At 41.5% G+C, this 65,802-nt stretch overlaps 5 protein-coding genes across 7 annotated transcripts; 2 read left to right on the forward strand and 3 right to left on the reverse strand.

Moving 5' to 3' along the window:
• Positions 1-4,147: 4,147 nt before the first annotated feature.
• LOC111953171 (E3 ubiquitin/ISG15 ligase TRIM25) lies at positions 4,148-17,456 on the forward strand. Of its 2 annotated transcripts, XM_023972295.2 has the most exons (11): positions 4,148-4,256; positions 5,844-6,554; positions 7,526-7,621; positions 7,814-8,047; positions 8,230-8,398; positions 10,212-10,256; positions 10,492-10,599; positions 11,304-11,354; positions 12,007-12,126; positions 13,638-13,697; positions 14,435-17,456. In XM_023972295.2, the coding sequence occupies exons 2-11, from the start codon at positions 5,946-5,948 to the stop codon at positions 14,965-14,967; spliced, it is 2,025 nt and encodes a 674-aa protein (XP_023828063.1). In that variant the 5' UTR covers positions 4,148-4,256; positions 5,844-5,945; the 3' UTR covers positions 14,968-17,456. The 2 variants fall into 2 exon arrangements, with proteins under 2 accessions (XP_023828063.1, XP_023828225.1); XM_023972457.2 differs by lacking the exon at positions 11,304-11,354.
• A 1,795-nt stretch (positions 17,457-19,251) lies between these two features.
• On the reverse strand, positions 19,252-27,943 carry LOC111955773 (diacylglycerol kinase epsilon). Of its 2 annotated transcripts, none has more exons than XM_023976122.2 (11): positions 27,492-27,943; positions 27,025-27,184; positions 26,558-26,677; positions 26,126-26,269; positions 25,384-25,541; positions 24,977-25,025; positions 24,369-24,482; positions 23,911-23,982; positions 23,522-23,649; positions 23,059-23,170; positions 19,252-22,690 (listed from the first exon to the last, which is right to left on the reverse strand). In XM_023976122.2, exons 1-11 carry the CDS (start codon positions 27,941-27,943, stop codon positions 22,472-22,474), a joined length of 1,728 nt encoding a protein of 575 aa, XP_023831890.1. In that variant the 3' UTR covers positions 19,252-22,471. The 2 variants fall into 2 exon arrangements, with proteins under 2 accessions (XP_023831890.1, XP_070304032.1); XM_070447931.1 differs by having other exon boundaries at positions 22,597-22,690; positions 23,012-23,170.
• On the forward strand, positions 27,866-34,330 carry LOC111955633 (uncharacterized protein C17orf67 homolog). The gene is given in 6 exon segments (XM_023975890.2): positions 27,866-27,956; positions 29,926-30,076; positions 33,166-33,231; positions 33,234-33,253; positions 33,545-33,697; positions 34,001-34,330. Coding segments are annotated over 4 exon segments (261 nt in total). The 5' UTR covers positions 27,866-27,956; positions 29,926-30,018; the 3' UTR covers positions 33,662-33,697; positions 34,001-34,330.
• A 1,854-nt stretch (positions 34,331-36,184) lies between these two features.
• Positions 36,185-39,977, reverse strand: LOC111954549 (chromobox protein homolog 8). Its single transcript, XM_070434679.1, has 6 exons — positions 39,818-39,977; positions 39,682-39,725; positions 39,394-39,459; positions 39,180-39,246; positions 36,590-37,936; positions 36,185-36,555 (listed from the first exon to the last, which is right to left on the reverse strand). The coding sequence occupies exons 1-5, from the start codon at positions 39,884-39,886 to the stop codon at positions 37,067-37,069; spliced, it is 1,116 nt and encodes a 371-aa protein (XP_070290780.1). The 5' UTR covers positions 39,887-39,977; the 3' UTR covers positions 36,185-36,555; positions 36,590-37,066.
• A 10,086-nt stretch (positions 39,978-50,063) lies between these two features.
• On the reverse strand, positions 50,064-58,912 carry LOC111953935 (E3 SUMO-protein ligase CBX4). The gene is made up of 5 exons (XM_023973451.2): positions 58,600-58,912; positions 58,367-58,410; positions 57,239-57,304; positions 55,396-55,462; positions 50,064-54,673 (listed from the first exon to the last, which is right to left on the reverse strand). Exons 1-5 carry the CDS (start codon positions 58,666-58,668, stop codon positions 53,273-53,275), a joined length of 1,647 nt encoding a protein of 548 aa, XP_023829219.1. The 5' UTR covers positions 58,669-58,912; the 3' UTR covers positions 50,064-53,272.
• Positions 58,913-65,802: the final 6,890 nt, after the last annotated feature.

Raw genomic sequence — 65,802 nt, forward strand, 5'->3', positions numbered from 1 at the left:
TCATGTGACTATCCATGATTTCACTATCAAAACACAACTGAATCAAAAAATATATATTTCACCTTTTTTTAACCAGGTAGGCCATTTGAGAACAAGTTCTTATTTACTGTGACCTGGCCAAGATAAAGCAAAGCAGTGTGACAAAAACAGAGTTATACATGGGATAAACAAACATTCAGTCAATAACACAGTAGAAAAATCTATGTACAGTGTGTGCAGATGTAGTAAGGTTAGGKAGGTAAGGCAATAAATAGGCCAACATTCCATTGAAAGCCGCTCAGAACAAGGKACAGTCAAGCCATAACCTAACTTAGCAGGTGTTAGACGCCTGAAACTAGAGCCCATACATCACGTGTCAAACTCATCCCACAGATGGCCTCTGTATGCACTCCACTCATGGCGGCTGTCGTGACTTTACTTTCATTAATCTGATGACTGTTATTTATCTAATCAAATAACTCATTAGGATTTGGGGCACCACGAGAGCGGTTCTTTAAAGAGTTACCATCTTCCGAATTAAACTCTAAAAAGGACTTTACCTATCACATCCATAAACAGTCAACTTATTAATCATAACCTCATATCATTCTGAACAGTCGTAACCTCCTGCATCTGCAAAAAACCCAGCCTTAGTTATGATTCAGTACTACACAAATTGGTTTAATTATATATTTACTAGCCAACTAAATGGTAACGCAAGATAAACATACACACTTAATACATTAGAACAGGGCTGGGCAATTATCTTCCATGGAGGCCCACATTAGAATATGCCGTCACGGGCCAGAATCATATTACAGTATTCTACATCATGTGTTGACAGATATCTACTGTAAATCACATCCAGATATGCTACTTTCAACTTTTTTAACATGCACAGAACTAAACCACATCCCATGTTCTCCTTTTATGTAGGTATTTTCATTATTAAACATGCAATTAACTACACGGAGGGAAAAGTACCCTGTGCATTCAGCACCACGGACAAAACTCTTGTTAATAGTTATGCACAAAAACACAAGAAAGAGAGAGCTCAACATTACATTTAAACGACTCAATCAGTGAGGAGTGAAGTCTCTGATGGGCATTGACTAGAGCAGTGAAGTCAGGTATAGTTTCTGACGTCGCTATGCGCAGGATTGCTGAGAGTCAGTAAGAGATGATCTGTGCCTTGACTTGTTATATTTCATCACTGAAAATGTCTGTTCACATACATAGGTTGACCCAAACAGTACAAACATCTTCTGAGCATGACTCCTAATCTTTGGAAAGTTTTGTTCATCGAGAGATGCATAGAACCTCGTCAGTTACACTGGAGAACTATTCAAAACAGTCACTGCATCAGACTGAGAGCGATAAGCTCAAGTTGCAGGTCAGTGGGAGCGTTATCCACGTTGAAGGTGAGAGGAAACCAACAGCATGTCATTTTCCAACACTTTGAAATCCTCAAAACGACGAGAAAACTCACCGTTCAAATTAAGCAGCAGCGATGTATACCTCTCCTGCTGGTACTCTGATAGGGAACCTTCTAGTAGTGTCGGAAGGTGGGTGAGATTGTTGGCTTCTACTTGGCGGGTCAGGGGGAGTAATTTTCCCTTGAAGGCTATGACAAGGCTGTAGCTGATGTGCAAAAAGGCCCTTCCCTTGGATTTTGGAATTCAGTTAATTCATCAGGGCCATGATGTCCATGGTGAAAAAAAAAAAAAAAAAACATTCATTTTCTACTTTCCTTTTCCTTTAAAACTCATTTTTTTTGGTGCAATTTCTAGCTAGCTACTATCTGTAACTGTGACGTGTGTCAGCCTGTCTGTCACTCCCTGACCTTAGAGAGCTTTTTATGTCTCTATTTTGGTTTGGTCAGGGTGTGATTTGGGTGTGCGTTCTATGTTCATTTTTCTATGTGTTGTATTTCTTTGTTTTGGCCGGGTATGGTTCTCAATCAGGGACAGCGTCTGTTGTTGTCTCTGATTGGGAACCATACTTAGGTAGCATTTTCCCACCTGTGTTTTGTGGGTAGTTATTTTCTGTTTAGTGTTTTCTGCACCTGACAGGACTGTTTCGGTTTCGTTTTGCACTTTGTAATTTTATTCTAGTGTTCAGTTTAAATAAAAGTCATGAACACTTACCACGCTGCGCTTTGGACTGATTCTTCCTCTTCAGACGACGACACTCGTTACACTGTCAGTCACTGTCTGTCCTTGTGCAGTTATTTATACGTGCCTTCAAAATAAATGTCCCACAAGCGGTGGGAGTTAAATCATTACACAAAGGTGAGTATTCATTGGGCTTTTAATTTGAATAACAAATAGGTTTTTCACAACTTTACTATCGCAAATTCTTTGTGTGATCTGAGCATGATTCCGCGGGCCGGCCTTTGTCTAGGCCTGAATGACATTGTTTGCAACTGATGTGACACGTATTAATGCCAAAATAACAAAAACCAAGCAAGCCCCACCCAACAACAAAAAAAGCCCCACCTGCCCTGAATGATGGGTTGCCACTGGTCATTAGGCCTGTAGCCTGAATTGATGCGTCCATGCGCGCCTCTGTCTCGGCCACTCATCTCTGCCTTGACAAAAATGCAAGTGTTCTCCTCAAACCACAACGAGCATATACCACCCAGTTTCCAGTCAATTCACTAATGTTTCATGTGGCTGACATGCAGTACTGTTAAATAATGGTGCAATAGCCTATAGTTTTTTGGGGGGGATGTTGTATTAATACTTTCACCCGAGTCAGTCTTCTTCAAGGTTTTATGACAATCAAACCGAAACTGAATCAACATTCCACACAAAGCAATGATATTTACTCTCAGGTATGGCCGGGTCTCAGGTATTGCGAATTTAAGGGAAATTATGAAACACAGAAACAAAATGAATGTCTTTTTTATTGGTCAATTATTTTTGAGAAACCTGGCTTCCCTTGGCATCCATGAATACAGGGACATGGGGCATCTCATCCTGTGAAAGGCATTTTACAGGCATGCTGGGAACACGAGCGAGGACAGAACACGATCTTTGGGTGGGTAATACCCATGCGAGGGAGATGAGACTGTAGGGAAGAGAGTTTAGTCCAACGGTAGCTATTCTTGTGAACCCACCATGGCTACTCCCACCTCTTGTAGTTGATCTAGAAGTGATGGAGAGATTACAGAAAGATGAGGAAAGTGATGATCCATCTGATTTGCTTAATTAATAGACATCTGGATACTGTGTATCAGCATTGTGGCCATTTACAGATGGTTCAAAAGCTCCACGGACAGGACGTACTGGGTCAGCATTTGTAGTACAGGAATTTGGGGTGGCAGTCAGGAAACGTATTACAGATCATCTGGCGGTATATACGGCAGAGCTGATGGCCATACTGGCCTTGCGGCGGGTGGAGGAAGTCAAGCCAGACCGTAGTTATTTACTCTGATTCGTGTGCAGTGTTTGAGTCTGCAGTCCTTTAGTACACGTAGCAGACAATACCGGCTTTATGCCGTTCTACAAACCCATGGTAGGGTTAGACAGATGGGTATACAGACAAGATTGACTTGGGTCCCAGCCCATGTGTGGTTGAAGGGGAACAAGGCAGTTGATGTACTGCCTAAACAAGAACTTAGTAGTGGGGATGTTGATGTTTAGCTTTCAAATGAGCAAGGCAGAGGCAAAAAGCCTGATGTGGACAGTGGTGGTGCAGAGATGGCAGGAGCAGTGGAATAGAGATACTAAGGGTAGACATTTATTCTAAGTGCAGAGGAATGTCGGGAAGGGGAGGACGGCAGGAAGAGACAGAAGAGAGGGGGCTATTTTTTACAAGATTAGGGGTGGGACACAGCCGGTTAAATAAGACTTTATGGGAAAGCATCCAACAGGAAAGTATGATTATTGCCTTGGAAAAAGAAACAGTGGGGCTTGTATTGACATAGTGTGGGCAGTATGAGTGTGGGCAGTATGAGTGGGTAAGAGGCTGAGATCCAGTATGAGGGAGAAGTGGATACAGGAAATTAGTTTAAAGAGTATACTAAGTAGAACGTCATTATATACAGTCTACATGTTTTGTTGTCTTTTTTAAGAGACAGGTAGAATTTTGTTTCACCCAGTCTCTGGGCCACACTCCAGTACAGTAGGCGGCRGTAATGCACCATAACGTTGGTAACTGCCAATAAACCCCACCGAAGAAGATTCCATAGGAACGCTCCGCAGAACTCGGATAAATCAGGGGACATACGTAGACTAGTACGGTTGTCAGCTGTCAGTGCACTTTACAGCCTGGTAAGTTTGATTCCGTTGGCTACTTTACTTAAAATATCATGGTTCAGGTACATTTTATTTTAAAAACACTAAAATCATGAAGGCCTAATTGTTCACTCAAGCTTTTCAAAAGGGGAAACGGTAAGGTTAGATTGAAAATAAAGTAGATAATGACTATGCGCAAAGATAGTATCTTCAAAACCCAAATATTCCGTAGCTGCACCACGGAAGCAAAGATTATCAATACGTTTCGTTTTGCTAATGCATTTTGTTTCGCCAGAGTGACGCACTGAAACTAGATTACCGTTGTACTAGCAGCAGGAGTTTTTCAAAATAAGAGTCTACCTGCAAAGACATGGAAAGCTTTGACTATCCTTTTGTTTAACACTAGTTACGTACAACTGTTTTTCAAAGCATTGCAACCACCTTGGACAAATAACCTATTTTTTATATTTTATACCAGCATTTCATTTGAAAGTTTACACAAATACTGCTATGTTAATACAGTGTTGCTGGCCTTTTACTCCACCCATTCCATTGGCCACAATGCAATTTTTAAAAATGTTCTTAAAAATAATTGAACCTTTATTTAACTAGGCAAGTCAGTTAAGAACAAATTCTTATTTACAGTGACGGCCTACACTATATGAATTACATACTGGTTTATAGAGAAAAAAAACATTTGTGCCGATGTTCCCCAAGTTCCCATTTGTGCCCGATGTTCACAGTCATTGTAAAGCCCTAGTTGTTGCTTTTGTTAACCTGTGTGAAATGGCTAGGTAGTTAGTCGTTGCTCGCTAGTAGTGTTTCAAATCAGTGACCTCACTCTCTCAGACCTTGAAGTAGTTATTTCCCTTGGAAGTAGTTATTTCCCTTGCTCTGCAAGGGCCGCAGCTTTTATGGAGCGATTGGAGAGGGGCGGAAGCAATACTGTTACACTGACAGTAATTTCTGAAGATTAAATAATGTGATTCGAGACTAATTTAAGGAATTAAACATCTGTCCAAGATTTAAAGGTCACACTTACGTTAGCTAAACTCTCATTTTAATATGTTGAAGCTATTCCTGGAAAAGTTTTAATTGGACATTAATAGTCAAATCAGTGTAAAAACAGGTGAGCTGGTTCTACTCTTTTTGGCCAATTTCTTGTGCTTTGTGGCGGGAAACTGAGCGGGTCAAGAACAACATGTCAAACCTGCTACTTTATTTACAGTCAAACCTGCTACTTTATTTACAGTCAAACCTGCTACTTTATTTACAGTCAAACCTGCTACTTATTTGTCACCCCAAAAAATATTGAAGGGATTGGGAAAACTCATTTTTTAAAATTAGGTTGAACATGTGCGTTTTGACATGTTGAAATTCAGCTAAATAAACTTTCCCCCACAAAGTTGCACTACTCCTAAGGCACCTAATTGGTGGAGCTACCCCAGTATTGTGAGCATACCAATAGCTATACCAAGTGGTCTTAATTTCTTTACTTTTTTTACAAAACAAAAAAGACCTTGCATATAAGCACCATGTAAATAGCAATTGATTACAATTTAATATCTTTAGAATGAGTTATCAACATTGCAATGTTTTGAAATGTGGGCTTTTATTTTGAAGGTTTCCATACAACGGTGATGTCATCATTTCTGCTGTTGTCAGAATAGTAGTTTGAACAGAATACTTACAGACAACACAGCAGCAGACAGTTGTAGTTCCATCATGGCCGACGATATGTTTTCCCTCATGAGTCTCGAAGACGAACTGAGCTGTAGCATCTGCCTATGTCCTTTCGACTGTCCGGTGACAATTCCATGTGGACACAACTTTTGCCAAGAGTGTCTCCTAGAAACCTGGAAAGACAACTACAGCTGTCCACAATGCCGGACCCACTTCACCACCAAACCAGAGCTGAAGAAGAACACCGTCCTCAGCACTGTTGTGGAAACGTTCAAAATGAARTCRAATAAAAGCGACCTCCCCARTGAGAYRGRCGACTTAATCAWGTGGGATGCGGTCAAGATGGAGCCCAAAGAGGTGGYTATCTTGTGYGACACCTGTATGGAAGCCAAAGCRTTCAAGACCTGCCTCACCTGTATGGCGTCGTTCTGCCTTGAGCACGTGAGGCCTCATCATGAGAACCCAGTGTTTGGCGCGCATCAGCTGAACGAGCCTCTGGGCGACCTGCGCGACCGTATCTGCCCCGACCACCACAAGCTGATGGAGTTCTACTGTGTCCAACATGGCCGCTGTATCTGTGGTGTCTGTCTGCAGCAGGTGCATAAAGGCTGTACCTTCTCCAACCCTGATGAACAACGGGCACTGCAAGAGGTAAGTTTACAATACATTTTAATACACCCCATCCACGGTCAGGCATACAGTAGTGTTGTGCCAGCCCATTGCACCCATGTAGTGCATTACAATCTCTGTCTAGAGGTCTGAACCTTTTTATGAGGGAAAGGGGATATACCAGAGCCTGTCGGTTCAATAGGAGCAAATTAATCAGTSGGCAGACCAAGCAAGGAGGTGGGCAGAGCCAAGCACAAGCTAGTGAGATCCTATTGGCTCGTTCTAGCATTTATTTGCATATTTCCGTTATGGAACGCCTACTCTGAAGTGTGTGTGTGTGTGTGTACACAATAACTAAATTCGCCCTTGTACTCCTTAACGCAGTTAAGAAACTGTGGCAAAAGTTAGTCTACAAAACCCAGTCCACTCTTACAGATTCTAGTTTTGTAAATGGATAAGTGAATGTTGGCCAAAATACTTCTACCACTGGGCTTCCTCTCCTCACCATATTTGGTAGTGAGTGGAAACTAACCAGATGCTTCACAATTATACATCTGGTAAAATACCTAGCATACTGTTCTGTGGGGATACCTAGTAAATTGCTTGCACAACAATGCGTTCAACCAAAATGTATCTTCCGCATTTAACCCAACCCCTCTGAATCGGAGAGGTGCGGGTGGCTGCCTTAATCGATGTCCATGTCATCAGCACCCGGGGAGCAGTCGTTAGGGGTTAACTGCCTTGCTCAAGGGCAGAACGGCAGATTTTTCCACCTTTCCGGCTCGGGATTCAAACCACCTTTCGGTTACTGGCCCAACGCTCTTAACCGCTAGGCTACAGGTGTAAGGTCACAGGTTCAAGCCTCACGACTGACCGTTTACCCTATTTTGCTACAGAAGTCATGTGATTGATCAAATCACWAATTCTAAAAGAAAACGAATTATCCCATGTTAAGAGTTAGATTTTTTTTTTTTTTTTTGGTTGAAGATAATATTCATTCATGTCTCATTCAGTCTGATTTGAGGGGCAAGTTGAGTCTGCTGGATGGAAAGATTGACAAGAACCAGATGGTCATCTCTCAGATGAGTGACCAGCAGAGCAAGTTGAAGGTAAGCGATCACTTTTTAAACAAATGACTCAAGAAATTGTCTTGACTACTGTATTCAGTATATAAAGCAGTTTGTAAGCTTTGAGCACCTGGAAAAACTAAATCTCGAACAGTCACCGTAAGAGCAGTGTGAGATGCTGTGAGAAATATCAATTTGAGAACTCCACGTATACTTTGTGTCCACCTCCTCCAGGACTCTGCAGCCAGCAGGAAGAGAGCACTAGAGGATGACTACCGTCAAATCCGGGAGCTGCTGGACCGTGACGAGCGTGAGGCTCTGAACACCGTGGACCGCGAGCAGGAGAGCGGTCAGACCAAACTCCAGAACCTCATAAAGAAGTTCAACCAGAACATTGCSAAGCTTAGCGCAGCAAARGATGGCGTCAACAGCCTGCTCAGTCARACTCAGACCGTGGCTTTCCTACAGGTGAGTCCAGTGTAGCGGGTTGGCTTCGGTGAACTGCTCTCACTCAGGTGATGAGCAACCTCACCTGAAATCAGAAGACTTGCGTCAGCTCCCGACCTTAGYTCAGTGGGCTAACAGTCTTGAAATTACGATATTGACTATAATGTATCTTATTGTTGGTTTTTACCTTTCCTTTGGGACAGGCCTCAGTTGACATGCCGGCAGTGGTGGCCTTTGACCCCTATACCCCGAAGGTGAACCTGGACTCTAAGGCCATGGCAGCCTGGCATGCCTACTCTGCAGTCCTGAGGGAGCATCTTACACATGTACTGAAACAGCCGGTAGAGGCCAGACTGCAGATACTCAAACCAGGTGTGTGTGTGTGTGTATACAAGTGTATAAAACATGCTTATGGGCGGCATTTGTATGATGCCTTGTGATATTTAATTGCAAAACTTTGCATGGACATGTTCAACAATGGCGATTTTTATATTGGAGAGCAATAAGGGATCAAACAATGAGTCCAATCAATCAATAATTCACAATCCAACATCTTATCCCTCAAATTGGTTAGCAATCTGGTGGTTTGAGGCGTTTGCTTTCCAGATTCCAAGCATTATACTTAGGTATGCTAAGTGAAATAGTCACCACTAGCCGGCCTCCACCCAGTACCCTGCCCTGAACTTTAGTCACTGTTACTACACGGCTACCACCCAGTACTCAACCCTGCACCTTAGAGACTGCCGTCCTATTTACATCGTCATTGAACACCGGTCACTTTAATAATGATTACATACCATTTTACCTACTTTATATGTATATACTATAAGGCCTATCCTATTTAACTACGGCTTTAAATACAATTTCTATTCATAATGTGTATGCACGCCATCATATAGTGTACAAACCATTAAGAACACCTGTTTTTTCCATGACATGAACTGACCAGGTGAATCCAGATGAAAGCTATGATCCCGTATTGATGTCACTTGTTAAATCTACACTTCAATCAGTGTAGATGAAGAGACATGTAAAAAAATATATGTTGAAGCCTTGAGACAATGGATGGTGGATGGTGTATGTGTGCCATTCAGAGGGTGAATGGGCAAGACAAAATATTTATGTTCCTTTGGTTGTAGGTGCACCAATTTTAGTGTCAAGAACTGCAATGCTGCTGGGTTTTTCACAGGCAGCAGTTTCCCATGTGTATCAAGAATGGTCCACCACCCAAAGGACATCCAGCCAACTTGACACAACAACTGTGGGAAGCGTCAGCGTCAACATGGGCCAGGATCCCTGTGGAACRCTTGACACCTTGTAGAGTGGGGATGGGCATGACATCAAATCTATTCTTTTTAAAATTTTAAATACTGTGCTACAAAGTACCAGGCACATCTTTCTSCATGGCGGCAGACAGCAGGTAGCCTAGTGGTTAGAGCGTTGGACTTGTAAMCGAAAGGTTGCAAGATTGAATCCTAGAGCTGACAAGGTAAAAATGTGTCGTTCTGCCCCTGAACAAGGCAGTTAACCCACTGTTCCTAATAATTTCTTAACTGACTTGCCTAGTTAAATAAATAAAAATGCTCACTCTCCCGCMAATTCATACGTATTAATTGATTTCATGGTGTGAATAGCCAAGTTTGGTTAGAGTAGCCAAGTTTGTCTAGGCGCCAGCCGAACTGAAGCATGCTGACGCCTTAACATAGCCCATAGTTTCCGTTAATGATTCTCAAATAGCAATCTAGGAATTAGAATGTGTCTAATKGTTATGATCAATTATTCATGGTTRYGCACTGTTGGCATATAGAKAAATGCACACATYGTCCAGTGTRTTTTAATGATTATAATTTTTTCATTAGAGCCCTCAAATTATGCGAGTACTCATAACAGTGGAAAAATGTCAAATGCCCATYCCTATTGTAGAGTCCATGCCCCGACGAATTGAGGCTGTKCTGAGGGCAAAGGGGGAGTGCAACYCAATATTAGGAAGGTGTTCTTCATGTTTTGTACACTCAGTGTATTCATTTATATTCCGGACTCTGACATCGCTCGTTATTAATTCCKTTTYATTGTATTGTTAYAACTGCACTGTTGGAGCTAAGAAAATAAGCCTTTCGCTACACCCGCAATAACATATGCTAAATATGTGTAAATAACCAATAAAATGTGATTTTCTTCCCAACAGCTGAGAGGTTTGCTCCTCCTCTGCTGCCAAACTTCTATGAAATGGGTGAGTGCCATTATGCCCCCTTCTTTATAACTACATAACTCCTGTTGGCATACAGTAACGGTTGTAACTTTCCAGAAACATATGGCTTTTGTATGGCTAAAAATTGTACAGCMATAATAATTTGTGAAATCAGTAATAGACTTGTTGTGGTGGTCACTCRTAGCCTAATCACAACCTTGGGCACTGTATTTACTTTGATACAGTGTGACAAAGTTTCATCTGGTCTTTGTTTCAGGAGGCATGCCACCACAAGGTCATCCGAGAATGCCTAGATCCCACAGCCCAGGAGCTCCCCTCAGGGCAAACCAGAAGAAGCCTCCACAAGATTCAAACCGAGAGAGAAGTAGGCTATTACAAGATGGGTTCGTTGTGACCGAGAGAGAAGTAGGCTATTACAAGATGGGTTCGTTGTGACCGAGAGAGAAGTGCTATTTACAGAATGGGTCGTTGTGACCGAGAGAGAAGTAGGCATTACAAGAGGGTTCGTTGTGACCGAGAGAGAAGTAGGCTATTACAAGAGGGTTCGTTGTGACCGAGAGAGAAAGTAGGCTATTACAAGAGGGTTCGTTGTGACCGAGAGAGAAGTAGGCTATTACAAGGGTTCGTTGTGACCGGAGAGAGAAGTAGGCTATTACAAGATGGGTTTCGTTGTGACCGAGAGAGAAGTAGGCTATTACAAGATGGGTTCCTTGTACCGAAGAGAAGTAGGCTATTACAAGATGGGTCGTTGTGGCCTTGTAGCCTGATAAAGATTCCCTTTTTAGTGTGTCTAGGTACATTTTACCAAGACACTACATAGAATACGATACACCGACTAGGTTTTTCCGTTTCCTTATCAGAGCAGAAAAAAACAGGACAAATACAGCTTGTTCTCGTCAGTCAGAAACATCTGTGACATGAATGGTTCATAAACCAGATAGCAGACTGTTATACTGTCAGTAAAGACTTACTGCCAATTCTACCACTCTATTTACACCTCTAAAGGGTCAACTATGACCCTCAGTTACTTTTTTGAACCTACAACTCTCAACCATTTCTCCCTTTCAGAGTCAGACAAGAAACGAGATCACAAGGAATGGAAAGAACATAAGGCTGACAGTGAGAACTGATTTCAGTGTTTTTCTGTGTGTTTACTTCAATAACTGCCAAGCTCAGATAACAGGTGTGCTGTGCATGGCATGTGTCAAGTAACATCACAAGTTAAAATGTTATTMGTTTATGGTCTAGTTTAACAGGCTTATGGCGGTTCGGTCTGTTCTGCAAACCTTAGTTGGAGAGAGCGCTTAAAGGGATATTTCGACATTGTCAAATAAGCCAATTTTGTCTAGATGCTCCCATAGACTTCGTCATTGCGCTACTACCAGTTAGTAATCGCATCAGAAACTACCTTCAACTTCCTTCAAACTGCACGCAGAGACAAAAATGGTATCAATGAGTTCATCGGACTCTGAGTAAGTAAAACAATTTTTAAAAAGGGGCTTAATTGTCAAAGTCTATCCCTTTAACCTACATAGTGTAACGACCCTGGGTTTATAAGCGCAGAAATCGACTCTGCCCCTCGAGCATGCTTTTGGGGCACAGTCGATAGCGCGCTGGACTTCGGGCTAGAAGGTCGAGGGTTCGAGACCTGCTCCCTGCCTGTTTCATTACATTTAGGCAGCAGCTGACTCATACAATATTGTATAAAAGAACTGCCTGCCATCATTGGATATGAAAATATATTGTAAATTAATTGTTTGTCTTCCATCAGAAAATCCCCAAAAGCCACCTAATGCTCGCAGAGAGTCCGCCACTCCTGTTCCACACACACCAAGGGACCACCTCAGAGGACAATCAGCAGAACCCAGACCCAGGAACAGGGAGGACCCAGGTAAATGTTGAATACAATTATATTTTCTGCTCATGCAGTTGAATACCATAAGTGAGCCTCCAATGACAAATTTGAATGCAATTCTGGATACTTGTCACAACTGGGGGGTAATTCTAGCAAGATGGTTTAACATATTTAGGATTCCCTGAACATATCCAGCTTCTCTTAACCAGATGAGGGAGTCTGATTTCTTGGTTCCAGAACGTCTGCTTCTCGTTTAAGTAATTGTGCTAAGCRAATTGCAGATTGGTTGATCCGACAACTGGCGCGTGCACGCAACATTCAAAAAGGGCCTCATGTCGATGACCGAAATAAACTACAGCTATGGAGTCAAGACACAGTCCAATATTTCACAAGTCCAGAACAAGAAACTATTGTAACATACAATGAATATGTTCGCATATTTACCAAAAAATGTAATAGAGGCGCGGGTGCAAAAGCCAGAGGGTGCCGGGCAGATAATTGCGGACCGAGTAAATGCTTAAGTGAAGTGGCACAATTCCAATATCCTAATAGGCCTAGCTTACACACATGGGTGATTAGTAATGATGCGTTCACTTCAGAGAGCGCTGTTATTGCAACGCTGGTGATATTCATGTCAAGGCTATGGCCTATGTGAGTTGTAGTAGCCTATGTCACAATTGCAATGGTAGGCCCATTCCATAGCCTATGTAGGATGAATAATAATTTGAGTGCTTTTCRTGACAGTGTGTTCTAAGTCGTAACGCCAATGATGTTTGCAAAATCTGCGCTATTTTAATTAGGCTATTTATCATTTATCATGTTGCTTAGGTTTATTCATTTGAGATTAGCAAAGCATCRCAGCCTACTGTACCTGCAATTCTGTAAAATACCTCCTTGATTATACAGCTTGATGGGCAGGGAATGCAACAAAGACAACAACAAAGTCTCTAATGCAAGGCAGACTCTTCTTATGGCTCTACGCACAGTTGCCTTGCCAAATCGKTCAGCGTCGCYCTCATTGTAYAGGAAACTTCCAGTGGCCAAAAAATTGCTACGTAATGCAGAGTTTCTAGGCCTATAGCAGTAAAGGCGAAACCACGTTGGATTACATTGCCTGTGTACAGGTTGAGTAAGTTGGCCAGATATGAATGATTGTGCGGGAAAAACGATAACGTTCCAAAAGACAATCTTCTGAATGATTTAAAGGATATAGTCAAGGTCCAATCCTTTGTTCCCTTTGTAATGCACGGCAAACAACGAAGGCTCTGATGTCAATTGGATTTTCCGCAAAGGGACAGGCCATAGCCGACGGACAACAATCTTATTGGCGGAGAAGCCCCGTCTTTATCCACCAGGACAGGCGAAGATTCGTTGCTATGGTTGATCAGGCTACAGGTCGAGCGCTCTTTCTGGAACCGGAAATTCGCTCAAATTCTAGTTTGACAAATCTCGCCAACTCACTAATCTGGCTTTCAGGAATACCCCTCTGGTTTATCAAAGTCACCTATGCACTATACTAAACTAATGGCATGGTATTTTTCTTACAGGACAAGCAAGTGTTCCCCCAAGTATCACCTCTGCAGTAAAACGAAATGACCTCCTACAATGTAAGTTCACAAGTGTTACGAAACCACGTAGCAAACCGGCTCGATCTAGGGAAGCTAGGAAGTTTGCCAGAAGATACTGACCCTACCGTTACACTTGTTTGCACTGGGGGTCGGAGCTCAATCATGGTTACGTTAAGACACCGTGGAGCCGGCGTGAGATATGGGACGGAAAACATACCTYGATGCAGGAATGGGATATGCCACTGTACTCCAAACTGTACTTTTCATCCACACTGCTCCATCGGAATCTTCTGGCAAGTCTGTAACCTCTGAGTGTGCGTTCAACATAAGTCAACAGGGTGTTGTAAGTGTCTCTAGGGGAGACGGCTCATRTTGGTTATTGATGTTCATATGATGACAAGTATAACCATATACAAAAAGGCATGCCAAACAAAAAAGATTMAAACACTCGGCAGGAAATCCCCATTGGCTTGGGATGCTGCTCTTGATCAGCTTCTAAGATTGTTACAGTAATTGCCACTCAATCACTCACACCTGTGAGCAATTACTCAACCCTTAACCCTGCTGGTAGTCCTAGCACCTGGTCTGGCAGCTGCTGCCAGCAGTGGAGGGATGTCTGTAGTGGAAATAGACTGTCTGTGGTCTAACCACTTATCTACCTGTATTCCCAACACTAGCTTGAAACTAAGTACAGCATTCTGAAGGAGCTTTTATAAAAGTGTGTGCATGGGTGTGTTTGTGAGAGAGAATCTTACCTCCTGTCTCTCCCTCACCAGATGGCACGGTTCTCACCCTTGACCCCAAAACGGCCCACAAGCGCATCTCCCTCACAGAGAACCTGACCATGGCCTCTGTGTCAGACGAGCCCACCCCTTACCCCGATGGCCCCGCCCGCTTCTCTGTCTGCAGCCAGGTGCTCACTTCCAAGGGCTTCTCCCGCGGCCGTCACTACTGGGAGGTCAAGATGAGCAGCAACAACTTCACCGGCATCGGCCTGGCMTACAACAGCATCGACCGGAAGGGTCCGGCTAGCCGGCTGGGGCGTAACGCCCAGTCCTGGTGCGTCGAGTGGTTCAACGTCAAGCTGTCAGCCTGGCACGCCAGCAGTGAGACTGTACTGCAGAACCCGAATCCGACCCGCGTCGGCGTGCTGTTGGATTGCGAGGAGGGAACGGCCACTTTCTATAACGTTCAGGACCGGGCATACCCTTTCCATACGTTTGTGTTCCAGTTCGCCGAGGCAGTGTACCCAGCGTTCTGGCTCTTCTCCAGCGGCTCGTCTGTTAGCCTGTGCAAGCTGCAGTCTTAAGAAGTTAACACAACACACACACACACACACACACACACACACACACACACACACACACATTGTTCTCCCTCACAAAAAATGATAATGTACAGCATCTGGGTCAATAAATTACTTAATCATACTGACATTGGGAACTTATATTGGAAATGTACCTTAAAGGTTATTATTTGGTTGTAGTCACTAACTTTAGTAATAATGCAGTGTAGGTCATATCATTTTGGACTTTGGCCTCTTGTAACTACAGCAACCTCTAAACAGGCAGCATTTGTTAATCAGTAACTAATGAAAACTAAGCACTTGGATACAGGTGAAGAAACATTACAAATGATTTATACAATATTATTGTATTGTCAAAAGCATGACGACTTACTACTCTTGTTTTACTGCTGTTGTGATGTCAGCAGCATGCCGTAAAGGATTTTAAGTTGATTTATTCCTTAATGGTTACTCTGACATAGCGAGTTCCATTGGCTGGATAGAAGGAATTATCTGACATTGTGATCATTCATGTCTGATTCGCAAATGGTTCCGCGTTATAGGCAAACACGACTACTAAGTGGTATATTGAACCAGGCGAATGAGTTCTTTCTCCTGTTCTGTAGTCCTGGCTAAATGTCTTGATCATCCAGTTTATTTACAGATACATTTAAGTGGTCTGTGGGTAGCTGTTTCTAGCCTGTTTTATCAGAGCTTATGATCTCTTGGCGTGGGTCTTGGTAGTACACAGTAATCACATATAATATACACAAAACAACACAAATAAACGTGTCTAACATGTATGTTATCTACTGTATATGAACAGTACCACACCGTTCAGAAGGCCATGTACTGGCACACCTATGCAATGCTTTTGCTGGTGTCAGGCATTCCGCATTAGGGAATGTCATATCCAATAACACCACTGGATATAGAGACGCAATGAATAGAAGAGAAAAGCATCCACAATATGCTTGATACCCCTCAAAGGAAAAGTGGGTATCGTTCACTTTTTTTCTTGATCTAATASATTTTCGCTACAGTGTCTCACACAGAGCCTGTAAGTGAAGGGGGTTTCCGCATGGTGCAGTGGGAGGATGTGCTGAAAGCACTTCCTGACACTGCTACTACAGGCTTGATAGAACCTAGCCTGGTTGCCASATCTGCATTTGGTTTAGAATTACAGTGAACAGGGCAGAGGATTTGGTTGATCTGGCAACCAGGCTAGATAGACCCAGCCTGGCCCATAAGAACAAGCAGAGGTCATTTAGACCCTGTGAACAGGAGTTTTTCCAACTCTGGGTTTTGTAAATAGTGATGATTTAGAGCTGGTGTTTTGCCTGTCCATGTGACCAGACAAAGGAAAAACTCTGGGCCAAAGTTATAGCTAATGTAGCTATAGCCCATACCTAGGGCCTTCTCATGTCCTAGAAGGGTACATATGTCTGTTGGTGTTAGTTTGGACATCTGTGGGTGTCACATTGTCTGTGACGTGACTGCATGCTTCTCATAATGTGTCTCTTGTTGATTGGATCTTTTCCATTTATGGATATACAGCCATCGCTACGATCGGAGAGCAAGTTGAGAATTGCACGTGATAGATTMATTTTACTTTGCAAAGCCTCATGCCAAATGAATAGTTGGTGTCATTGCCTTCTCCCTCTATAGAAACACTAGTTTTCCTGAYTTAACGGATTTCTACTGTTAGTGAAATGAAGGCAAGCTGATATTTAAAGGTAAAGATTAATTCATTTGCCAGATTTAAGCCATTATTGCCACTTGCTTTTTAAGAGATCTCGAAAGGTTTGGACAAAGTTTGAACGACTCGCGTACACAACGCCAGATAAAGMGCAAAGATYAGAGGGCCATAGTCATGGTCCTYGTGTGTTAGCATGTTATCCTCTCTGTCCATTCCTTCCGTCTCATTAGCATGGTTCTTAATTAATGTGCTAATGGTGTAATTCGTGTTGGTTTGGTTTACTGACTTTCAGTTTGATTGGGTCTTGTGTTTAACTGAAACCAAGATATTTGAAATTGTTGATTGTGTTTTAAAGGGTAAGGTATTGATTCTGTTTGTGTATAAGGGGTTTAATMTTGTTAAAGACAACTTGATAATGTCCCCTTGTGATTTACTATTATAAGCTATCTGTGCTGATATATTCATCCAAAAATGTATCACATACAAATACATATAGTTAATGAGGTGTTTGTGGCTTATTTGTTCCTCATATCTACACACACATAGCTATATATATACACATACATACTGCATTTGGTATTCATATTACTTCAAACTGCTCAGGAGTAGACTTATTGCAATATTATATACTTGCAAAACTAACAATTAAATAATATGTACTTATTAGAAAACAATGAAATTCAAAATTCATAATACATATGAAAATATTTATTATGGGTGTTTTCAAATTCTAATTTACATTGCTTATTACATTSAGTGAAATGTTMYGTTTCAACATCTGTAGTAGCAAATTCAGTAAAGCCAATTATTTTGATATTTGTCTGTTTTTAATTGCTTTAAAGTGATTAATTGTTTGCTTAAAATAGTTTTACTTTATCCATCTCTCTATCCATCTTTTMTTTTTAAATGGCCAGGAAGAAGATGGTAGATTTCATACCATTAGATGGAGACTAAAATGGAGTCATATGCGTTCCATTACATTAGTAAAGTGCTGTTATGACTAACTGGTTTCTTTGACACTTTCCACAGCAATCTTGTGCATTTATGTACAGTGGTTTGACTGCAAAAACTAAATGTGTAGCTAAATATATTTCCAAATATACTGTTCCTCATGGTACGCTGTAAATTTCACTCAAAACTTTACAGGAAAATGTATCAGCAATAGACTATCACACGGTCTCCTTCCATCGTTAAGTGTAGACATAAACTACCAAGACTAAGATTATCCATTACCATTCAATATCTGAAGACAATCTAGTTGAGAACAATCGGTGGCATACAGTACAGGCTCTTCTCCAGCAACGCAGTTACATTTCTATAAAACCTTACAGCCAATAGAGTACCACAGTATGAGTCACAATACCCATAAAACCTAGCGGTCAAATCCCATAGGGGATTTTTAGAAACACTTAAAATAAGGGTTGTGTTTCGTGTAGACTTGCCCTGGCGTGATGTTTTGATAACAATGTAAATCTCTCTAGGAAAAGGTGACCTTTATAAATATATTTGCCTGTATTTACCCCCCAAAAATGAAATGTTAATTAGCTGTTAATGTGGCTATCATAAAGAACTACAAATGCCATGATCTGGACGAGACTGTCAAATTGAAGGACATGTAAGAATCTCTGGATTCATTTATCTAATTTTAGTTAAATGTAGTAATGAGTAAATTGGCAGAATATATTTAAATTGACAGTTCTGTGAACGGTCTTGTGCAAGTTTTAAATTGACACAATACCTGTTAGCAAAGGTGTCAGCTAGAGATGCCGTGCAGGAGCTTGCAGGGATTTGTAGTTTTGCATGTCTACTTTGACTCTAATTAGCATTTTCGAATCTGAGAGTAAATGGAGCTGAATATATTGATGTCACCTTGCCCGAGAGAGATTTACATGATTATCAAAACGTCACGCCTGGGTTAGCCTACAGGAAACACAGCTCTTAAGTGTTTTTAAAATAGCAAAAATGAATGGTGGAAAAACAATTGGAACCATTTCCCTATTTGACCACTAGGTTTTATGGGTATTATGATGCCTCCAGTRTGGGGCTCTATACCCCTTAAACTCAACTCTGGACTTTGAAGCCAGTTCAACTGCATTTTTWCATTGTTCCCCTCTAATCAGGGACTGATTTAGACCTGGGACACCAGGTGTGTGCAATTCATTATCAGGTAGAACAGAAAACCAGCAAGCTCCGGACCTCGTTGGGTAAGAGTTGAATACCCCTGACCTATACAGTTTGAAATAAMATTTCTGTCCACAGTTAAGATGCTCAGACCTGTTCCTAGAACATTCAGGTTTGTTGTAAACACAGTAGAAGCGCAGATACACATAAAATGGGTGTCCTCAAGSAACGAGACGATTACCCAACGGCTTAACACACACAAAGGGAATGTAAGCACTTGTATATCACAAGCATTGGCATTATATTAATAACTATGGACCTCCGAAGCTTTAGATTAACATTGACAATCCTCCTGNTACATACTGCATTTGGTATTCATATTACTTCAAACTGCTCAGGAGTAGACTTATTGCAATATTATATACTTGCAAAACTAACAATTAAATAATATGTACTTATTAGAAAACAATGAAATTCAAAATTCATAATACATATGAAAATATTTATTATGGGTGTTTTCAAATTCTAATTTACATTGCTTATTACATTSAGTGAAATGTTMYGTTTCAACATCTGTAGTAGCAAATTCAGTAAAGCCAATTATTTTGATATTTGTCTGTTTTTAATTGCTTTAAAGTGATTAATTGTTTGCTTAAAATAGTTTTACTTTATCCATCTCTCTATCCATCTTTTMTTTTTAAATGGCCAGGAAGAAGATGGTAGATTTCATACCATTAGATGGAGACTAAAATGGAGTCATATGCGTTCCATTACATTAGTAAAGTGCTGTTATGACTAACTGGTTTCTTTGACACTTTCCACAGCAATCTTGTGCATTTATGTACAGTGGTTTGACTGCAAAAACTAAATGTGTAGCTAAATATATTTCCAAATATACTGTTCCTCATGGTACGCTGTAAATTTCACTCAAAACTTTACAGGAAAATGTATCAGCAATAGACTATCACACGGTCTCCTTCCATCGTTAAGTGTAGACATAAACTACCAAGACTAAGATTATCCATTACCATTCAATATCTGAAGACAATCTAGTTGAGAACAATCGGTGGCATACAGTACAGGCTCTTCTCCAGCAACGCAGTTACATTTCTATAAAACCTTACAGCCAATAGAGTACCACAGTATGAGTCACAATACCCATAAAACCTAGCGGTCAAATCCCATAGGGGATTTTTAGAAACACTTAAAATAAGGGTTGTGTTTCGTGTAGACTTGCCCTGGCGTGATGTTTTGATAACAATGTAAATCTCTCTAGGAAAAGGTGACCTTTATAAATATATTTGCCTGTATTTACCCCCCAAAAATGAAATGTTAATTAGCTGTTAATGTGGCTATCATAAAGAACTACAAATGCCATGATCTGGACGAGACTGTCAAATTGAAGGACATGTAAGAATCTCTGGATTCATTTATCTAATTTTAGTTAAATGTAGTAATGAGTAAATTGGCAGAATATATTTAAATTGACAGTTCTGTGAACGGTCTTGTGCAAGTTTTAAATTGACACAATACCTGTTAGCAAAGGTGTCAGCTAGAGATGCCGTGCAGGAGCTTGCAGGGATTTGTAGTTTTGCATGTCTACTTTGACTCTAATTAGCATTTTCGAATCTGAGAGTAAATGGAGCTGAATATATTGATGTCACCTTGCCCGAGAGAGATTTACATGATTATCAAAACGTCACGCCTGGGTTAGCCTACAGGAAACACAGCTCTTAAGTGTTTTTAAAATAGCAAAAATGAATGGTGGAAAAACAATTGGAACCATTTCCCTATTTGACCACTAGGTTTTATGGGTATTATGATGCCTCCAGTRTGGGGCTCTATACCCCTTAAACTCAACTCTGGACTTTGAAGCCAGTTCAACTGCATTTTTWCATTGTTCCCCTCTAATCAGGGACTGATTTAGACCTGGGACACCAGGTGTGTGCAATTCATTATCAGGTAGAACAGAAAACCAGCAAGCTCCGGACCTCGTTGGGTAAGAGTTGAATACCCCTGACCTATACAGTTTGAAATAAMATTTCTGTCCACAGTTAAGATGCTCAGACCTGTTCCTAGAACATTCAGGTTTGTTGTAAACACAGTAGAAGCRCAGATACACATAAAATGGGTGTCCTCAAGSAACGAGACGATTACCCAACGGCTTAACACACACAAAGGGAATGTAAGCACTTGTATATCACAAGCATTGGCATTATATTAATAACTATGGACCTCCGAAGCTTTAGATTAACATTGACAATCCTCCTGTTATACAGTTGATGCCAATAGTTGGCTCTGGCTTAATCTCTTAAGCACCGAGACTTTTAGGAGACGTTCCAGGTCATATTTTTTGCAGTCACGCTGCACAGATGATTAGGAGTGCTGATCTAGGATCACTTTTCCCTTATAGATCACAATGAATAAGATTATGTGGACGGGGGGGGGCTGGTAACCTGGTGGAACCAATCTGATTGCTGTGTTAACCATTTTGTTCTACTGCACGTGATTTGAAATAGAATGGTGTGACTGCATAACAGACAACCTGGAACGCCACCTATAACTTTATATTATGGCTGTAACAAACCTTCTGATATCTMAACTTTGACCTCACTAAAATGACATAACAGCATGACATTATTCCTGAAAGGTGMCGGAGATTCAGAAAAACCCCAATCACAGATCATTAAAACATTCAGTGGTAACAAACATTACGACAGTTGACACACCATAGAAATAGAATGGCTAGATGCTAATCTATTTCTATGTGACAAACATAGGGTGTCACCTAGCGGTTTGTCTAGTGCTAAGCAGCATGAAGACAAAGTGTTTGAAATAAACAATCTTTCCATAGTAGACAACAAACAAAATAGATACGGACAGAGTAATATCATAACCATACTTATGAACACTGAGCAGTCGGTTTTGAGGGACGGTACAATTCTAACTACGTCCTACGGAGTAATTCCTACAGTGCAACAAAGAAGTGCCCAACACAAAGAGAGGTCTAATCAAGAAAGGGACAAAATATTGCAAGAAAAAAAGTAGGAGTACGTTACGTTAACAGACTTACTGGATTTTCGTGGTAGACATTTTGTCTCTAAAAATGATCAAGGTCGAAATGATCAAACCTGTGAATAAATCCTTCATAAGCAACGGATATTTCACTAGGAATGGTTAACTAGGAGTCCTAATAAACTCATTYTAAGAAATATAGTCAAGTAACATTTTCTTAAGACTTAGTAACCACTAACTAGTGTCTGTCCAATACAGCACATTGGGGATTTGGCCAACATGGCAGTAACAGTGCATCATCATGAAATAGAGTAAACAAAACAAACGTTCAGCGATTGACTTGCTAATATAAATATATATTCTATCGTAGGAGTTGGAGTGTCGAGGTCAATGCTTCCTCCTGAGTCAGGGACACACAGGGTCCATGTTGGGAAACACTGCCAAACTATTAAAACTATAGAACTCTTATAACTATAGAACAAGGGATCAGTGCAAATATACAGCCCATCCTCCACTGAAACATCTCCCTCCCTCCCTTCCTTCCTTCCTTTACCACGAGGCGGGAATATGCCGGAGCTCTCACTTATATCATCATCTGGGGAGTGTGCAAGCGTGGCATTATGTCATCAGCATTTACTACAACGAACAAAGGAGGGGTATGGATGAAACATTGAGGTGGTGGAACTTGGGGGCTCAGGCACGAGCAGAGGCGGGACCTGCTGGCTTGGGAGAGTCATGGGGGGCGGAGCTCTCAGCCTCGGAGGTGCTRGATTCGTCGTCGTCGTCCGTCTGCTCGGCGCTGTGGTAGAGCATGAAGGCCTGGGTCTTGTGGGTGATGGTGATGGTGCACGGGCCCTGGGCCCACGGCTCCCCGTCCACCTGCATTGGCATCCGGGACGTCTTCAGCACCAGCTACAGAGAGATAGGAAGGGAGGTGGTGAGAGATGGGCGGAGAAAAGCGAAGAAGGAAAGAGAGAAGGTTCATTAAAAAAAAAACTTTGGAAGAGCTGAACAGTGATGAGCAGAGTAAAAACATATTTTAAGTACATTGACATTTACTGTACATGAACTAACCACTTTTAAAAAGACAAAAATAGCAAATGACCCCGTTACTTATAAAAGATGGCCATTCAAACCGGTACTGTATCTATTCAGCKAAGGTCAAAATGACAGAACCAGGAAGGACACACAGAATACACAAGTGTGTCCAGTACACCACTGCGGTCCTCTTACACTGTGGAGATAAACAGCAAGTGGTGGTGATGGTGCTGTAACCTCACCCTGACTGTGTGGGCCTGGCCCAGCCGCACCGGGTTGGCCATCTTGACTTGGATCTGAGCACAGTGGAAGGAGCCATACACACCCACCACCTCCAGCAGCCCGTCATCCAGCCTGGGAGAGAGGACAGGAGAAAGAAAAAAACACTTAGAAAACAACACCTTAGAAAAGCTTTATAGAGCATTCATAAAGGCTTCATAAGGCCTAGATATATGCTTCACAAATCACCCTTTAGATCGCATGACATTAGCTTATGAATGATTTCTGAAGCATCTCTAAAAGGTCTAATATAGAGTATATGAAGGCTTCACAAAAAAGGACAATGTGATCTTGAGTTATGCTTTCAGTGATAATACACAAACAACTTTTCAATGGACATCGTCCGTCTGATGGTGGGGCTTTCGAAGCCTTTATTGTCTCCATTTCTGTATTGTCTAAAGTCCTGTGTGAGCCAGTGGTGCTCACCGMGTAGGRGGGTAGGGCTCGTCCCCCATGCCCTCCCACAGACGACAGCCTCCGCCCCAGTAGCCGATGTTACACACGATGATGCCCTCCAGACTGGGCAGGGCCACTCTCTCTCCATCCAACTCCAACTGTGGGAGCACACACACAATATTACTAACTTATAGGAGTATCCGCTAGTTCAAGGAGGCATCCAAGGATTATACAACGCACAAAGAATGCTTGAGTTCATTTTAAGTTTGTGACATTTACCAAGGCAACGGAACATTCTATTCAAYTCTTCCAGAGGCATAGAGGTGAAAGAGTGCACAATAGACATGAGAGTCGTTCCCTGAGGCCACTGTGTGTGTCTGCCTGTGTGTTATTTGTGTGTGTCTTTGTGCACACCGTACCTCAATCCTCTTATCCAGGTCTTTGCATTCTTGAACTAAGCAATCTTTGGTGCCATACATGAAATATACAGCCTAGAAGGAAAGGCAACAGTTTGACCGTTATAAAAGGGGAAAGTAATATGGACAAAGGACACGCGTTATCAAAAGCAGGTCATGTTTGAACGAATTCAAATATTTATTACATTTTCACCCAAATAACCACTCCTAGACTATTCTGAATCAGCCATTTATAGAACAACTAACCACATAATTAATATTCAGTATGTAAAAGCATTTCCAAATGCAATTGACTAAGAGAGAAAAGTAGCATTAAAGAATTMTTTCCAAATTGATGTGTCGACCATTACACTCAAGCAACCACCCTGTATATTTCCTCTCATACTGTATGTAAATTCAACCACGTGAAGACATTTGCATATGTTTGTGAATATTTTCAGACGCGTCTTTGGCCGACTGACCTTGTTGATGATGCGGCTGGAGAAGAAGGAGGGRGTCTTCTCACGGTGGGTGTGGAAGTTGAGCGCCATCAGGGCATCCGGGCCCACTGAGAAATAGTTATTCATGGACAGGACCTGATGAGAATAGGACACACGAGTTAGGAGGTCCTTTAGTGAGCAAATSAAGGGTATAAACAGTGAATAATCAATCACGTAGGCTATTCCAGTAAGCAGGATTATTAAGTYAACCAGCTAACGTTTGATAAACAACCATAGAACTTGTTTTTCTGGTTAATTAAAAAACGCTGAATTTGTATATTGGTTGTTGTTTGTCGAGTCAATTATACCTCGTCAATTTTAAGTCCTTTTTCATAAAAATAAGTTGTTTCAAGCAATTTTGGACAGTTAGCTGGTTTACTCATTGATACAGCTTTCTGGAACAGCCCCATGATCGCAATGGATCACTTGGTTGCAGCATGGTTCTGGCAGTGGCAACACCAGAGTTATAGGTGTGATTCCTGTATGGTCCACACACCGAATATAGTATGTGTTGCTGAATTATATCAACATGCAAGGCAAATGGACAAGATCAAAAGAGGCTAGCTTAGAGAGGGTGAAATGCAACTCACCTTTGGCTTACGAAAGTAGAGCCCCTTTGAGGCTACCTGAACTTTCCACCTGTTAGGACATGTGGAGATAAAAATGTCATACTGGATCATTTACAACCATGTTACAACACAAATGGAACTAGGGATATTGAGCTCTGCAGCATTAGCACAGAAGGCTACGTTACATGAGCTTCGTAGCATTAGCACAGCAGGCTACATGACTTGAGCTTCGTAGCATTAGCACTGCAGGCCACATTACTTAAGCTTCGTAGCATTAGCACAGCAGGCTACATTACTTGAGCTTCGTAGCAATAGCACAGCAGGCAACATGACTTGAGCTTCGTAGCATTAGCACTGCAGGCCACATTACTTAAGCTTCGTAGCATTAGCACAGCAGGCTACATTACTTCCTCTGGCTCGCCACTGACCTGTCCATCTTGACCACCTCTGCTTCGAGGACGTTCCGGAGCACCTGCTCCACAGGGATCTCCCCGGCGTAGCCAGACCCCCAGCCCAGGGAGTTGGACAGGTCGTTCCCCGTACCCAGGGGCAGGATCATCACCCTGGGGATGAACTGATCTTGGCCCTGGAGACCAATACACACATGTGAAACAGACATCATGGTGCTGCTAAAATATCTTCCTCCGCTGTCCCTGTCCCCATAACGGGATCAAACCAGTGATCCTATTTCGCCTCCATGGCCTATTTATTGCCTTACCTCCCAACTCTTCTACATTTGCACACTCTGTACATAGATTTTTCTATTGTGTTCTTGACTGTACGTTTGTTTATGTGTAACTCTCAGTTTTTGTCGCACTGCTTTGCTYTATCTTGGCCAGGTCGCAGTTGTAAATGAAAACKTGTTCTCAACTGGCCTACCTGGTTAAATAAAGGTAAATAAATAAATAAAAATCCTCTGCTCACAAACACACGTGACMGCCCTCCTTCACAACGTACCAACCGTTTGAGCTATCAAAAAATATCTAATGCGAGATAGCTCCATCGGAAACATTTCAAGCTAGCTGAAAATGTTAAAACAGGMACGCCATCTACAGACGTCTTATTCAACAATAACCAACAACAACAGTAGGTACGGCGGTCTGGCATAGAGCTGCACGACTCTCATCTGCTCCTGCCACTGTCATGTTACACACACACACACAGCTTTACCTTGAGCTTCATGGTGTCGATGGCATCCAGCACCCAGCCCACGGTTCCGTCCCCMCCACACACCAGCACCCTCACACTGCCTGGAGGCAGCAGGGTGCACAGCTGCAGGGCCTTGGAGGGAGGCAGCTCCGACAGGTCAAACACCTGAGGAGGGGAGGAGAAAGGAAAGGAGGCGAGTAGAGGAGAGAGGAAAGGAGAGGAGAGAAGAAAGGAGAGGATAGCAGACAGAAAAGGGATGATATGGGAGGAAACAAAGTGGAAAAGGTGGACGGGAGGGGAGRGAGATGTTTATGCATCCCACCATCACCGCGCCACCTCCACAATCACTTTAACTCGAAAGATTGCCTACTGTGCACCAGTTCAATTTGACCTAGACATCTTAATAATTCCATAATATGCTCCTACAGGATGCTACACAGAGGACTGACTGACCTGGACAGGGTTGAGGATGGTGCGGAACTCTCCAAGCAGAGCCTCCCCCATGTTGTTCCCACTGCGAGTGTTGGCCAGGACCAGCACTGGAGTCCAGCTGCTCCCGCAGGCAGACGCCAGCTAGACACACAGTTAAATTTGTTTAATTTAACCTTTATTTAACTAGGCAAGTCAGTTACGAACAAATTCTTATTTACAATGACGGCCTCCCGGGGAACAGTGGGTTAACTGCCTTGTTCAGGGGCAGAACGACAGATTTGTACCTTGTCAGCTCAGGGATTCGATCCAGCAACCTTTCAGTTAAAATTAAAGTAAACGAAACCTGTTTCAAGCCACAGCCCAGTCTTCTAACCTGACTCAAGAGGGACTGGTAGTCGCTAGTAATGCAACCAAACAGTCGGTCCCGATCCACCATTYGGGACACCCTAACCCCAGACACTGACCCCTCCCTGGGTGTGACCTATGACCTTGCTGTACTCATCGGGGTGCCTGCGGCGGAGCTTGTTGACTTGGTGGAGGTAGTGAGGGGGGATGATGAGGCTGCGGAACTCGCCCAGCTCACAACGCTCCCCGTCCGGCAGGCTGGCCTTGCAGTCGTCGTGCACCATTGTCTGACACCACACACACCTGCCAAGGGACAAACACACACCCATCAGTGGATCAAGCACAATTTATGTGGAGCTCACTGTAATGTCAAGGCAAAAGGTGGACAGAGAGCTGGTTAAGAATTGTACGTGAAAGGAAAAGGACATGATATTAATTCCTGTCAATTTGTAAATAAAGCAATTTCAGCTTCCCCATGATTGAAACATTACAAATAGCACCCTCTCCGTCTTTCGTGCCAAAACCAGACAAAAGTTAACGCCTTCGCATCCCGCTGGGCTTCACTTTGGTTAATGTGGCAGACATTAACCTAGAAGCAAAATAATATTACCTAAAGTCACACAGCTTCGGTTGGTTCCCACATTGCTCCTTGCAGACCGCACAGACACTGCAGAGAGGGACGTTTCCCCGGACCCAGCGGTGCTCTAGTGTCCCATCCGTTTGGGACGGAGCCATAATCTCTTTGCAAACAAGGCTCCGGTCGGCCCGACGCAGGCATGTCTCGTCGGCGCACACTCCGCAGCAGTCGCAGAACGCCCCTTGTAGAATGTGTTGTTGGCATACACAGCAGTAGATGGGCTTGTTGAACAGGTCGGTGCAGTGCCAACCGTGCTTGCTCTTGCGGAAGAAGTCTTTCATGTGTATTTTCCGTTTGGAGCGTTGGACACTGCACCACAATGTTATGATCACGGGCACTACGACAGCGAGAGAGGTCCAAAACAGGAGTGTCCACTCTTCCCGTGACGATTGGTCACGGTTTCCCTCGTCCCCCTCCATAGACATCCGAGGAAGAGTGGTTGGTATTAACGTGAATAAACTAATCAAATCATAGAATATCACGAGAATTCACCGATATAAACATTGTGCGCAGGGCGCGCGCATCATGATGTCCATGCAATAGCTACGAGAAAATGACAACCTTCTCGTGTTGCGAAATAACGCACAAAATAAGGCTCGAGCGAGATTGTAAACAATGACTGCCGTGATTTTTTGTGTACAAAAGACGTAGCTAGACGACGACCACCAACATTTGAATGATTAGCTTACTGTTGTTATCAGAAGCTATGCTAGATATAGTTACTGGGCACCTGATGTGCTCCTCACCTCTCCAGCAATGACTACATTAAAAGCTAATAATCCATAGTCTGTAAAAAAAAAAAATATATATATTAAACACCGAAACGCATGCACAGGCATTTATAATATTAAAGGTTGCATTGACGTGACAGCTTCATTAATATATCAATAACACGACTAAACAATAGATTCGTCGATAAAACATATGTCCAATTGCAAACAGTGGCCTTCCCACCTAATCGCAGTGTTCAAGCGCGTCAAAATCGTGTTGTATCATGGGTACATTTTGACTGACTGATCTGCAAACAATATTGAGCAGTTATTTACATAGAGATAGATATAGGACTCAAATTTGTATCTGTGCTATTATAGCGTCTGTGACAACATGGGCAGCGCCATTGAGGCTATCTCCATTTTGAAGTAGTCCATTTTCTTCTTCCCGATTGRCTGATCCCCCCTGATGAYCCGGTTGGACATAACTCCAAAAGGGTCACTAGGAGGGATGAGCCAATTAAATCCCACCCACTTGACTACATTAAAATGGTGGAAGCCCTCAATGGCGCTGCCCATGCTAATAGCTCTTTGGCCACTAGAGGCCTCTATCATTCTCTATGGTTATTTATGATGCAATGTGATTTGTAGATCAGTCCGTATCGAGTCGWCTGTAAAGCGGGCTGCAATGTCGAACGCGCCGATTATTAATAGTGTCGTCCGTTTTAATTGGCCAATATGCTAACGTAAACCATGACGTACGTTTTTACGTAGTGCTCAGCTGACTCTGGCAACTGAATAACAAAGACAGTTTGTTGAGGGGAAAGATTTACAGTGAAAGATTTTTTGATTTAGAGCTTTTTGTTCAGTATATTAAAATARTATTACTAACATTTGCCTTAAAGGCATCAAGACACATCTACATAAAATATTTATATTATAAACGCAGACAGAGCTTCACATTCACTGATAGTCCTATAGGATGTTCTTAAATCTTAAAATKTAGGAAAAGCAGACACGTTATTTGGGCATTTCTACATGATGATAGAAAGAAGTTGAACAATAACTTTATTACATTACATTTGGCTGGAATGACTGTTAAAAACTAGGTAAACTGTCAAAAAATCTTGCAATCCAAACAGTGATAAGGCCAAAACACTATTTTCACGAAACTTCGATACTGAAGCAGGTTTGGATAATTTACGAAGGAGGTTAGGATACTGAGGTTAAGGTTGGGAAAGGGTTATGATTAGCGAAAATGCTATCCTAACCTGCTACGGAAATCATTTGTATTGAAGGCACATGGCCTAGTTTCCGAAAAACCAAGGACAAAACAGAAAACAGCCTTTAAAAAAACACTGCCTTGCGAAAAACACATCCATTAATCCTTGACAAGTTATCTCTGTATAAAATGAGTTTTGCGCGCCATCTAGTGGATACAATCAGCATTGCAAATTTGAAATCATGACGCTAAAACTGCAACTGGATACAGATGTAATTCATGCTAGAAGAAAAATATATTTSAGTACGGTATCAAAGTTCAAACTGATGAAAAACAAGAACATTGCATGCTATAATCACCACCAAATAAATATACAAATAAATACATGTCTCATGCCAGAACAGCAGGCACAGTGACACTCAACAGATGTTTTCACAGTTATGTGACCCAGTTTTGTAATATTTGGATTGGGGAGGTGATCGGTGACGTAGAGGAGAATTTACCCCCTCATCTCCTACGGACTGGGGTCTCAGTGCAGAAGTAGCCGGGCAGGTGAGCTGAGACCAAGATGAAGAAGTTTGTGGCATTTTCCCTCTGTCTGGTCCTCTTGACCATCTACACAGCAGGTAGGCTCATTTTGAAGAGGTAAATTGCCTTTAGAAAAATGTATTCATTAACCTATTGGTGGCTTGTGAGTCTTTTAGAGGTCTCTGATAAAAGTTTATTTTTGCATTTGTCCCTCAGTTTTAATGCAATAGAAATGTTGTTTTAAGAAAATATGAATATGCAGTTGTTATGTAGTAATTAATGCTGTGATTTATATGCTCAAATAATTACATGCATAAAGAAAAGTAATTACTGCATAATTAAACTCACAAAATAAAAATGCAATTCAGTCGTGCACAGAAAAGCAAATATTGCGTTGCGTCATTGTAACTAGTAAATATTAAACTAAATACATTTMTGTGAAGATATTGCATGAAAATATGAAAATAAGCTAAACAAATAATTGTTGATGTAAAACCAAACAAATATGACATAATTGTTTTAACTGCATGCACATAGCTCATTTAAATACTGTATTGATATGCCCCCTATTACAATATCATGTACTTCCGTTTTATTAAGCTCTTATCAATGCAGTTTCAAAATCATCGCAATGAGCCCTGGGTGGTGCTTTGCCACGTCGCTCTGTGTGCCTGGCGCTGTTGACAGAGCCAGCCAGGTTCATTTTAATACCCCCTCGCAGGTTGGCCTTTGGGGGTCACGTGCTCCATGGGCTGGCCTGGCTCTCTGGAGAGTGGGGGAAATGAATGGGTACTTTGTTGCTCCACCAAAAAACAGCCTCCTAATGATATTCTGCTGCTGCTGGGGGACAGACAGAGACAGAGCTCTATGAGACTAGGGCTGCATCTCAAATGACACCCTATTCCCTATATAGTGCACTACTTTTGACCAGGGCCCAGTGCACTATATAGGGAATAGGGTGCCATTTGGGATGTAGATAAGGGGCTGTTGATCTGCATCCTCAGCCTGGTACATTAGAGAGTACACGGCTCAACATGTACTAGCCAAACAAACAGCAGCTTCTCCCCTATATCCTGCACACGCTGGGTGTGGGATGAGGGGGTTGTTGTTGACTGTTHGAAATCTAATGCAAGTTTTTTTCTTCCTGTTTAATGGCTGCAATTGAAATGGCAAGTCTGGAAATGTAGGTTAATGTTGTGTTTTGAGTTATAAAAGTCAAGAGCAACCAGATAGATACAGGAGGAAAGAGTGGGTGACAAATAATGACTGATTTCAGGAAAATGACAAGAATATTGTTTTTGGTATATTGTGCACAAAGTACCCTATGTCACTGATGGTTGCAATATTTTCGTTTGAGATAGATGTAGCCAAATGAAGGTTGACGCTCATTGTCATGAATCTTGCCCTGGAGGCAGAACTGAGCAATTTTCTGCTAGATGGGCCAGCTGCTAAGTCAAAATTGGCTTTAAAGTTAGGGTTAGCGGTGTGGTTAAGGTTATGGTTAAGGTTATGTTTAAAATCCAATTTTGGGGGGTATTTGGAATTTATTAGGATCCCCATTAGCCGCTGTAAAAGCATCAGCTACTCTTCCTGGGGTCCACATGAAACATGACATTATACATACACATTATTCGTCAAGGACTGAAATACATACATTTAAAATGTCACACATAGCCTACATACAGTGCCTTTGGAAAGTATTCAGACCCCTTGACTTTTTCCACATCCAGAGATGTTTGATCGGGTTCAAGTCCGGGCTCTGGCTGGGCCACTCAAGGACATTCAGAGACTTGTCCCGAAGCCATTTCTGCGTTGTCTTGGCTGTGTGCTTATGGTTGTTGTCCTGTTGGAAGGCGAACCTTCGCCCTAGTCTGAGGAACTGAGCACTCTGGAGCAGGTTTTCATCAAGGATCTCTCTGTACTTTTCTCCGTTCATCTATGCCTCGATCCTGACTATTTTCCCAGTCCCTGCCGCTGAAAAACATCTCCACAGCATGATGCTGCCACCACCATGCTTCACCGTAGGGATAGTGCCWGGTTTTCTCCAGACGTGATGCTTGGCATTCAGGCAAAAGAGTTCAATCTTGGTTTCATCAGACCAGAGAATCTTGTTTCTCATGGTCTGAGTCTTTAGGTGCCTTTTGGCAAACTCCAAGCGGGCTGTCTTGTGCCTTTTACTAAGGAGTACATTTTTTGGTACCCTTCCCCAGATCTGTGCCTCGACACAATCCTGTCTCTGAGCTCTAGGGACAATTCCTTCGACCTYATGGCTTGGTTTTTGCTCTGACAACTGTGAGACATTATATAGACAAACATTTCTAAAAACGTGTTTTTGCTTTGTCATTATGTGGTATGGTGTGTAGATTGCTGTGGRAAAAAAATATTTGATCAACTTTAGAATAAGGCTGTAACGTAACAAAATGTGGAAAAAGTCAAGGGGTCTGAAAACTTTCTGAATGCACTGTWTCAGTRCATACACACAATATCTAGGTCTAATAAATAGTACAGTGCAAAATACAATACAATATATATAAAATGACTGTGTCGATTCACAGTTCCCTTTGTGCAGTAAGGAGTCCTTTTATCAATTTTTTTGAAACGGGTTTATTGCCAGCTTGAGTTGCCTGGGTGGCAAGAGAGATCCATGTAGTCATGGCTCTATTTATACTGGTGTGTTTCCCGCCTCTGTTCTGGACCTGGGGACTGTGAAGAGACCTCTGGTGCATGACTAGTGTTGTACCAATGGGTGTTCGAACTGTGTGCCAACTGCTTGAACAGACAGCTCAGTACCTTCAACACATCAATATCTCGCACAAAGACCAATAGTGATGCAGTCAATCTCTCCTCAACTTGAGCCAGGAGAGACTGACATGCATGATACTGACACTTTCCTCCGTCTAACATTAAGTGCGATACGTGCTGCTTTGTTCTGGACCAACTGCAATTTACCTTTGTCCTTCTTTGCCGCACATCACCACACACCTGGGCAGTAGTCCAGGTGCGACAAATATGACTTTGTATGACTTTGTGGCTCTGCCAGCTAGTGACCACTTTGCAGAGCTGCCTCCAGGGCAAACGTATGACAAATAAATGCCAACCTGCGTAGGCAACAGTGATGCTGCACAGGCAGCTCTATGAAACGAAGGGATATGGATGTCTTGAAATGCTTTCTCTCTCTATCGCCAAGATGCAAACCCAATCATCAAAGAGAGCTATGCTAAGCAACTTCTGCGGACCAAGAGGCAGAAGCCCGGCACCCCGATGAGCCAATGAGGGTAAATTTCAAAGTGGAAAGGGCACAATTAGAAACCTGCAGCGTGTGTGCTCATCCTTCTAAGAATCCATAAAAAATAGTTCACTAACGGTTACCCTGTAATTTCTTCTGTTTTGATATGATAATGAGAGCTGCTTATGGCTTGATAAATGAACGTCTCTCTCTCTCTCTCTCTCTCTCTCTCTCTCTTCTCTCTCTCTCTCTCTCTCTCTCTCTCTTCTCTCCTCTTCTCTCTCTTCTCTCTCTCTCTCACTCTTCTCTCCCTCTCCTCTCCCTCTCCCTCCCTGTACAGGAGCACTTGCTCCACATGCAGGTTCTGGATCAGAGGGCCCAGGAGACCAACCTGGAACACTGGCTGAACCCCCACTGCTACCCCCGCTGTGACAGGAACTACGGACACCCTGTCTAATCCCCAGTGACCTCGCCTTGACTCCTCACAGCCCAGGTCACTGTCTGTCCGGCACAACCATAAAACATGCCTGCTTGGGTCCCCCGAGTCATGTTCAGTAGGGAACAGAGTAGCAAAATGCTGTGTAACAAAAAAAGTACTAGAAAGTACATAATATCACTACATTTCGGACAATATTCTGTTTCCTGCCTATTGAACACAATGTACATCACCCATAATTAGCCTATAGGATGAAGTTGCCTTTTGACGCTGATCAGTTTTGTATTTCCCTCCTGATTGGTTATAGTTAGAATTGGGATTAGGGTAAACTGATTCTAGATACATTTTTTTTGTCTACAGGAGAACAACTTGTGGCGGAGGGCGCTGACGGCAAGAATGATGTCGACAATGACGATGATGATATGAGGGTGAAGCTCGGAGTGTAACTCTATCACATGCATTTCATGATGAAGCCTCAGCAGGGAACATTAGTGTCCATCAGTAGAGATGTCCACAGCTTATTCCAGCAACATTAGCGTATAGGAAATGTATTAAATGATGTTAACATCATAGAGGATACATGATCCGTTTATATGTTGATACAGTTATGAGACATTATACATTGTATTATGTAAAACAATGTTTAAATAACAATAATTGAATAAATAATCTAATCAAATTTTAAAAATGCTGGAAACGTGGTGTGTTTTTCTTTCTTCAGTTTTGAAGCAGGACTTCAGTTGGACTTCTTTAGATAAAATAAAAACTAAGAAAGAGGAACTGTGAACTGGTCATGTGGGTTGACCCCGCTGCTGACCCGGGGTTACTATCGTAGTTTACTGATGTTTGGGCAATTTAAGACAGTGCCCTTCCCTCGAGTTCACTGTGTGACTCTGCACTGTGCTGTTRCTTTCTCGCGCAGGAGGCTCTACAGATGAACGGCATGCTATTGACCACAATGAATAACAACTTGTGAAAGGAAAGAGGGGAATTATTTGATACAAAGTATTCAACGCTTTATCGCAGCTAAACTGAATAACCCGGAGCACTAGGCTAAATCCTACGCAGTTTTGGACGTGTGAAGGGAGTAAATATATCCAGACAATAACAAATCCAGTTATTCTCCGAAGTGAATGTCGTACACATTATTTTTAACATTGCGTAATATATCATTAAGCTGATAATATATATGGCGGTATGCGACTGAACCCGCACACATTTTACCCGCAATTTAAGAAATGTGCTATTGATGTTTAGGCTGATTGATTGTCAAAAATATCGAACAATTATTGATGCATTTGGTCAAATTTGTTGGAAACTTTTATTTTATTGTATTATGTCCCCATGATTCAATGACAACATCTAACACCCGACGAGTGTTTCATCTGGAGAAATTGCACTGTAGCCTATCAATAGTCAGACTGTTCAATTACTATCTGCATGTGGCATGCGAGCATCATCGAATGATTCTGCAAAACGAATGCACGGATGSGCGTACAAATAGGCCACTGGAACCAACCAAGTCAAATCAACAGAGTAAGCGCGCAACAGTCATGCAAATTGATCATACAATTAAGCCATCGCCTATACAGAAATGACCAGTCTTTTGTCAGGCAGATGCATTCCTGTCAGACGTAAGGGTAATAGCAGGTTATAACACATTATATATTTCGTAGGCAATCTATTATAGTTCTGATGACATGTTTGGTAACACAGGCCTACCTACCTTGTGACCCCACACAACCAGCGTGTCCATTCCGCAGATACCGATGGGCGCTCGATTGCATTGGTTTACGATTTGAGAAAAGTTGAAGGCCAATATCATTTTGCAAAAGTACAATTAAAATCTTCCTGTAGGCCCAATGTCAACCACTTAAAATAATTGTAGGCTGCGATTTTTTTCTGTGGAAAGCTTACAGGACGACCTCTGAGGACAGCACAATTACATTTAAATAGAATTCAATAAAAAAAAACTCTTATTAAAATGCTTTATCAGCTGTCTCTGAGTCCCAACTACCCTATTCGTTTAGCAATCTTTGTCATTTTAATAAAAATAAGACAGTGAAGTTAGTATTGTATTTTTAATGAACGCAGATAGGGCTATAGATTTGAGTTGCGTCCTGATTTGTTTTGGAACTATCTGAATCATTACAAAATATATAAATCAAGGTCTAGGCCTTTGTGGACCGTTGCCAAAACACACTAATCTCAATGAAAAATAGGACCTATTTCTCTGCTATAATTGACACTACCATATTGGTAAGAAAATGTCATTACGAACCACGGCAAAGCCTATTCCTGCAGTTGGCCTATAAATCAGAAATATGGTCAAAGTTATTCTTTACACTATTTGAAATTAAGACAACGGAAACATGCAAACTAAAGCAACTTCTTAAATMAAAAAATCCCATGTCACCAAAAGATCTCTGAAACCTGTAATTCCATTAAAGCACATCTTCAATTACCATCAGTTCTTTTCACAGCCAAGGCAAACCATGAATCTGAAAATCGGAAGGAAGAAATCATGACAACCGGAAACAGAGACAATATCAACGAGTTTACTGGAAAGCATCTCAAAAGCAAACTGTGACATCAGGTTGTGATCATCCTGTTACATTGAAAGCACTTCATGTACATGTCCAACACAGATGTCAACAGAAAGACCGTATGTATAATATGTCAATATACGTTCTTCGACCAAAGACGGCGTCATAAACATCAAGCACCTTTCCCATTTTTATTAACAGCTTATCAAATCTGGAAACAAGACCCGACATCTGCTGGCCTATAGCATTGTAAAGGCTCTATAGACTCTTATAGAGGACATGTAGGTCAACAAGACATAGATTTGATTCACTTTTTATTAAACCTTCCAAAAAAGTGCTTGATAAACGTTTGAAATGAATAGGGTAGTGCTAGACCTCAAACTGAAATGGCATGACCTGGAACTAATAGTTCACACTATAAATGGCCTAGGATTTCCCCATATTTATTTGTTCGTCATTGGACATGTGAAATCGAATGACAAATGCGCCCACATTATACCTCTAACATTTAAAAAGGTACTAGCTTGACATAAATATAGCCTGTCTGACAACGTATACTGTTAGTTCAAAAGTGGATCGTTGAAAACTGAAAGCTATTTGTAAACAAGTAAATGCTGTACACAAGGCATGCAACTCTTTCAAATAGCCTATGGGTGGTGATTAGCTTCAATGGACTTCCTTTATTTTGGTCGTTACTTTTAATAGACTTCCAACTATATTATATTTATACACATCTGCACATACAATCCTGCAATTTTCTTTTATACATTACATAAAAAATCTGACTGATAAATGACACTATAAAGTCTGGACTTTTCCAAATWATTTGATAGAAGATTGACAGAGAGAGACAGCTGAAGACAATTAAAATCAGAGCCAATCATCTTTTATCTTTGAAGAATCCTTGATCTGTGCTACTCTCCCGGATAGTCACTGTCAAAAARTTTGTGGTCACATCAGTCACCAGAACCTTCTCCGCGTTGTTCATGCAAGGCTTCCAAGTCACTTCGTCTGTTTGGCCCAGGATCCGTGACACAGGGATTTTGGCGATGAGTGAAGGCTTCCCCCTCTGTGGAAGCTCTTCGCTGGGTTGATGCACATTCTTTTTGGATAGGTGCTTTAGGTGTGGAGGGGATAAGTAATTTGAGGGGCATTCTTTAGTCCTGCAGGCCTGGGAGTCAGAGCCTATTCTGTGTGAGTGCAACAAGCCCCTRTCTGGGCCGTAGTGCTGCTGTGTGCTCCCACTAGCCACGGGCCTCATCTGCTTGTGGGGATAACCACCCAGCTCCACCTGGTGCCTGTGGGCTAGTTTAATCCCCCTCATCTCAGACCCCCTCTCTTCACCACCAGACAGGCCCAGCTTGGCCAGTTTGAGTGGGCCGTATGTCGCCTGCTCCTCTGCCCTCCTCTTGTGTGGCTCTGTGGCGGCAGAAGTAGCATTGAAGGGATTGTCCTTAAATCGCAGCTTGGGTTTGGGCCCTCTCTTCTTGGGGACAATCACAAAGCCATCGGGGCCTGGGGGCCTCTGGAGGACTGGTTGACGGTGCTCTCGGACTGGTTCTGGRGGCCTGACCCGCACACTCTCACCCCTGTTGACGGTGCTGGGTGGAAAGATGGTGGGGACCACGGCCCTCAGCCCCTCTCGGGCTCTGGGGGTGATGACAKGCTCTGGGGTCGGGTAGGTGACGCGTATCCCCCGGACCGCATCGCTCCTGAACTCGTATGATTTGGCTTTAGCTTTAGCTTGAGCCTAAATGGGGAAGGAAACCAGAGAATAACCACTTTTGAATTGGGGAAAATCTTATCAACAACAAAGATGGAAAATTGAAAGTAGGCTATTGCTGATGGCAATATGGGCAATGTTTYTCCACTGCTCCAATTTCAGTGGGTATAATGTTCTCTTTCATAAGGACAGATTTAAAATGCCAGTTGAGGATACTCTTTATTTGTCATTATAGATATATAATACGAGTATGCCAGCAGCTTTATAATGGCTTAATAAATAATGTGCACTTGCAATTAGCAAAACAATGTTATAACAAAGAGTATAATTGTAACAATACATGTATACAATTATAAATGAAGACAGTAGACAAAAGACAAAATCTTCACTTGGCATAATATCCCCTGAAGAATTTACATGCTACATCAGTTTGTTAGCATTTTTACATTTTCACAATAATTACTTGTTATAAATGTMTTTTCAGCTCAGTTTGAAAACAGCTATTTACAGGCCTGGGTGAGAACCTGCACTCTAAATAAGATGCTGGTATTAAGTMATTTTCATAGTCGGCTCTCGGTAAAGCCTGGTGCATTCGTTTGATGACGTCTTCAGAGTTTAAGATTTYATTCAAAACCAATCTCATACAAACGTTTGGTATTAGCTATAACGATTGCTTTACTGATTATTACACGTCAAAACGTAATAACTTTTAACCGTGCCGAATAATCGATGCACGCCTGAATAGATGAACCCTCGCTTTTATAAGCACATTTTATGTGCCACACGTGTAAACTACATTGAGTTCATTTCGAAATATAAACAATTAACCTGGCATGTTTATTGATCAATTTGGCTACATGTCAATCCAAAACARTTTACCATGATTGGGTTCAATTAGGGTAAAACAAAAATCGAGGTCCATTAGCACCAGCTTAACTAACTAATTTCYCTAAATACACATTCACACCTCCACAAATACACATCCAGCACTAAATATGATTWTGCCTTAATACCAGTACACAAAAGGTGATTCTCATGGGAAAACGTGACATGTGGATCCTTCAAACTTGCACATTCACGTGTCAGTGCAACAACAGMTATTTATTAATTAACCAGATGAAGACCCTGTGGATACATAGTGGGTGGAGACTGGTATGTTTACATGCCACATGCTAGAAATCGTGTCCAATCATGCAGCCATAAATTCAGTAGATTTCATTGCGTGTTGGATGGATTATTTTCAACAATGCATGCATATCAACATAGCTACCTTTAACAGGAATGTCTTCGGTTTCGGGCCTCTCTTTTTGGGCCCAAAGAGTTCCCTTTCGCGCTCTCTGAAACAGCAAGACACCCATTTTGAGTATCAAGAGAGCGAAGTGCAATAGGCGACTTGCGTGACGGATGCATTTTATTTTGCTGTGCYGCTAACATTGCATGCAATGAATGTACAAYATGAACAGGCCCATATCCATACAATTTACCTCTCTTCGAAAGCGACGAAGAGGCGGGAGTCCAAKATATTTTCCTCYGGTTCCCARGTGCTGAATCTATGGAGAAAAATACAATTGACAGGGGTTAGTTTTCCACCACATTGGGAAAGCAAGCATAGATACGGGCTAACGTTAGCTAGCTTGCTAACACTGCAAGCGTGCTGCGCTGACTTTGTCACTAGCATATGGCACCTAGCTAGCAAGCGAACGCTACAGCTAGCAGCCAGCAACATCCATGTAGAAGCAAGGTTCTCTAGCATTAAATTCAACGCAACTTACTTCGGTGACCAGCCCTTCCATTTCACAAGGTATTCCATTCGACCCTGCGTGTCATCAGAAATATAGAAAAGAACGCTTCGTTATGGAACAGCAGTCAAAATAGATTATGCAAGTTAGGAAAATGTGTTTCACATACTCTCCTTATTCGGCGTTTGATGATAGATTCGGCTGCGAAAACCCGTTCCCCAACTGCAGACAGCTCCATGTTTACTTCAATCCAGCTACCGTTAACTAAAGCTTGGTGGTGAACGCTAGATATTTTTCTCCGCTGTCTCGCAGAGTGAATTCCAGACAGCCCATAATACTCCTGCACAGAAAAGACGTCATCAAAGAAATCATGCGTTGCCTAGGAACCGCAGTCAGTGGAACCATTTAGAGAAAGCCCATTGGGTTAGCCGTTGCTACGTACCCGCGGTTGCTAGGTGAGTAGGAGGAGCGTCCACTTCTGAAAATTCTTGAGGGGAAAATGGTGGCTTTAGCGCGGTGGATCAATTACTCGGATTATTCGGTCTTTAAAAACATATGTCGCCAGATATTAAACGCAGAACATGTGCAGAATGAAAATAAATGAACAATGGGAGCAACGTTCCTCAAATGTAATACGCCAAAGAGGTGAAGGAAAGCAGATTGGATGTGTGCACATTTCAGTTATCAGCTGATCTGTCATACAATATTTCAGTGTTAAAGTGCTCTTAATCAATAGCCTAAAGTCATGGTAAGGTAAATTGTATGAGGAGACTAGGAGACAATATAGGCCTAAAGGAAATGTCCTATGTCTAAATAGAACATAGGCTATAGATCACATTCATGTGCAATAGTTTATCCTAGTTCTCTTGATCCCTACAGCGTCATGTACGCTTGTTTATTCCATGTGTAACTCTGTGTTGTTGTTTGTGTCGCACCGCTTTGCTTTATCTTGGCCAGGTCTCAGTTGTAAATGAGAACTTGTTCTCAACTAGCYTACCTGGTTAAATAAAGGTGAAATAAATACAAAATAAAATACAAATGGCTGTTTTAGTTTTGTATTTATTTCTCTTGAAATAAATGGTGTCAATTATAGTCTCCATTCAGTAGGCTATTCGTTCAAACCTAAGCTACAGTTTCCATACACGTTTGACTTCATTTAACGAACACAGTCGAAGATGTCTGAATCTGGGGATCAGAGAACACATTGCACCGTTAGCCTAGTCATAAGTATTTACCTAATTTATAGACTTTAAAGTGTTTGAGTAGGCGATTGCCATCAAATTGTTAGGTAGGACCTCAAATAAAATGAATTAACCTGAACATGAACTTTATACTAATCGGAAAATAACGTAATTATAGCCAACCAAAAAGTTGAGCAAAACAGAAATTGACCTATTGTTTAAGTTAGGGTATGGAAGTAGGCCTATGTAGTCTAATTCATTGAGTAGGGCTAGGCTTCATATAGAAAAATAGRAGTTTAGAATAGAGCTTATAGGCCTATGCATGGGCCTCAATTAATCAACATATTTTCATATTTTCAACACTCAACAAGGGATATATTTAGGTCTATAATTTCCACGAGTCTGTCACTTAAAACTAACCGTAAAATATTGTCCTTTGTGGTCTCTAATCATTCAGTCTCGGAAAATGTGGTCTCTGACTTGAAATAGGTGCTTTAAATAATTAGCTTACTTTCATTACGATCTGCTCAAATAATTAGACACGTGTAATAAATCACGCCATCCTGTTGTTTACACATGCAGCATAAATCAGTCAGCTAGGCCTAATGCGTTTATCCACGTTACAGCAACTGAAGGGGTATGTGGAAAATATAGGCCATTTGTAAAAGCAAGAGGTTTGTCAGACCAAAATAGATAAAATAATAATACTAATATCCTTGTATTTATCATTATTGTTAATTGGATAGGCCTACATATTTATTGTAATTATTTATTTAATTATTAWTAATAATAATAATTATCATATCATTATTATTGTTATTATCTGTATTATCATTACTATGCCAATATTATTTCTCTAAAATAAAATGTATATGGMATTATAGCACAGATTCAAATGAACAGCATACAAAGACTTGTCGGATCAGAAAAAGGTCAATTTCAATAATGTCCCGCGTGTTGGACTATTGTCAAACTTTCCATTCGATTTTTTTTTTGTCAGAGCATTAATTTGTCTATACATGAATTTGCAATGCATTCAACTAAAGGTTAAACTCACAACACCAATTGATTGGCGACAGGTAGGTAGCCTAGCGGTTAGAGGCGAGCAAGCAACTGGAGGGTTGCCAGTTAGAATCCCGGGTCTGGCGGGAAGTGAGCTAGCAACCGAAGGGTTGCTGGTAGGCCTATCAAATCCTAGATTCTATTACCTGCTGTTGTGTCCTTGARCAAGGTACTTAACCCCCCACAACAACAGCTCCCCGGGCGCCCAGTGTGGCAGTCCCCTGCACCTCTCCACAAAACCTGAAGGCCTATATGAAGGGTTTGGGTTAAAAGCAGAAGTCACATTTCGGTTGGACCTTGTTTGCGATTGACCGATAAACTGATYTTCTTAATCTGACAGCTATTTGGCTGATCACACATCTACAAATCATTCGCAAATATATTTAATTGAGGAATAACAATAAGATAACCATATCCTCTTGAAACGTCATATTAATTCARACCTCGTCGCCAAGTTCCCTTAAAGAAAACAAACTCCAAAAGTTAAGATTGATTACCCAAAACGTTTATAGGCCTACATTATGAACTAAATTACACGAACAAAAAGGCATTCATTTAACACAAACATCCTTCCATTTAAGAATATAGGCTTAAATGAATGATGAGGTCCTAATTAGGTTGATTTATGCCCATTCACATAAATAAAGCTATATCAGATAGGATAATCAATCGGATAATATTGCTGTTAAGGCCAACACATGAGTTGAGATGGACGCACAACTATTTGACAAAAAGTATATTGATTAAAAYATATCTCAGATCTCGGCCTTTATTAGGGTCAAAGTGTATTTGCACATGTGAGGAGCGACAACGTTTCCTACAACTTTGGTATTGGCATTGTCTCATTTCAATACGTTTACATTGTCAAAGCTTGCAAAGATCACGAAAGCCTTCATCTTATACTTCTAGACTATAGGCTTTTACTCCCTGGGATCATTTGGCCCTCGTGAGCAACTAGTTTAGGAGACAACTCATATAGGCCTATTATAACATTGTTTCCCTGATAGACCCAGCCATAATCTATTTCAAATCACAGATCTTGACTAATAAACAATACTTAAATACCCGTTCCCGATTGCTCGACAGGAAGGGAGAGAAGAGGTAGGCCTAACGTATAATTGAACAACCTAACTGAGACAGCCTAATGGTTGTTTCAGTGTAGCATGCATGTCAATTTTAATTCATAGCGGACCACCCTAAAGCATAGAGACATGCAGGTCCATGCAACCAGTAACACAAAGCAAATCTCAAATGCGGACTGCATGCCTAAACCACGGAACAGACTCCGCATTGCTTAATTAGACGCCTATAGGTCCATCCTGATCCATTGGGAATGACAATAGGCTAATGGCAATATTGCGCTGACAGGCTGCAATGGATAAGCTGCAATGGATATGGTTGAAACAAAAGACCCCCTCTTTGCCAATCAATGCATGTTATTGCATTGTTTGTTATGATATCAATTAGGCCCACGACGGCATCCATGCAAACACATCAACATCTAGTCAATTACAAGCCATGTCCTAATGTAAATKATCTCAAAATCCCCGTTGGGATAGAAGCAGTACAGGACAAAGACATGCAGAAAATAGGYTAGATGGGCTATTGAACCGTCCCTCGTGTTATTATTCGTCATATACATTAATATTAGGTTTTCATTTTGTCTCTTGTTTTTTTCCACGGGCAAACATGATGCCAGGAATGAATTTTGTGCATCGCTTTACSGGAGGAAAACGGGCTGCGGGACTCTTYGGGGTAAGCATTGGTATCCGCGCGACTGGAGTGCAGCAGTGGTTGCAGCCATATATGGGTGCATGGTCGACCTGTTAGAAGATTATTGGTTCGCTCGTATCTGGGCAACCGCCATTACCCGGCGCTCAGCAAAGCTGAAAAAAACAAACATCATGCAAAGGCAAGGACATCATGTACAAGGGGAAGAACGAATCTTAATTTCTCGTCTTCTATGCAGACACGCGAACACATACTTGCCACAAGCGCGCGCGCACGCACACACGCACTCTGTCTCTCTSTCTCTSTCTCTSTCTCTSTCTCTCTCTCTCTCACACACACAAACACACACACCATCACAMACAGGTATCATGCATTTCAAGTCCTCTGCGCGTATCAACTATTTTTGTTTAGATTTGCATAACAACACAACTTCTTGGGGCTAGTTGTCTAAAAGCTTGGCCAACAGCTGTCACATTTAGCATCGGACATAATTAAAATGTCACCTTTATTTTCGTCCGGTTGGTCATTAAAGGACGTCACATCTATAACCAAGACCTTCAAGCTATTTTCATTAGGCCTTTAACCGAGATCACATTTCCGTCCACACAATTGTGCCAACACAAAAGTTCAATGTTACACTTTTTGCTGATAAGGAGGAGGGATGTGGAATGTGTGCGCAGAGGGAGGGAAMGAGGCATAGGCAACTTCTGTTTGTTTCGATAGAGCTTAATTGTATAAATTACAAGGCCAGCCAGGGTATCTGTGAAAATAATCAATGGTACAAAATGTCACTGAGTTTCATTTGATTTACAAACACATTAAATCCACAAGACCCAGCGCGTTACCATAGACTAGCATATTCACAATGTCAATCCTTTCCAAACATAATTTAGAACAATAAAATTCCCATAGGAACAATTTACAGAGAATGGAATGTATAGGCCTAAATTAAGTAACATTGGTTGCAGAAAAACAACAACATGTGTGAACATTTTGAGATGACTGAAATAGACTGCCAAAAGTGATCACCGCTCTCGCGGATAGGGGTGTGGAATTTGAACACAATTATAAAATATATCTATATCTCTGTGGTTGAAGGCAACAAGAACATCATTTATCTAATAATGTAATGTAATAAAGCAAACGTTCATAGTTTTGTTATATTGCCACATAGCCAACACTTGACAAAATGGGTTGGGTTTGTTCCGTTGGCAGGCTGGTAACATTTTTTACTTTATGGTCTCCAGACAGTTAGGCTACAGATATTAACCTCATAACATTAAGCTATCTCGTTTATTTAATTGACATCCGTTTCGGTGCTGTCACATGCGCCCATTTTAAAACCTCGATAAAAAAATAAGATGGATAGACTAAAAGAGACAGCCATTTTCTCTCTCGTTCTCCGTGCGTTAAGGTGTCGAAAGCAGTTTTTTTTATTCGGGGGCTCCGCGGCAATGGAATGAAATAAAATGGTCGAGAATAAAGGCTTCTGCACTGCGGTTGTGGTTTATCAAGCCGATGGGTTTTTGCGACACATCATCCCTGAAGTTTCGCAATGAGGCGTAGGGGCTAAGGGCAACTTTTGCTCTCGACTGTGCATCTGCGACGACTCTATTTACAGTCAGTCCGCCATGTTGATGATAATTTAACTTGAATTCTTCACACTCTTTATACTGTCCCTAGTTGCGTTTGTAAATCTACTATCTAAAAAAAACTGCATGACAAATAGGGGAAGACGGATGATAAATCGGCCACAGGATGAGCTCATTTGTCATATTTTCCCACATAAATTAGCTTAGCATTGTGGCAAATGCAGGGCATAGCCTATATAGGCTACCATATAAGCCAAAATGTCAACATTTGTTTGCCAACACTGACAAATATGTAGGGTACACAGAAACATTGGCTTTATAGACAAAACAATTACATTTGAATCATGCATGAACAAATAACCAGGAAATACACAGCAACCGCTGATGGATTTATGAATTAGAAAACTTTCAGTGCCATTGTAAAATAACAAACAAATATCATCACTCCAATCCAGTACGGAAAATGCTTCTATAATAAATAGATTTCCTGTCAATCTGCAATTTAGCGTGTGTGTGTGTGTGAGAGAGAGTGTGTGTGTGTGTGTGTGTGTGTGTGTGTTTGTGTGTGTGTGTGTGTGTGTGTGTGTGTGCAGGGGGTGTGTGCAGGGGGTGCAGGTTAGAGAGAGGACATGCTTTACTTCAAACAAATTGGACCAAAAAGTATACCAAACTTTTTTTTAAATAGACCTAAGGGCAGGGACCCACGTTTTCCTTTTCTGGAGAAATTAATGTCAAAGGTGCATGCGAAGTAATTGCAGCAATCTCTGCAATTCGGAAAAATGATTAGACTTACAAAACATGCCATAAAACCCGGTTTTGCAGGTCACTTTGTAGCTASATACCCTGCTTTTTACAATTTGTTACCACATTGTCCATGTAACATCAAAAGGTTTCAAAATCATTTATGAGAATGGATTGGCAGGGGGGAAGAGTTGGCATGAGGAGGCAGATCAAGTTGGTTAGTTGAAGACCGAGATAGTTGCAACTGTATAATTGTTTCACCCTATTCATTCCCATTATTGTGGGCAATGACGGATTTATGAGGATTGGGATTTTTCAGGGTCATATAGCCTTCTTAGGCCTACGTCTGATCAGCTAAACATTGCGTCACCCCCACTTACAAGGTATAAGCTATTTGAGCGTAGCCTATAGATCTAATTGTATCTGCATAGTTTTCAAGGTTAAATTAATTCATGAGGAATTATAGGAGGAGTATAAATGTCTTCCTTCAATAGAAATGGTTCAATGACGCACCATGGTAAATCATCTCGATGGAAATAGGCCTGCAGCCTATAATTATATAGCAATTGTAATACTTCAATAATGCCATCCATTGAATGTTGTTTTTTGGATTATTGTGCCAACTTCTGCAAGTAGGCTACAAGCCCATGGAGCCACCTGATTGCAACAAAACGAATGAATATGCTTGCAAATTAGCCTACATAAGCGACAAAGGCCTCATTGGCCTTACGTGTGTTGATAAATAGGCTTTCTTTCTTCAGTTGCAAATTGACAAACCGTTTTGTTGGACAGCTTCATCCACGTTGTGAATGAAACCATATGCATCCAAGGTGGATTTCATAGGCCTAGGCTAGAAACTCAGTCATTTACTCACATGTGAACAACAACCATGGATTATGGGGTTGTACCCTGGAAGAAGGTAGCTGACTAAACTCAACTCCACCGTGAAGGAAGTCTCTGAATAACTCCAGCAACAGAGTTGAGTAGAGACCAGGCTTTGTGGAATTCAGCTCTGACTACTTCCATTTGCCCAAGGTCAATACAACACTTTTGCAAATGTATAAAACGCTTCCCTTGTACCTTTCTTCGTCATCTGTAGTTGCATGCCTTTTTTTTGTTTGCTGAAATCCATACTTTTTCAATAAACATTAATCATATACAACCGCAGACTTTTTGCTCATTGCTGTTGCTCTAAGATGGGACCTCAGCACAAATGTGCATGTGCTAATTGAATCCCAACAAGGAAACAGTCCGTGGTTGTATTTGATTAATGTTTAATTCAAAAGTATTGATTTCAGCAAACAAAGAAAGGCATGCAACTACAGATGACAAACATAGGTACAAGGTAAGTGTTTCATAATTTTAAAATKTTGAAGTATTGACCTTGGGTGAATAGGTGGAGTTGGTGGATTTCATCAGAAACAACCTTCACCGTAGAGTTGAGTTTCGTCAGCTTGGAATAAGGAATTAGATAAGATACTGTCCTTCAACATTTACTGTATATACACTACCGTTCAAAAGTTTGAGGTCACTTAGAAACGTCCTTGTTTTTGAAAGAAAGAAGAAAAAAAAAATTGTCCAGTATTCTTGTCCAGTTTCTTGTGAAACTCGTCAGTCTATTCTTGTTCTGAGAAATGAAGGCTATTCCATGTGAGAAATTGCCAAGAAACTGAAGATCTCGTACAACGCTGTGTACTACTCCCTTCACAGAACAGCGCAAACTGGCCCTAACCGGAATAGAAAGATGGGTGGGAGGCCCCGTTGCACAACTGAGCAAGAGAACAAGTACATTAGAGTGTCTAGTTTGAGAAACAGACACCTCACAAGTCCTCACCTGGCAGCTTCATTAAATAGTACCCGCAAAACATCAGTCTCAACGTCAACAGTGAAGAGGTGACTCCAGGATGCTGGCCTTCTAGGCAGATTTGCAAAGAAAAAGCCATATCTCAGACTGGCCAATAAAAACATCACGCAATCATGCATACAATAGTCATTTACAACATTAAAAACTTATTCGGGATTGGTGTCCCTTCCACGGGACGGTTGAGCTAACGTAGGCTAATGCGATTAGCATAAGGTTGTAAGTAACAAGATTTTTTTCCAGGACATAGACATATCTGATATTGGCAGAAAGCTTAAATTCTTGTTAATCTAACTGCTCTGTCCAATTTACAGTAGTTATTACAGTGAACGAATACCATGCTGTTGTTTGAGGAGAGTGCACAATTTTCAACATGAAAAGTTATTTTAATAAACAAATTAGGTACATTTGGGCAGTCTTGATACAAAAGTGAACAGAAATGCAATGGTTCATTGGATCAGTCTAAAACTTTGCACATACACTGATGCCATCTAGTAGCCAAAATCTAAATTGCAGCTGGGCTGGAATAATACATTATGGCCTTTCTCTTGCATTTCAAAGATGATGGTACAAAAAAAATACAGACAGTTGTTTTTTTCTTTGTATTATCTTTAACCAGATCTAATGTGTTATATTCGACTACATTTCTTTCACATTTCCATAAACTTCAAAGTGTTTCCTTTCAAATGGTACCAAGAATATGCATATCCTTGCTTCAGGGCCTGAGCTACAGGCAGTTAGATTTGGGTATGTCATTTTAGGCGAAAATTGAAAAAAAGGGACCAATCCTTAAGAGTAATGTCTACACTGTATTTCTGATCAATTTGATGTCATTTTAATGGACCAAAAACGTGTTTTTCTTTCAAAGACAAGGACATTTCTAATTGACCCCAAACTTTTGAACGGCAGTGTATCTATTTGAAACTGACCATGGATGAGATGTCATCTGAAACTAGGAGAGCTTATTGTAAAAGAGCATGAAGTTAGGTTACTGTGATTGTCCTTAGGCCTATATGCATTTGCCCCAACGCCTTTGACACAACTTAAAGCACTATTGCATAATGAGTGTGACCAACACATATGTCTACAGAGTTCTCTAGCCTGCTGCTAACCTTTGTGCATCAAGAAAGAATCTCAACTCAGCAGGCAGGGCCGGCCCTAGGCATAAGCGACACCCCTCCATACCTCCCCAATTTTTTGTTTGTTTGGTGAATTAGTCTAGGCCATGTATCTAAACTTGTAGTAACCATGGTCGAATTACTGACCAGGCACGCAGGGCACGTGCCCAGGGGACCTGACTTCCAGGGGACCTGACTTCCAGGGGACCTGACTTCCAGGGGGCCCCCATTTCTATAGTTATTCACAGTGGTGGAAAAAGTACCCAATTGTCATACTTGAGTAAAAGTAAAGATACCTTAATAGAAAATGATTGAAGTAAAAGTGAAAGTCACTCAGTAAAATGCTACTTGAGTAAAAGTCTAAAAGTATTTAGTTTGAAACATACTTAAGTATCAAAAGTAAATGTAATTGCTAAAATATACTTAAGTGTCAAAAGTAAAAGTATGAATAATTTCATATTAATTATATGAAGCAAACCAGACGGCATCATTTTCTTGTTTATTTTAATTTACGGATAGCCAGGGCCACGCTCCAAACAAAGCATGTATTTTGTGAGTCCGTCAGATCAGAGGCAGTAGCAGGGATGTTCTCTTGATAAGTGTATGAACCCAAGTACTTTTGGGTGTCCTGGAAAATGTATGAAGTAAAAAGTATATCATTTTCTTTATGAATGTATGAAGTAAAAGTAAAAGTTGTCAAAAATATAAATAGTCAAGTAAAGTACAGATACCCCCAAAAACTACTTAAGTAGTACTTTTATTTTTACTTAAGTACTTTAAACCACTGGTTAGTCACTCTCACTCACCATATTACATTGGAATAAGACATGGCAATAAGCCACAAAAATGTTTTGCCCGCAAAGTGGAGGGGGCCCAACAAAATTTTGCTTAGGGTTCCCAAAAGGCTAGGGCCAGCCCTGCAGCAGGCCAGGAAGCGAGGTTAGTACTGCATCTATTTTAACCTCCAGTGCAAGAAGCAAGTCCTGCGGTTTCTACAAGATTGTGTTGCAAGACCGCAGTTCATCGTCTTTTGCTCACCCGAAGACACCCTCGAAACAATGTAGATCTGCATCACCCTAACATCTGATCATGCATAGTCACGTAGCCCAAAAAGAAGAGATTCGCCCCATAACTTTCTTACAATTTTATTCTTGCAAAAACACATCAGAAGAAGCCTTTTCAGTTTAGTCTGCTCACATAAACAACAAAGTCCCTCTTAAAAGCAGTTACAATGCATATTTGAAGAACCATGTGCTGTAAGGSTTTTCAAACAGAACACTGAGAAGGTCCCATTAATTCATGTTTTTTGATGATACCAGAATAGGCTACAGACTAGCCTAGGGTACCATATACCATGCCCTTGAAATGAAAACACTGAATGCAATTGAAATATTAACAGTGTTATAAAACTGTTATAGGCTCAAGTTAACAGTGTTATAAGCCCACAAAAGGCCATAGGCCTATCAAACTCATGAGTATTAGAGTGCAGGCTATGAGAACATSGTYCATAATGACTTCTGTGCTTCTAGTCATGACGGAGAATGAAGAAAACGGTGTGAACAAAAGAATAGCCGGACATTTCCTTAAATGCATTGAACATTAAAGACCACCTGTGTTAACTGTAATGTTGATTTAATCACCCATAGTTTACATTCTGAATATGACATGTAGGTGAATTCATCATTACTTCAACAAAATGTCAATGTGATTGTTAGTTGATGTGCAAGACCTTCTAAAGTTAATACGATATAGATCATTTCCAACTTCCCTTCATGTTTCTCATTAATGGTGAATAGCTACAATAAATAGGATCAATTATAAACATAGCATTATTTTTTTAAATTAATAATATCCATGTTATGGGTCTTGAAGAAAGAACTAGGCCAATGGGACTTGAATTGATATTTAAAATGCCACATTGTTACAGCACTACAGGGAATGAATGATATTAGTGGGTATTTCACATATTTACAATAATTGAAACCAGTAATATCTATCTTCCTAAACATTAACCTCAGATAAGAGGCTAAGGCCACCCCCTTCGCAGCAGCCATTCACCCCCCTCAGCCAGCCTACAACAGTGCAAAGTACATGTTAACTCTAAGCTCCTTCATTGACTTGTGCAGTTTGACCCGGGAGGCCCTGWTTGTTTGGCTCTCCTGATCTGTCCAAGCAATGGACTTCTATCTTCCTTGTTTGAATATGTCCATCTTGCAAACACACACATACAGTACCAGTCAAAAGTTTGGACACACCTACTTATTCCAGGGTTTTTCTTTATTTTTCTCTATTTTCTACATTGTAGAATAATAGTGAAGWYATCAAAACTATGAAACACCACATATGGAATCATGTAGTAACCAAAAAAGTGTGAAACAAATCAAAATAGATTTTAGATTTGAGATTCTTCAGAGTAGCCACCATTTGCCTCGATGACAGCTTTGCACACTCTTGGCAGTCTCTCAACAAGCTTCATGAGGTAGCCACCTGGAATGCATTTCAATTAACAGGTGTGCCTTGTTAAAAGTTAATTTGTGGAACTTTTTTCCTTCTTAATGCGTTTGAGCCAATCAATTGTGTTGTGACAAGGTAGGGTTGGTTTACAGAAGGTAGCCCTATTTGGTAAAAGACCAAGTCCATATTATGGCAAGAATAGCTCAAATAAGCAAAGAGAAATGACAGTCCATCATTACTTTAAGACATGGAGCTCAGTCAATGCAGAAACTTTTAAAGTTTCTTCAAGTGCAGTCGCAAAAACCATCAAGCACTATGATGAAACTAGCTCTCATGAGGACCGTCACAGGAAAGGAAGATTCAGAGTTACCTCTGCTGTAGAGGATAGGTTCATTAGTTACCAGCTTCAGAAATTGCAGCACAAAAAAAAACTTCACAGAGTTCAAGTAACAGACACATCTCAACATCAACTGTTCAGAGGAGACTGTGTGAATCAGGCCTTCATGGTCAAATKTCTGCAAAGAAACCACTACTAAAGGACACCAATAATAAGAAGAGACTTGCTTGGGCCAAGAAACACGAGCAATGGACATTAGACCGGTGGAAATCTATCCTTTGGTCTGATGAGTCCAAATTTGAGATGTTTAGTTTCTACCACCATGTCTTTGTGAGATGCAGAGTAGGTGAACGGATGATCTCCGCATGTGTGGTTCCCACTGTGAAGCATGGAGGAGGAGGTGTGATGGTGTGGGGGTGCTTTGCTGGTGACACTGTCAGTGATTTATTTAGAATTCATGGCACACTTAACCAGTATGGCTACCACAGCATTCTGCAGCGATACTCCAACCCATCTGGTTTGCGCTTAGTGGGACTATCATTTGCTTTTGAACAGGACAATGACCCAAAAACACACCTCCAGGCTGCGTAAAGGCTATTTGACCAAGAAGGAGAGTGCTGCATCAGATGACCTGGCCTCCACAATCACCAGACCTCAACCCAATTGAGATGGGTTGGGATGAGTTGGACCCCAGAGTCGAAGAAAAGCTCAGCATATGTGGGAACTCCTTCGAGACTGTTGGAAAATCATTCCTCATGAAGCTGGTTGAGAGAATGCCATGAGTGTGCAAAGCTGTCATCAAGGCAAAGGGTGKCTACTTTGAATAATCTCAAATCTAAAACACTTTTTTGGTTACTACATGATTCCATATGTGCTATTTCATAGTGTTGATGTCTTCACTATTACTCTACAATGTAGAAAATAGTAAAAATAAAGAAAAACCCTTGAATGAGTAGTTGTGTCCAAATTTTGACTAGTACTGCACATGTGCAAACACGGCCCATCATTTTGCAACCTCGCTACACATGTACGCACAGACACACACACGTATTCACTTGCGTGCACAAACACCACACACAGGCAAATAAACCGAAAGAGGGTGTCATTTACCAATAATCAATATATAGACTTTTTCTTTCTCAATATATAGACCTTAAACAAAGACTGTAAAGCAAAACGGATATAAAGCCTCTATAAAAAGTAAATAATTATTTACAAGAGTAAGTGCTTTTTCACTGAGCCCTGATACCATTTGTCAAATAGCATATACTAAAGTAGTTTGTAACTCAATTAGAAGCTTACATCATCAAGTATGACAAGAACTCGGGGGCTCATTTAGAGAATGATAGCCAAAGCTACGTACATACAAATTATAGAAGGGTTAGGAACCCGAAACAAAATGAATCTCAACCCCACTAAATGCAAACTGTAAGGGCTCTTATTTACATTCAAACATCTGAAAATACCAATATGTTCCAACACACATTTGTACATATTCACACATTTGCTATTAGTCCCTCGTCCTCAGATCGTCTTTTTCAGCTTCGTTACACTGTAACGTATTCCTTAAATGTCACCGTGAGACAGTTTGTTGTAATATCCGTGATGACTATATTCCCAAGGAAAGGCTTGAATGAAGGAAAAGGCTCCTCCTCCACAGTATGTTCTGTTGTGATAGCCAATGGYGGTTTTGTCTGTTCTGCAGTCTTCTCCTCCTCAGCAGAAGGAGCCACCTGTGTCTCTGTGGGAACTGGAGCCTCCCCTCTGGACCTCACACAGCTGAGGTCCATGGGCTCGTCCTGGTTAGACTCCAGGAAGTCATAGTCCTGGTGGCCATTGTGGCTATGGTGGCCATTTTGGTCCATGGAGTTGCTCTGAGGCGGTGAGGACACAGTGCAGGGTGCACTGATACTCCGGGAGTTTAGAAACCGTTTACAGCCACCCCGGTCCTCGCCCTTGTCTGCCTCTGAAAGGTGACGTTTCAGGGCTGGAGAGGAGCCGTTTACTGGCTGAGTCCTTCTATGAACTCCCATCTCAAAGGGCCAAGGGGCAAGGTTAGGTTTGGTGGTCAGCCTCAGGGGCTGCTCTGTCGCACTAAGCTCCATTTTGGGTGAGTCAACCTTCTCAGCAGGACACTTAAATACGTTAGATCCGTTAGATCCTGAGTTGAGGACGTGTAACTTAACGTCTTTGTTGCAGTCTTTCGCGAATCCGTTGGTGAGACCCAGTTTCTGGACGAGCCTCATCTTTTCAAGTTGATTTTCTGCAGCATCATCATCATTGTCCGGCTGCGGTTCGTCAAGKGTTTCCACATCTCCGTTTTTAATCCTTGCCGCCTGCATGCCGTTCTCCATGTACTTGCTCATGACAATGACGATGCGTCCATTCTTGTTTTTGTTCTTGACAATCTTCAGCTTGCTGTCGCTGACATCGTTGGCCTTCAACAGCGGTGCGTCCTCTTTGGCCGTGGCCTTGCTCTGCTCCGATTCGCCACTGTGGTCGTTGAGGTGAGCCGGAAGCTTCTTTAGCTCCATGGTGATATCCTTGACTTTGCTCAGGCAGCCAGAGTCCTTGTCCCGGACCCACTTCTGCTGCAGCGCAGGAGGCAGGTTCCAGCTGTGGTTGGTGGGCAGTTCTGGAGCTTTGGTGGCCTCCCTGGGCTTCATGCACTGGGTGCTGTCATACATCTTGGGGTCAGGCTGGTAGTGGTGATGTTTCTTGCTGTTGAGCTGGTAGTAGAGCTTCTTCTTTCCGTTGGCCTGCTGYTCGGCCTCCCTCTCCTTGGCCAGCAGGGGCTGGTACTGGTGGTGCTTCTTGCTGTTCAGCTGGTACTGCTGGGTCTGCGAGCGCAGTGTCTGGATGGGGTCCACTTTCTGCCGGTTGTCCTCGTCCAGGGTGGTCTCCTGAAGGCCTGAGAGAACGCTGGATCTCCGGGCAAAGGACGGGACCTGAGAAAAACACAGCTGTTAGTTAACTGATAGAGCGGACWTGTTGACATGACTATCTGACTGACTTTCTCTCTGTAATGAAGGTTAGAAAAATGCCATCATCAAATGGTGCCCTCTAGATGACCTTTGAGTGAGTCCTGAGCCCTAAACTTGTGTTTAGTTCKAAACTTGTGTTTAGTTCTGTGAGGGCCTTTCATACATATTTTGTCAGCCCTCCCGCCCTCCTGGCCACCAGAGTTACATTTCAGAGTGGCTCCTATAGCCGCTCTGACCTCAGCTCTGAGGAATGCCATAGACTGCTTTGTGCCCCATCACTGACTTCCTCCTATGTGTTACCACCAACACCGCCCTGAGAGGAAAAAACACTACCTAGAGGGGGTTCCTTTTGCTCTTTCGATTTGTGATTGATGTCTAGATGTACTTTTCAGTCACTGCTTTAAGATTGAAGAGATTTTGGAGACCTAATCTACCCAGTCTATCAACAGCATGTGCCCCTAATCTATATGATAGTCATTCAGATTTTAACACCTATTCTGTAGTCTTATAAAGGACTTAGAATTCTTATAAAGCCTGTCTCAATTAAATAATGTGTTGGTCTTAGTGCTGGATGGCAAAGATTTACTCGTAATCTCTTACAGTAACATTAATAGTAACATGTATTTTATCAAATGTATAGTAATCAAGGAGTTAATTGTCACCCTCCAAAATATGTGAAGACTCACCTGGCCGATCAGGTGCTTTGGCTTTGGCCCTCTTTTGCGATATCCCATAAGCTGCTCGTATCTCTCCCTGTGAAAGAGAGAAAACACCACCATGTCACTCAAACCATCCACAATAATACATGATTTAGTAGTTAACAACATAATGTAACAGAGTTAGGCAGCAGGGGGGGGGGGGGGTTCATTGATATTTCAAATCTTATTGGAATTTAAACTGTATTTAGGTCAGAATCCAGTACTTTAACTACAAAAAGGGGACTACACACACAATAAAGTACTTTCATTGCTAATGCAATGATGATGTACTAACAATAATGAAATACACTAATGCAATGCCGTAATTTAAGGGAAAATCCCATGCACAATTTAATCCTAATTGGTGACATGAAACATCAGTGCAATACCCCTCAGTCATATCCCCATGTTTACCACTAGATCCTCTAACTGAACCCATGAGACACGAATTACAAATATCATACTTAATGTAGTGTAGAGTTTACAGGCATATAACCTTATTACTTGTTTACCAAGCGTTGCTGCATATCAAAGTCCTTCTCATGTCAAGTAATGTATGGTTTAGGCCGGACTAAATCTGTATTACTACAAAAATAATTTCCACATGGAATGAATAGTTTTCCAGTTCAACATTCAATCCATATAAGGATGGAATAGATTCAGGGTCTGAATGAACTACACATCTATAGACTATGTAACTGGTGGATAGGATACTTTTCCTATAGTCCACTGTTTTCCATGCTTTCTCAAGAGCAGTAATTCAATACCCAATGAGTACTGCTGTCAACCCACCCCCCCTTCCTCCTCGAGCACATCTAATTACCGTGGCGACTCAGTATATTTTCATAGCCTGGTACTCTGCCCGGTGAGGCCCCTGGAGAGTCACGTAATTAGCTACAATAAAAACTCCCCCGTTCAGAGACAGAGATAATGGCGAAAACAGACACCGCCCTCCGTCAACATTTTCCCTACTGAGTGACCGGTCTCTGTTAAAAGCTGGTGTGCGCACACGCCGGGAGAGGATGACAGCAATCCCGACGACAGGCCGAGTCACTGCATGGTTTTTGCGCCATAGTGCAGTTGTAGTTRTGTGTTCACGTCCAGAAAACCCCCCCACGGGAGGYTTAGCAATTACCGGTTAACAGTAACGCCTGTCCAGCAAACAAGACATCTTGAAAAGGCACAACGGTGTTTTCAAGCGGAAGCTTCTACGGTTGTTACAGGAATATCGCCTATAATTAGAAGCCTAGGGCACTTTTTTGTCTAATGTTGTTCTCAGTGCCTTCYTCATCCAATACATGGTGAGATGAAGCGGGGATGGGGGACAAGACAAAGCATGCTGTCAAGGAATATTTGGCCCTGGTGTCTGCATAAGCATACAGCCTGTGAAAGATGATAGCCTATTGTGGTATGGGCAAACTAAAATCAATCAATCTATTATTATAGGCCTAAGAATATCACATAGGGACAATTCATTGTCCAATATGGCCGACCACAAAATTGTAACAGTCATACGCAATCTTTCAAGAATGTTTTCAATCCGATTTGTGTGGTCACTGTGTAGGCCTACTGCTATTGTAGGCCTACTGCTATTGTAGGCCTATTGAGATAAAAAAAAAAAAAACGTTTTTACTTGTGATTGCATCATGCCCTTTTTAGGGATTTGAAAAGTTTTGACATTGCCATAGGAAAATGTAATTCAATTAGGGCACATTTTACGCACACCACGGGATAGAAGTGGTGCGCTGTGCGCGCACACGCACAGAGCAGCGCCCCCCACCCCCATTGACTACACAAGGTCGGCACGTCAAATCGAGTCTGTCAAACTCACCTGTTTTGGAAAGCGTCAAGCAGCCGCGGGTCGAGAATGTTTTCTTCTGGTTCCCATGTGTTATATCTATTAAGACAGAAAGTAGGACAGAGAGAGACAGAGAGAGAGACAGAGAGAGAGAGAGAGAGAGAGAGACAGAGAGAGAGACAGAGAGAGAGACAGAGAGAGAGACAGAGACAGAGACAGAGACAGAGACAGAGAGAGAGCGAGAGCGAGACATTAATATCAACAGAGGTCGCCTTCTATCAACCAAACTATAACCATATATCAAATGTGGCCGTCATCTGCTTGGTCGCTGACGGAATCCGTTGTAAAGTAGCTAGGCAACTTCTGTAATCAGGTTAGCTGTTAACAGTTAGCAGTCAGTCTTGACCAAATAGGGCTATATCAAAACCTAAACATTATGCATATTATTGATAGATATGTAATAAAGTAAGAGCAAAGTGTAGCCTATACTCTGGAAATAGGTCATTATAAAGTGTTAATAATTGCTAGGAAGTATATTTCAGAGAGTCAACACAAGCAAATCGGTTACTTTATGGGAATCATGAGGGTGATTAGGGTAACGTGGGGTAACAAGCCCCCGGGGTAACTGCCTCCCCATATATATATTCAAATTACGTTAGATCTATAAACTTTTTATAGATATACCATTAGGGCAATCATATTGCAAGTCCAAATCATCTACAAATAACTTCATTGAGTTACAGTCATTTTCTTTATACTGTAGGATGATTTGGGCRTGATTTGGTGTGAAAATAAAGAGAGGAACCTTAAATCAAAACMTCATAGTGAGGACATTAATAGTGAGATGTGCAATGCCATTTTGCTTAATTATTAGATTTATTTAATTTAAATAAGATTTTAAGAGTTAATTACTAGAAAATGTTCTTGGGGGTTAGTTACCCCACGTTACCTTCATTTTCGCTCAACACATAAATTAGTGATGGTATCCTAAGCGCCATCGATCGAATCAAACATTCGCTTCAACGCGCGCAAAGACGCACGCGCCACACACACACACACACACACACACAAACACCAACACACACTTGAAAACTTGAAATATGAATTTGCATTACTAAGGTAGTACTAAAGTAGGCTATAGTATTTTCAAAGCTAACTTACTTTGGAGACCATCCTCGCCACTTGACTAGGTATTCCATCCTCCCCTATACGGAGATGAGAGAACATATTGGTTAATTTGATTATAAGCGGTTCTTTGACATTTTATAGTCTATCTGCAAAATCACAACAACAACAYAATTTACTTCCATCAATTACGCAATATATTGCATAGCGATACCAAATAWCCCTGTTTGTGGATATTGAGCAATCATATATTTCAAGTGTTTTCAAACCTTTCGATTACGCTTCTTCTCGATGCTCTCCACCGCAAAGACGTGCTCTCCCGCGGCGGGTAGCTCCATTTTCGATGCAAGGGGAAGATTTCTCTTCCAAAGGCTGTAGAAAATGTCACCCTGCCCGCTTTTGTGCTGTTTTTCCGTCGTTCAAATTGATACGGGAGATTTCCCTTCACTCCGATCTTCCCTCTCTTTCCCTCTCACTCTAGTCGGAATTCGTTGGCAGCGGCAGTGCGATACGTTTTGCTTTGCACACGAGAAGGGATTGCAGAAAACAGTTCATGCAAAGAGCCATTGATGTGACGTCAGGAGGAGGAGGCGCTTTTGGGGGCTGGGGCAGTTTCATGCTTTTAGCCCATGGATGTGTAGGGTGAAATGGAACTGCAAGAGGGTRCTATGAAAAGGATAATAATGTGTTATGATATGTCAAATTGGGAATTGTAACTGAATATTTCCCTTTTACGCAATTACTGCCTTTTACGCATGTCATGCAAATCATGAAAAAAGGAATCAAGGCTGCCATTGCCTATGCTCCATGCCCATTTCCTTCGATCTATTTGAATTAATGTAGCCTATTTGTTAATGTATTCATTACCGTTTTCACAATTGTTACAAGTGTATGCTAGATATTTCTAAAGGACACAGCCCTGGTTTCCTTAAGGCTGAGACCGATGGATAAATTAAAGGAATGTCATTGTGTGAGTGACTCATCATCAATAGGCCTACTGAAATGCAACTTTGGGGTCCCACTCCAAAATAAATATATGTAACAGTTCATTATGGATCTGGTAGGCCCTATGTAGCCCACAACTGAATGATACAGATCAATAAATGGTACCTTGAGCATATAACCCCGATAGAAAACAAACATTATGCACACTGAAACACGATGTGCAGCTAATTAAGGTATAGAATATCGTATTAATCACTCCCCAATCTAATTTACACATTATACTAATAATAACCATCATCACCCTCATATGATTGTGATGACTGTAATATGKGTTTCCAATATTATTATTCATCTTTTTCCAAAGACTTCACACAGGGATCTTTGAAAGAAAGTCCATAAACGTGAGCTTTCCTATTCGCCTTAGTGACTTGGCTAACATACCCAATGGATGTGCAAGGATGCGTCGTGCTGGTAGGCATTTTCCATAAAGATCTACCCTTTCCATCCATATTATCTGTCCTTCTTGATACAAGGTCATATGTGGAGCCATTACCGAGCGCCAGTGTCGCGGTACGGGGCATCTAGTGAATTTTCTCTGCACATCAAAGGCCCGTGGTTGTGTCAGAGATATGTAGGTCACATCAGTTGGTCTTAAACCCCGTTGGCATTTCTTCCACCTCGTTTCTTTCTGCCATCCGACTCTGCGTTATCACTTGGGCGAGAGACGCATGGGCCTACCTCTGGCACATATAAAAAAAAGTGCGTTTGCTTTTTTTGCACCTTACAACAGCACAGTTATTTCCGCTGGTGGTGGTTCGTATGTCTCTTATGCCCGCTGTCTCTTTGAAACATGAAAACAGGTTGGACATGTTGACAAGTGCGCTATAGTCGCCGCACACGCACGGTTGCACACGCGCGCGCGCGCGTACACACACACACATACACACACGCACGTATATTTGGCTTATCAAATRATCTGTTATATTGTATAAGCCTACACATTGTAAAAGTATTGGTATTTGTCTATATTGTTATTTATTTCGTTATATGTTTTCGGTATAAAGGCGCAAGCGTCGAGTATCATTTTAAACGTAAATAAAATTCAGCAGCGCAAGGGTTAAAGGAGAACAGTTCATGCAGGCGGTAATGTTCAGCCTATTGCAGACAGGCACGACTTCCTTTCCTTATAAGGCAATGAGCTAAAAACGCCAGAGAAATATCAAATGAACGAGTTGAACGACCAGATTCACCAGAGTATTTGCGCACAAAATCACTCCCATACTCACGCTGGCTATCAAAACATTCATTATTTTTCAGTAGGTTCAAAGGAAAGACCACAAASCATTCTCATTGTGGCTCGAGGAGCAAGCTTTGAGCGGTCACAATAAAACAGCAATTCTATAACATTCGCAATCTTCTTCGAAATAATGAGCCATAACGTTGACTGCAAGGGCCACAATACTCAAATACACTTATTTTGATGAAAACCATTTGYGTGGTTGAAACGAAGTTTTGCCTTCTATTTTAGTAGATACGGTATTCTCCAATGACACCTGACCCGTGATATGCGCATGGAATTAATTATATTTGTATGTCACCAAAAGGCTGTGACTGTCGTATCACCTATCTTGTTTAGGCTTTGCGTAATATAACAAGTTATGAGCCATATCAGTTAAAGATTTAACAATGGCTGTGGTTGGAATGATAAAAATGGACACCACCACACAATTTCCACTTCACTGTCTTTCAAATTGCGCGTGGCACATGTTACAAAGGTTCAAGGGAACGTGATGCACGTGCAGTCCTATTAATATGTTATCATGTCCATGCGAACTCCATACGATGCTCATTCAGTTCGGAGAATAACCCCGACATATGAACTGACCCTTTCAGTAACTAAAAGCTCAATGTCACTTAGAAAAKAATTCCAGCAAAGGGAACTAAATGACAAATCTGAGGAACAATTATATCATAGACTAGGCCTGCAGCATGTCATAAATGCAACCAGTCAATCCAAAACTACAGTAATTCGATGTTTATTAGGGACATTATGAAGACATCACATGATGAACCTCTAACCCACAGAGATAACACATGATTCATCTTGCCCTATGTGAAACTCAGGTTCAATGTTTTATTGGAGATTTCCATTCTTACATAGATTGATGACCACACATGAGACTGCAAATAGCCTACACAATTTTCGCTTAACTTTAAATTACAGTTTGCATAAAAGGCTTTCAAAGTCATTCATTTGTCTTGATAGAGAATTATGTTCCTGACAGCACAAGGTATACCAAATAGGTTACAATGGACTGAGGGATCTATTTCATTTAAGCTATAGTTGCCATGGTTGTTGGGATGAACAGCCAGATTGTATAAAGAATTTGAGAAGACTTGTAGTGTGATATGCCCTCCTTTCAAGTACATCCTCTATTATATACGTCAAGCTTTTATAAAACAACTAATWGAACCCCTGACATGTACTTCATAGCCTAYATATGTCAAATGGGATTTCAACTAAATGTATTGAGCAAAATGAATGAACAAAAGTAAACATACCCACTAAAAACAAAGGCTTCTATATAGTGCCACATAAGGGTTCTTTGGCTTGTAACCAACCTTTTTTTGACGGTTCTATAAAGAACAATGCTCATAAGGTTCTAATTGAAACCTGCATGGTGCTAKAAAGAACCCTTTCCTAAGGTTCTAGAAAGAACCATTAAAAAAGGTTCTATATAGCACCAAAAAAAAGATTTTGCTATGGTTCGAACTCTTTTTGGGGCTATGTAAAACTCTATTTTTATGGTTCTTTATAGAACCTTTATGGAAAATGGTTTTATAGAGAACCTTTCTCAATCATCTCAAATGGTCTTTGTAGAACCATACAGGTTTTCTATTCTGGTTTAATAGCCATATTATATTGTTAAAATTCCAGAGGTTTTATTATTGTGTTTATTAACAAGTTGAATCAGGTGTGTTAGCTCTGGAMCGGCTGGCGCTCTGGAACGGCTTTTGAGAAACAGACAGACATTACATTTACATTAGGTCTACATTAACGGATCCAATGACATACATTAGGTATGGGAGAGAGAGAACGATGATTTATGCTAAGCAATGGGAAGGATAGAGGACATGGTTGGTCAGAAATGAAAAGGATGGCCCTCAGAACAAGGGTAGGGGATGGTGCAGGGTAGGTACAAAGAAGAGGAGGGCATTCGGGTCAGRGGTTTTGAAGRGAATCGTTGCTGCATGTATGAATCTGTTTGAAGGGATGTGGGCAAGAGAGCAGGGAGAGCTAGGCAGTGTACAAAAGGGGCAGTATGTAGTGACAGGATTGTTTATACAACAGGGTGACATCTGAGTAAGATGACATTTAGCCTACACGTAGGAAATAAACTGACTTTATGTGTGTCAGAGAGAAGAAACCTGACAAAGATCAAATGACGAAGAGCTTAAATTACGACCAAGAAACTCTCGGGAAGTGTATGGAGAGAAGACATGAGGGTTTACACAGGAGGAAGGGACCAAGAATGAGGAATTTATTGTCCAAACATGTAATGGTGGAGAATGATAAGAATAATAAAAGGGATTTAGAACTGAAAGGGACTGTACAGACAGGTAAATCAGGAGGAGTCTCAGGTGGATGCGACATATGGGGGAAGGGATGAAGAAATGTTTGAGAGTTGAAGCAGGAGAACAAAGTCTTGGCTTCGGCGTTGACTAACTSAACTGGATAATATAGCATGGTATTTACACAATATTTGCACCATTTATATGCTAATTTAGGTGGAATTAATGACACCTGTTAAACTATTATAAACTATCACAATTTGGAAGATCAAACAAGTAGCTGCCAATGGAGTTCTTTGTCATTCAGATCAGTGACTTTTATTCAAATCTATAATTTTAGTCCTTCACCCACATAGTAATCCTTACTTTCAATTGCGAAATTAATCATTTCCTGGTTGGGGAACATTCTTATGGGAAAAAAGACTCAAATGTGCCACTGTGACTGATGAATATCTCTATTGACCCTTCAATATTCCGGTTATTCAAGAAGCATCGGCTCTGGTATTCAGTCGTTCATAATAGGGACCATCACAAAGCTCTCAAATGAATAAACACATATGACTCATTCATAATGGCTTTTATGCCAGACGGCAACAGCAGCCTTCACCAGTCACGACGCAAGTCGTTCACGTCTCTCCACACATCAGGGGAGAGAGCCACGATGACTCAACACTCTCCTTAGAACAGGCAGTGTAATTGGTTGGGAGTCTACGGAGCAGCTCAGGACATCARAGGCAGGTAACAGTCATGACTTTTGAACAGTCAGCTGACTCACAGTTGACAATGTTCTATTCGTGTTTTTCTTATTCTTCCCTCCCACTCTCTCCTCTCTCTGCATCTGTCTCTCTCCCTCTCTCCGTCTACCTCTCTCATCGCACTCTACTCTCTCTCCCTCTCTGAATACACGGCCACACCAGATTAGACCAGTTCATCAATCTGAATATTGACCGCGCCTTTCGCGGTTTTACGACCCCCTCGCTCTTCGTGGCGTTCAAACGGCTTCTTCTCCTTCCATGGTAGCTCGGATCCTTTAAGCACCAGAACAATACAAGCAGGAAATATTGTGAACGTTAACTGTCAGAGCAAAAAGGAGACTATAAAAAAGCTCCCGTTCGTCTATTGTGTGGACGTATGTGATCGTTGGTGTGATGTATTGGCTCACTGGCAGCCAGGTGGGGTTAGTTGGCAGAAAGGGAGCGACTCCCTGGTCTTGGTACGCTATAATATCGCACCTCTGATGGCGAATGTTAACCACCCCTAATCATGTGTCTGGCAGGGAGCGCCACAGACGCCATTTGTGTTGCCTGTCGGGGTCTGGAAGAGGCCCAGTGAGAGAGTGGTGCTGGTGATGGAGGGCCAGACGGGGTGAGAAGAACAGACCTTGACTTCCTGACTGATTCCTTACATGTTGGCTTCAATACTATCCACATAATTTTCCCTCTTCTATATGCAATCTATTTTGTGAATGCACACAGTCCCCTCCTGCAGCAAAGCACGCCCCACAACATGATTGCTGCCACCCCCGCGTGCTTCACGGTTGGGATGTGTTCTTTGGCTTAGCAAGCCTCCCCCTCTTTTGTCCCACAACATAACGATGGTCATTATGGCCAAACAGTTTCTATTTTGTTTCATCAGACAAGAGACATTTCTCCAAAAAGTATATCTTTGTCCCATGTGCAGTTGGCCAAAAACCGTGAGTCTGGCTTTTTTATGTGCGTTTTGTGACAGTGGCTTCTTCCTTGCTGAGGCGCCTTTCAGGTACTGTCATATACGGACCGTTTTGCTGTGGATATAGATACTTTTGACCGTGTTCCGCCAACATCTCCAACAAGTCCCTTATGTGTTCTGGATTGATATTCACTTTTCGCCTACCGAAGTACGTTCAATCCTCTAGGAGACGGAACACGGTCTCCTTCCTGAGCGGCATATGCGGCTCGCTGTCCCATGCGGCTTCATACTGAGTGCAGTTACTTTAATTATGACAGATGAACGTTGGATAGCCTCACGTTGAAAATTGCTCCCAAATGAACACCTGACTTGTATTCCTCCAATTGTTGTTTCTGACGGTCGTTGGCGATTCTTTTGATTTTCCCACAGTCAAGTAAGAGCAATATTGTGAAGCGTAGGCCCTTGAAATACACTCCTAGTACACCTGCCAACTGACTCCAATTATTCTAAATTAGGCCTATCATATAGCTTTAAAGCCTATGACATCATTTTCTGGGAATTCGCAAGCTGATTAAAGGCACAGTCAACTTAGGTATGATAACTTCTGAACCACTGGAATTGTCGATACAGTGACATTATAAGTGAAATAATCTTCTGTTAAAACTAATGTTGGAAAATGACTTGCTCTGCATGCACAAAGTAATGTCCTAACCGATCTTGCCAAAACATAGTTTTCCACAAGATATATATGATGGTTTAAGAAAACGATTTTAATGACTCCAACCTAATATGTATATATATCTCTCTCATATCTTGAATCGAATATTCCAGTGTGGAGTATCACTCAATATGTCCTATCTTGATTATCACTTGTACTAATGTAATATCTTCACTTCCGTGTTCATTCTCCTATTTTCTAAAAAGTTTCTACCTGGCCAAATACCTTCTGCCATTGTAATCATGCTAGAAACTGAATAACCTCTGAGATCATTTAGAAACCTCTCATCTATTCTCAATAATCCTCATTCTCCTATGTCGATACTGTATTTTGTCACCTTGTCCGAAAAAAGGTTCTTAAAAGCGCTTGGGATTTTTCCTAGGGTGAAATGGGTGGTTTTTGCTGTCAGCTGTGGCGCAAATGCTGTCTACTCGAACCGGAAGAAAAAGGATTATCATACAAGGTCTGGGCCGAAAACCCCTTTAACCCTTTTTCTTAAGTATTGTCCTCCTTCCCGGGCGTGTGCGGGGTTTGGTCTGCTCAGGCTGCAACATGTCTAGTCTGGCGG

This window comes from Salvelinus sp. IW2-2015, linkage group LG1 (genome assembly GCF_002910315.2).
Source record: "Salvelinus sp. IW2-2015 linkage group LG1, ASM291031v2, whole genome shotgun sequence".
NCBI lineage: Eukaryota > Metazoa > Chordata > Actinopteri > Salmoniformes > Salmonidae > Salvelinus > Salvelinus sp. IW2-2015.